At 47.1% G+C, this 71,194-nt stretch overlaps 2 protein-coding genes across 2 annotated transcripts in view; one reads left to right on the plus strand and one right to left on the minus strand.

The window, feature by feature from the left end:
• The window catches only part of CHST12 (carbohydrate sulfotransferase 12), a 10,334-nt gene extending 213 nt beyond the window's left edge, over positions 1–10,121 (plus strand). The window contains 4 exon segments of the mRNA XM_087728937.1: positions 7,981–8,250; positions 8,252–8,669; positions 8,672–8,721; positions 8,723–10,121. Of these exon segments, the coding sequence (XP_087585063.1) occupies positions 8,080–8,250; positions 8,252–8,669; positions 8,672–8,721; positions 8,723–9,469 (1,386 nt within the window). The 5' untranslated portion in view covers positions 7,981–8,079 and the 3' untranslated portion in view covers positions 9,470–10,121.
• An 11,529-nt stretch (positions 10,122–21,650) lies between these two features.
• On the minus strand, positions 21,651–39,929 carry LOC106553331 (QRFP-like peptide receptor). The gene is given in 3 exon segments (XM_087729217.1): positions 21,651–22,472; positions 22,474–22,886; positions 39,623–39,929. Coding segments are annotated over 3 exon segments (1,542 nt in total).
• Positions 39,930–71,194: the final 31,265 nt, after the last annotated feature.

A 71,194-nucleotide genomic window follows, 5' to 3' on the forward strand; every position in this document is an offset into this window, starting at 1 on the left:
TGCGCTCGCTTCTTCCCCTTGGATTCCCTCTCCTGGCTGGATCGGAAGCCGAAGCCGCGCTGCCAGCCGGCCGAGGGGGGTGGGAGAGATGCGCAAAAGGACTTCCCCGGGCGGCAGCTTGGAGATGCGCCCTGCCTGCCTTCGCCATCCTTGTCTCGGCTTTTTCCTCTCCCTGCGCAGGAGCGGCTGCTGGATGGGGAGGGCATCTCCACGCCTCCCTTCTCCCCACCAGGCCCGGCTGGTGGCCAGCTGGATCTGGGGAGGGGGATGCTCCCTGCCAGCATTCCTCCTGGGGTGGGATGAGGACAGGTGTGTCATCCTCTCAACCAAGGGATGATGCTTGGTGGACATGTTGTGGTGCATCATGACACCTGGCTGTGTGAGGTGGTTGTGTCTTGGGCTGGAGGCCTGGGGTAGAAAGCTAGCTTGTGATAAAATACAGGAGGAGATGTGCTGGTGAAAACACATATGTGCTAGTCGTCCCCGACTCTAGGGGCGGTGCTCATCTCCGTTCAGAGCCGAAGAGCCAGCGCTGTCCGAAGACGTCTTCTTGGCCATGTGGCCGGCATGACTCAACCCCGAAGGCGCACGGAACGCTGTTCCCTTCCCACCAAAGGTGGCTCCTATTTTTCTACTTGCATTTGAACTGCTAGGTTGGCAGAAGCTGGAACTACTCATGGGAGCTCACTCCGTTACGTGGCACTAGGGATTCGAACCGCCGAATTGCCAACCTCCTTCTCAACAAGCTCAGCGTCTTAGCCACTGACCCACAGCTTCCATCCAATTTGCCCATCGTGTTAAGCCATGGCTTGCTTGTAGCCTTGCCACACTGGGCATGCCATGATTGCCGAGTTAAGCTCCAAATTACGGTTTATAAACCTGCCCAGCTGGCTCCCCATAATTGTGTGCTACCCTGAAGCACAGGGTGGCTTAATATAACAGCTCACAAAGAACAGACTTTGTGGTGGGAACCAGAAGATCCAACTGGGGTGCCAATTTTGGATGATTGAGGAATTCTGGAAGTCCACGCGTCTTAAAATTGAGCAGGTTGGACCGTCCCTGGGTTAAAACCAGCGGTGTCTCTGGCTGAGAATGTTTGATTTCTTGGTCTTGGGCTTTTGGTGGTGTGCATAAATATTTCAGGAAACGAAAAGGAGGAAGTCTATAGAGCTTATTCTAGCTCTTCCTGCAGAAATGGGATACACAACGCAGCTGTAATGCTCCATGCGCCTTTTGGTGGGTTGCTTCATTGCAGTTCCTGTGTATGCGGGGGTGTTGTGACAGTTCTCCTTTTTTGGGGCAAGAGGGAATGATCAAGCGTAAAGCTGTAGGTGCCTGGATACCTTCGTCCTGTCTTGGAAGACTTCAGCTGATGTTCTGAGTGGCTTGGACCTTCAGCGCTTAGGATATGAGGAATAGAGTCCCGGAGAACAGAAAATTGGAGGAAAGCTACGTGGCCCTTAGCTCAGAGTGGATCCCTTAGCTCAGGGTCTCCAACCTTGGCAACTTTAAGACCTGTGGATTTCAGTTCCAGAATTCCTCAGCCAACGTTGGAAATTTTGCTGTATTTATTTTGTACAATGACAATAAAGGCCATATATATTATTATATTATATTATATTATATTATATTATATTATATTATATTATATTATATTATATTATATTATATTATATTATATTATATTATATTATATATATTATATTATATATATTATATTATATTATATTATATTATATTATATTTATTATATTATATTATATTAATATATTATATTATATTATATTATATTATATTATATTATATTATATTATATTATATTATATTATACTACACTATACTATACTATACTATACTATATTATTATTATTATACTATACTATACTATACTATTATTATTATACTATACTATATTCTATTCTATTCTATTATTCTATTCTATTATTTATTTTATATATATATGTATGTGTGTGTGTGTGTGTGTGTGTGTGTGTGTGTGTGTGTATGTATGTATGTATGTATGTATGTATGTATGTATTATTAGTGTCACAACCCCTGGAATGCCCAAATATGGGAAGGAAGCCTACTGCTTCCTTTCTCTGTCTATTGGCTCGTCACAAGAGACCATCCAGACAGAAACCCAATATTTTTACTGTTGCCTTTGTTACATTTGTGTTGTATTTGTGCTGATAAATAAATAAAGGGAGACTAGTATAGATCTATTTCAAGCTATTTAGCTCTCATCAGCTAGCCATACCCTTACTGGGATTCGAACCTGGGCTGTATTATATATTAGGCAGATGTGTTAACCACTAAGCCACAAGGTTCTCCTCCTTTATCAGCTGATATATATATATATATATATATATATATATATATATATATATATATATATATATATATATTATATATATATATATATATATATATATATATATATATATATATATGTTATATATATATATATATATATATATATATATATATATATATATATTTCAGTCCCTGGCCTGATACTTCATTGTGGCTTGTTTCAGTCATCTTAGTTGAAGACACAAGGCCAATTAAAATGCATGGCACAGAAGCCAGTCCTGGGTCTCGGTGTTTTTACGCCTTTGGCAAATTTCTGCTCCAGTTTATTTGCCCCCCCCCCCTTGCCCCTCCAATCCAACTTACATCACTACTAAGTGCAAATGCCCTTTGCAGACTTGTGATGTGTTTCCAACTTCTCTGGGGAATGAATGAATGAGAAAGATCCTACTTTTCCTCCCCGTGGCTTTCCGTGAAGCAAACACTTTTTGATTCATTTGAGTTTGCCCAGAATACCAAATCGTTGCTTGTTCTGCTTTTGCTTGTTGACAAAAATCCCCGCAGTCCTCCTCAAATTCTATTTTTAATGTGCAACCACGTATGAGTCACCTCAGGTTGGCCCAAGCTAACTGCTGGGCTGATGGAATCCAATTTCTAGCCAAAAGTGGCCTGTTGATTATGTCCGTGGATATCTTGAATGGGCCCCTGTCCATCCTGCAGTAGAACATAGGACATCATCAGAGTCGGAAGGGGCCTTGGAGATCTTCTAGTCCAACCCCCTGCTCAAACAAGAGACCCATTTCAGAGAAACAGCTGTCCAGTCTCTTCTTGAAAACCTCCAGTGATGGAACACTCAGAACTTCTGGAGGCCAGCTGTTCCACTGGTGAATTGTTCTCACTGTCGGAAGGTTGGATCTTCCTTTGATCAGCTTCCACCTGTTACTTCTGCTTCCAGATGCTTTGGAGAACAGAAACAGAATAACAGAGTTGGAAGGGGCCTTGGAGGTCTTCTAGTCCAACCCCCTGCTCAAGCAAGAGGCCCTATGCCATTTCAGACAAATGGTCGTGCAATCTTTGCTTAAAACCTCCAGCGATGGAGCACCCCACAGCGAGGCAAGTCGCTCCCCTAATTAATTGTTCTCCCTGTCAGGAAACCTCTCCTTAATTCTAGATTGCTTCTCTCCTTGATTCATCGTTTCTTGCCTCGCCTTCTTCTGGTGCTCTGGAAAAATAGGTTGAGCCGTTTCGTCTTCCTGAAGATCGACAGTCTGCGCAATGCACATTTAACCTGCCTTTGGCTTGTGGCCCGTAGGGATTTCATTGTTCTATAAAAACAAGCCCACCGTCGGATGCTAAATTTGGCCCTTAGTTCCTTTCTCTGCCTGAGCCAGGAAGGGCATCTTAACCTGGACTTTGCACACTTTCGAACAATAACCGTGTAAGAGCCCCCCCCCGCTCCAAAATCTCGGGTCCGTTGAAACTTCAAGACTTCTTCATGTGTTGTTGATTTTCACATTAGGGCCAAGTCCAGAGATGCAGTGAGGGCGGGACTCATTCCCAAAGCGAACGCACCATTTTTTTTCATTGTTCCAAAGCTTTTATTTCTTTTAAAAAACACAAATATTTCATCATTCGTCAATCATTAAAACATTGAAGTACAATTTTTTTTGTATGCCCCTCCCTCCACCCCCCCCAAACACCCCTCCTCCTTCCCCCCCCGACTTCCCAGAACCCGTACACGGTATGGATTTTTAACTAACACAGTCTAAAATCTATTGAGAAAAAAGAAATAAAGAAATTAATAACATCTCTACATTGACCTTAGCTTCTTCTTACTGAACTAACTTTAAACAGTTTAAATCATTTCTGATCTTAAGCATTGGCTAACTGGAATTTCTTGGTCCCGTATTTATTTTGTATATAGTCAATCCATTTTTTCCCAGTCTCGTTTATATCTCTCATTTGAGTGATCTTTAAGATATGCCGATATTTTAGCCATCTCGCTAAGTTTGTAACTTTCAATGTCCATTCTTGGATTGTAGGCAAGTCTTCCTTCTTCCAGTATTGCGCCACCAACAGTCCTTGCTGCAGTTATTAGGTGCAGAATCAAGTTAGTCTCTACCACTGTAAAGTCAGTGCATATACCTAGTAAAAATAACTGAGGAGTAAACTTTATCCTTCTTTTAAAAATATTTTGCATAACCCACCATATTTTTATCCAGAATGCCTTAACCTTTTGGCAGGTCCATTTTCTATGTTTGTTTACATGTTTTCCCCTTCCATCTCATGCCAAAAAGAGCATTTCCCGTGTCTGCTTTGCTTCCTGTCAAATTCCACAGATGGAATGTTGCAGGAACTCCGCCCCATTTGAGAAGCTGCATGGAGACGCACCCTCCAGAAAGCATTCCCGATTATTCTGATTTACCATGTTTTTTCGGCGTATAAGACGCACACAAGGTTTTGAAGAGGCAAATTAAAAAAAACAATTGCACTCTGCAATTGCTTTGCTCACACACATGCCAAATGTCCGTTCTGTGCCCATGCGCATTTGCACCTAAAAGGTCTGGGAATGTGCAAAACATTTTAAAAAAAACGGGGGGAATACACTTCTGCAATGAAAATTGCTCTGCGCATGGGCAGAACCAAAAATCAAGATGGCGCCGCCGTAAGAGAACCAGTTCAGGGCATGGCAGGCCTCGGTCGCTGCTGGTTCCAGCGACACAGGCTGTCAAATTACTAGCGTTTTGGCTGAACCAGTCTGAACCAGTAGCAACCCACCTCTGGAATAGCTGGACTTCTTTAAAAGGAAACAAAAAAGGGATCCGAAACCACAAGTTGCTTTTTGCTTAAAACTTTGCCTTCCAATCCAACCGAGGACTGAGAAACTCCAATCCTTTGGCGTGGCTTGAAATTGCAAAGCGATTTCCTTCTTCAAGGGAAAATTGCCAGCTGATCCTCACATGTTCTCCTGTTTTCTAAGTTGGGAGTCTCCAAATTTGGCAAACTTTTAAGACGGGTGGACTTCAACTCCCAGAATTCCTTCGCCAGCATGAGGAATTCTAGGAGTTGAAGTCCACAAGTCTTAAAAGTTGTCAAGTTTGAAGAGGCCTTCTCCGAGGGGTCAGCAAGAAGGGAGAAGGCTTTCGGCAAGCGTTGCTTGTGTGACGACCGAAGCATGTGAGTCACTTTTGATGTGGGAAGGAAAATGTTGTTATTATTTGTGGAGAAGGTTCCTTATCTTGGAGATCTGGTTGATTAAAACAAACAAACCTAGAATCGTTTTGTGGTGTTCTCTGTTTTGGCTGAAGGACCTAAGAAATCAGGGCTTCAGAACCAGCTTCCGAAACAAATATATGGACTTCCAACTATCCCAGGTTTTCAAGGAACAATGCCAATATCTTTCAGACGCCGCAATGCTTGGTAAGAATGCAGGAATGACCTAATTGTCTCCTGCAAACTCCACTCCCCTTTCACTCCTCTTTTATTCCTTATGGGAGGAGCCATTCATCGTCCACTTGTGGCCTTACTCCCAAGTTGACCCTTATTCTTTAGCTGTTCTGGCAACTCTGTGCATGCGCACACTGGGAACAGGCTCCAGCTGTTCTTCTGCCTCACTGATCTCTGACTCTGAAGGCAGCTGATAACTGGCATACGGCCCTGGCCCCCTCTCTGCCTCTGACACAGAGCCCTCATCGGAGCCTCCCCCAGACTCCAGGACTGGCCCAGGTTCCTCCCCACCTCCTCACTGTCCGAATCGGCTGCCAGCTATGCTGGCCGCTGGCAGGCCACCACAAACAGAAACTTCCAAACTCTGTTTATTGTGCCTAATTCTGGACTCATACGTTCATCGGCTTGCCAGCCAAGAGATTTCAAAACAGGAGAGAAACAGCGTATAAACGAAATGGAATTGCTCCTGCGTAATCCAATTTGCGCCGATCGTGTTTACCGAAGGGGAAAGGTTATCGCATTGTCTCTGGAGGGAAATTCACTTTTGTGCCAAGTAGCTGTGAAAAGGATTGTCGGTAAAAACCAGTGAAACTCAGATAACGGAAAATTGCCAGAGAGAAAGATGAACTTTGGTCTCGGAAGAGAGATGGGTCAACTCAGAATGGGAGAAAAAATCAATTCTGGATTAGAGCGATAGTGTGAGAGCAATAATACCACGCATGAAATGCTTTAATGCAAGTTTTATCTACAACGGTGTGAAATGGGTTCTGCTCTATTTTGCCTTTTTTTTGGGGGGGGGCACATTTCAAAATTTCAGGTGTGCTGCAGGTTGAAGTAGGCAGAACAACCAATAGATGAGATTCTCTGCATCTCTGGGTCGAACTGTGGGGTCCATGGTGCTCTCTGATCTTTTCTGTTTTTAATGCAGACGTTTCACTGCCCAGCTGGGTCGCATCATCAGTGCAGCACTGAAGATGTTACCGATAAAAGAGACTATTTATAGCCCAGGGTTGAATTGTGGTGTCCTTGATGCTCTCTAAATTTGCTGGTTTTCTTGCAGATGTTTCATTATCAAACTAGATAAAGCCATTAGTGCTAGAGGGGTGTGAGGTTTGTGGAGTGAAGAAAGGGAGGAGGAGGAGGAGGAGGAGGAGGAGGAGGAGGAGGAGGTGGAGGAGGAGGAGGAGGAGGAGGAGGAGGAGGAGGAGGAGGAGGAGGAGGGAGGAGGAGGAGGAGGAAAAAAACGACTATGGGGTCCTTGGTGCTCTCTGAGCTTGGTGATTTCTTGCAGTCATTTCATTACCCAGCTAGATAACACCATCATTGCTAGAAGGACGTGGGGTTTGTGGAGTGAAGAAAGAGAAGAGAGGAAGAGGAGAAGGAGGAGGAGGAGGAGGAGGAGGAGGAGGAAGAAGAAGAGGAGGAGGAAAATGACTGTGGGGTCCTTGGTGCTCTCTGAGCTTGGTGATTTCTTGCAGATGTTTCATTACCCAGTTAGGTAACATCATCAGTGCTAGAAGGATGTGGGGTTTGTGGAGTGAAGAAAGAGGAGGAGGAGGAGGAGGAGGAGGAGGAGGAGGAGGAGGAGGAGGAGGAAAATGACGATGGGGTCCTTGGTGCTCTCTGAGCTTGGTGATTTCTTGCAGTCATTTCATTACCCAGTTAGGTAACATCATCAGTGCTAGAAAGGACGTGGGGTTTGTGGAGGGAAGAAAGAGAAGAGAGGAGTAGGAGGAAGAGGAGGAGGAGGAGGAGGAAGAGGAGGAGGAGGAGGAAGAGGAGAAGGAGGAGGAGGAGGAGGAGGAGGAGGAGGAAGAGGAGGAGGAAAATGACTATGGGGGTCCTTGGTGCTCTCTGAGCTTGGCGATTTCTTGCAGATGTTTCATTACCCAGTTAGGTAACATCATCAGTGCTAGAAGGGGGAGCATTCAGAAAGCAAGCTCACTTCCTTCTAGCACTGATGATGTCACCTAGGTGGGTAATGAAACGTCTGCCGGAAAACCACCAAGCCCAGAGAGCATCAAGCACTCCACTGAAGATGTTACCTTGCTGAGCAATGAAACATCTGCACAAAAATAACCAAATAACCTTCTCCAGTTCTTCGGAATTCCATCGGATGTCTTTAAGGTGGTGAGGCTGGAGAAGGCCGGCTTGCTCTCTTATTTTCTCTCGAGTAATGTTTGCGAAAAAGAACGCTCACGTTGTGTTTGGTCCCCCCTGCAGGTTGCGCCGATCCCACCGAAGCCATGTTGGATTCCAGAGGTTTCCCGTTGAGTTGGAGATGAGCTCGGTGAGGAAGCAGCTGAAGATCCCCCTGGCAGCATGACCAAGGCCCGCCTTTTCCGTCTCTCGCTGGTCCTCGGCTCCATCTTCATGATCCTGTTGATCATCGTGTATTGGGACAATGTCGGGACCACGCATTTCTACCTCCACACCACCCTCTCCAAGCCTCAGGGGGCGCTCCCCACGGCGGGGAAGGACAACCCCGGGTCCTCTGCTGGAGATGGATGACTTTTTGGAGGACCTTTTAAATTCCAACCTGAAGAAGAACGTCGATGCGGGCCGGAAAGCCGAGAAACCGAAGACCCCCTTGCGTGCGTCAAGGAAGCCAGGGACCGGCAACTTGGAAGAGAACGTCAGAGGCTACGACTGGCCCACTCGGGAGGCCAACATGGGGCTGGACCAAGCAAAGTTGCAGAAGGAGAGAAGGCAGATGTTGCAGGACTGGTGCGCCAATTCCAGCTTCTCCTTCCCGACCAAGGAGAGGACCTTCGACGACATTCCCAACTACGAGCTCAACCACCTCATCGTCGACGACCGTCACGGCATCATCTACTGCTACATCCCCAAAGTGGCCTGCACCAACTGGAAGCGGGTGATGATCGTCCTGAGCGAAAGCTTAATGGATCAAGGCTCCCCTACATCGACCCTTTGGACATCCCCCGCGAGAACGTCCACAACACCAAGCACCCACTTCACCTTCAACAAATTCTGGCGCCGCTACGGCAAGTTCTCCCGCCACCTCATGAAGATCAAACTCAAGAAGTACACCAAGTTCCTCTTCGTCCGAGACCCTTTCGTCCGGCTGATCTCGGCCTTCCGGAGCAAATTTGAGCTGGCCAACGAGGAATTCTACCGCCGGTTCGCCATCCCCATGCTCAAGCTCTACTCCAACTACAGCAGCCTGCCGACGTCGGTGAGCGAAGCCTTCGAGGGCGGCTTCCGCGTCTCCTTCTCAGACTTCATCCAGTACTTGCTGGACCCTCGGACAGAAAAGATGGCCCCTTTCAACGAGCACTGGAGGCAGGCGTACCGCCTGTGCCACCCCTGCCAGATCGACTATGACTTTGTCGGCAAGCTGGAGACCTTGGACGAAGACGCCACGTATCTCTTGCAGCTTCTCAAGGTGGACCATCTTCTCCACTTCCCTCCCAGCTACCGGAACAGGACAGCCAACAGCTGGGAGGAGGACTGGTTTGCTAAAATCCCCATGGCGTGGCGGCAGCGGTTGTACAAACTCTACGAGGCCGATTTCGTACTTTTCGGCTATCCGAAACCAGAAAACCTGCTCAAAAAACTGAGGCGGAGGAGTGTTGCCCCTGAATCCCAAAGAATCCTCCTTATTCGATGTCCCCCAATTCAGGGCGTCCCCCAATTCCGAGGTTGTAGCCCGGGACTGGGCCACAGCCTGTTCGGAACTGAACTCGCATGAGTAGAAGGTGGGTGTGCACACGGAGCTCGATTTGCGCGAGCGGCAGGGCGCTCCCTTGCACATGTGAAGCTCCATTTGGAGAGGGCAGGTGGGGTGCCCACCGCTCGCGCAAGCGTATCTTGACAAACGCAACGTGATTGCCTGTCACTCGCGCCTGGGGTTTCGTGCATATGTGCGAGGACCCACCGTTCGCACAAACAGAGCTGCCCCAAGTGCTCACGAGGGCCCGTCCCTCTGTGCAAAAGGAGCTTCCCGGGTGTGTGCAAGGGCCCGCTGCTCATGGAAACGGGGGCTTCACGCCGCTCGTGCCAATTGAGCTGCGGGTGTGAGCACGCATGCGTGCCGCTCACACAGAACCATTTCCTCTCTCCCCTCCCCCAGTCCGCCAAGCTGGAAAGGTTTGGGACCCCTCCCCCAAATGACAAGGCCGCTCCAGGTGGACCTTCACAAGTGTCCCTTTTTCTACAGCCCTTTTTACAGGTTGCTCGGTGGCCAGAAAAAGTTTCCCCCAAGCCTCTCTGGGGTTTTCGTGGCCTCTTTATGTTACCGATCCGGTGGATTCCGCCGCTGTTCTATGTCGATGCTTTTTTTCTTGGTGCGTTTAAAACAAATGGGAAGAAAGAATTAATATATTAAAAAAAAAGATATTTAATACGGAGCCTGCCTTGGGAAGGAAGAACGGAAAAGTGTGTCCTGTTATGTTGCGTCCGTTCAACCTGACCCCCCCCACCTCAATCCTCAACCCTGGCCCGGAGGGTGGGATGCGGTGGGGAAAAAGTCCTTGATGGTAAAGCAGCAACGGATCCTTGGTTGAAGTTGTGTGTATTTATTTATAGAATAGAATAGAATTCTTTTATTAGAATTAGGGTACATAAGTAGTGTACATAAAAAGACAAGATGCATTCTATAGAATAGAACAGAACAGAATAGAATAGAATGCAGAATAGAATAGAATGCAAAATAGAATAGAATAGAATGCAGAATAGAATAGAATAGAATGCAGAATAGAATAGAATAGAATAGAATGCAAAATAGAATAGAATAGAATGCAGAATAGAATAGAATAGAATGCAGAATAGAATAGAATAGAATTCTTTATTAGAATTAGGGTACATAAGTAGTGTACATAAACAGACAAGATGCATTCTATAGAATAGAACAGAACAGAATAGAATAGAATAGAATGCAGAATAGAATAGAATGCAGAATAGAATAGAATGCAGAATAGAATAGAATGCAGAATAGAATAGAATAGAATTCTTTATTAGAATTAGGGTACATAAGTAGTGTACATAAACAGACAAGATGGCATTCTATAGAATAGAACAGAACAGAATAGAATAGAATGCAAAATAGAATAGAATAGAATGCAAAATAGAATAGAATAGAATGCAGAATAGAATAGAATGCAAAAATGAATAGAATAGAATGCAGAATAGAATAGAATAGAATGCAGAATAGAATAGAATAGAATTCTTTATTAGAATTAGGGTACATAAGTAGTGTACATAAAAAGACAAGATGCATTCTATAGAATAGAACAGAACAGAATAGAATAGAATAGAATGCAGAATAGAATAGAATGCAGAATAGAATAGAATGCAGAATAGAATAGAATGCAGAATAGAATAGAATAGAATGCAGAATAGAATAGAATAGAATAGAGAATGGAATGGAATACAGAATAGAACAAGAGTTTAGAATAGAATAGAATAGAGTAGAATTCTTTATTGACCAAGTGTGATTGGACACACAAGGAATTTGTCTATGGTGCTTATGCTCTCAGTGTACATAAAAAGATAAGATACATTCCTCAAGAACCATAAGATACAACACTTAATGATAGTCATAGGGCACAAATAGGCAATCAGGAAACAATCAATATCAATATCAATTGTAAGGACGCAAGCAGCAAAGTTACAGTCCTGCAGTCATAAATGGGAGGAGATGCACGATAGGAACGATGAGAAGACGAATAGTAATAGTAATGCAGCCTTACTGAATGGTTTGACAGTGGCGAGGGAATGATCTGTTTAGCATTTTTTTTTTTAGCATTTTGGAATTGGCCGTTTTAAGCGCATTCCTTTCAACACCTGAAATTTCACTTAACGTAGAAATTGCATGGAATTTGGAATTCGGCCAGCGTCCTCCTTCTCCCTTCGTTCTCCCCCCCTCCCAATTTTGTGGAAGGAGACCCCAAATCTCCCTCCTGCATATCTCTGGAGCCAAAAGAACGAGATTCTTCATAGCTCCTTAGCTGCTCCAACTCTCCCGCAGCTGATATAGTAAGACCTGCCCTTCTGGCATTTGCAACTTTGCTTTTGCTGCCAAAATCTGGAATGTGTGACTCACCCATGGAGAAAAACAAGGCAAGGCCCTTGTCGGGATTTTGCACGGAAAAGATAAACACAGGCGGGGATTGCCAAAAAGCCATCCTGAATATATTCATTTCTGACAGTCTTGTCGTTTTTCGAGGTGGAAGTGACTGGGAAGGAGCAGAGAGAATGTTTGTGTGTGTGTTGTGGTTTTCTTAAAGCAAAATTAGAGACGGGTGCTTGGGCTAAGGAGTCTGCAGTCAAGAGGCAAACGGACAATTTGTAATATCTTGGGTAGAAAAAGTCTGGATAATCCTCAAAGGGAACAACTTGCTTCTGTGCATATCCACCGGTCTGGGTTTAAAAATGTATAAACCAGAGAAACTGGGTGTTTTCCAGATCTTTAAAAGAGGCTTGGCCCTCAGCACTCCCATCTTTCGGGAATCAAAAATCGCCAAGAATCCAGGAGATGTTCTCCTGAAGTTCTTCTTCGGGCCACAGGTGTGCATCAAATGAACTCAAGACCTTGGGAGGTGGGTTGGTGGCCTAGTGAGGTCCTTAGGACCAAGCTTCCTCACCTGTTGGGGCAAAGCAACAGGAAGGACCACTAAGAACTGAGAATCTTCTATCCATTCAATCTCCGAGCGAATGTTTCAAAGTGGCCAAGTGAGATGCCTCCACCAGGAGCCTCCCAAGTAACCAACCGGTCAATAGCAATAGCAGTTAGACTTATATACCGCTTCATAGGGCTTTCAGCCCTCTCTAAGCGGTTTACAGAGTCAGCATATTGCCCCCAACAATCCGGGTCCTCATTTTACCCACCTCGGAAGGATGGAAGGCTGAGTCAACCCTGAGCCGGTGAGATTTGAACAGCCGAACTGCCGAACTAGCAGTCAGCTGAAGTAGCCTGCAGTACTGCACTGTAACCACTGCGCCACCTAGGCTCAAACATGTATGTTTACCTGGGGCCTCTAAGCATCATTCTTTTCTTCTTTTCTTCTGGGGGGCAGGAAGGAACCGTCTGGGGCATTTAAATCTTCCTCCCCTAGTAAGCCATCATCAACTTAGTCTATTGACTAAAATTGATGAGGATGTTAGAAAAGTTGTGGTGGATGAGCCTAGACAAATGAAATATGGATTTTAAAGGAAGGAGGAGGAGGAAGAGGGGGAAGAGAAGAGGAGGAATAATTAAGGGGGGGGGGCAGGAGATTTATAGCGGTGTTAAACCGTGTTGTTTTCTTGCATCTGTTGGAATGCAGACATGAAGGTTTTGGAACAAGCCCTTGTTTGTACTAGATGTTTTCTGCCATGGAAATGCAGGCGGGGTTGTAGAACGGCAAGTGAGCCAAAAGGACACAAGGAAGCGTTGAAGTAGACCAACCGACGGGGGACGGGGACGAGGGCTGTGAAAACAAGCTGGACGGGCGTTGACCTCAGCTATCCCCAAAATATCCCTCTGGGATTTTCTCCCCCTTTAGAGCTCCTGGTTGAGAGGGAAATGAAAAGGGGGTTTGTGAAAAGTCTTTACCAAAGGAAACTTCGAAGCATCTGGAAAAGAGAGAAGAGGAGCTTCTGAATGACATGTTTACAATGCCCACGTCTACTCTGGCCATCATCATGCTAACACAGGCGGGATTGTTCACATGTTAAAAGACGACACCAGTGTTTTGCGGTGGCTTCTGATGGCTGGTGGCTACTAATCACATTTATGGAAGTCTTCTATAAATCTTATTTGTCTAATTTAAAGAAGACTATAAGAGGCTCAGTGGCTAGGACGCTGAGTTTGTCAATCAGAAAGGTCGGCAGTTTGGCGGTTCGAATCCCCAGCGCCGCGTAATGGAGTGAGCTCCCGTGACTCGTCCCAGCTTCTGCCAACCTAGCAGTTCGAAAGCAGGTAAAAAATGCAAGTAGAAAAATAGGAACCACATTTGGTGGGAAGGGAACAGCGTCCCGTGCGCCTTCGGTGTTGAATCATACCGGCCACATGACCACGGAGACGTCTTCGGACAGCGCTGGCTCTTTGGCTTTGAAACGGAGATGAGCACCGCCCCCTAGAGTCGGGAATGACTAGCACATATGTGCAAGGGGAGCCTTTACCTTACCTATAAGTTTCTTCAATCTCATCAATGCAAGCATGTAGAGTGCAGTTTCTCTGCACCAGATGATCCCTTGGTATCTGGGACCTATTTTTAATGCAAAGTATGTTAAAATATTTGCATATTTCTCTTTTGGGAATGTAGAGTTCGACAACAGAGTTCCCTAAACTTCATACAGGCAGGTGGGAAACTGCTAAAAGCAGTCAAAACACTGAACAGAAAGAAGAAAATGTCAATGGTTGAAATCAAGGATTCTCAGCCTTGTCGACTTCACGAATGGGTTGGACTCCCACTCCCAGAATTCCCCAGGGAGACGCCCAATGTGATTTGTTTCCAACTCTGGGACGATACGGGATTGAGATTTTAATTTGGCCGATCCTGAATCAGACACACCAGCTGCGATGGGATGATCTTGCTCTCCTAAAGTTTACATTTCCCCTCCCTAATAAGGCCAAAGGAGGTTAATTCAAGTCCTGTACCACACATCCCAGCTTATAACATTTGCCAAGTGAAGCCATCACTCCCCTAAACGGAGTTTCTCAGCTGCAAAATATTTATCTTCGCTATATTAATATAAAACTTCCTCCAGGACACAATGAACAGAGGGCTGAGCTCAGCCAAGGGGATAAACAGAACGCTGGCCTTTTTGACTTTAGGGACAAAAATCTGTTTCTTTCCGCCACTCCGATATAGGATTCCTTTAATATTTGCAAGATGCAGCTCGTCAGCCTAAATGTTCTCCTTTCAATAGGCACATAAATACATCATCTCAAAAGGAAACTTTGGGGAGGGGCGTAGCCCTTCTCTAATTCCCCTAGAGAAAAAATGCTTTCTACTTGAGCCGAGGTGGCGCAGTGGTTAGGGTGCAGTACTGCAGGCCACTTCAGCTGACTGTTATCTGCAGTTCAGCGGTTCAAATCTCACCGGCTCAAGGTTGACTCAGCCTTCCATCCTTCCGAGGTGGGTGAAATGAGGACCCAGACTGTGGGGGCGATATGCTGACTCTGTAAACCGCTTAGAGAGGACTGAAAGCCCTATGAAGCGGTAGATAAGTCTAACTGCTATTGCTATTGCTACTTTGTTGGCGTCCTTCTGCTCCACTCTCACTTCTTCCACTTAAAGACTATGTTGAAATCTCCTTGGTCTTCTCCGTCTCCCTTTCTCCTCCAGGTGACTCAACTTACCCTATGCTCTCCCCCCACCCGCTTTTTGTAAATCATTTCTAGCCACCCACCCACCCCGGCATCTTTACTTTCTCAACCATGTCCTTCCTTTTATTTTCAAAATGTTTTTTTTAAATTTTTCATCTCTTACATACAGTTATAGGTATAAATTCACATAGTTAATTATTCTTATTTATCACTTTTAGACATTTAATTTTCCATATAAAAGGTTAAGGTACGTATATATTCTGGGTTGCTTTGCTTAGTATACCATAAACTTATTTTGTATTATCACTACCCCGCTTTTTCTTTCTTTTCTCCCTCCCTCCCTTCTCTACTTCCTTCCTTCCTCCTCTCCTTTTCCTTTACTTCTTCCCTTGCCTCTCCCCTACTCCTCTCTTCCTCTTCCCCCTACTATCCTCTCTCCTTCTCTTTCTATCCCTTCCTTCCTTCCTTTCCTCTTCCTTCCTCCTCTCCCTCCCTTTACTCCTTCCCCTGCCTCTCCCCTGCTCCTCTCTTCCTCTTTCTCTTCCCCCTCCTACCCTCTCTCCTCTTTCTATCCCTTCCTCCTTCCTCTCCTTTCCTCTTCCTTCCTTCTCTCTCCTTTCCCTTTCCTTCTTCCCTTCCTCTCCCCTACTCCTCTCTTCCTGTTCCCCTTCCTACCTTCACTCCTTCTCTTTCTATCCCTTCCTCCTTCTTCTCCTTTCCTCTTCCTTCCTTCTCTCTCCTTTCCCTTTCCTTCTTCCCTTCCTCTCCCCTACTCCTCTCTTCCTGTTCCCCTTCCTACCCTCACTCCTTCTCTTTCTATCCCTTCCGGACTTCCTCTCCTTTCCTCTTCCTTCCTTCCCTCTCCCTTCCTCTCTTCTCCTTTTCTCCTCTCTTCCTTTCCTTTTCTATTATTGTTCAACCATGTCCTTCCTAAAGCACCCTAGATCCTTGAACCATGCCCCTCTATCTCTTCCTCCACACCATCTTCTTCTTGTGCCAAATCCATCATTGGATGTTGGCGATCATGTTGGCAATCCTCTTTTGGTCAACAGCCGCATGAAAAATGTGCTGCTGAGTTTTGTCCAAACCGGTCCTTTCGATTTTGAAGCCACCATGTTCTTCTTCTGCCTGGATCTCCTTTGCCTTCAATCTTTCCCTGGAGGATTAACGGAAGGATGCTGCATTTTTCTGCGTGTTGCATCACATGTCCAAAATAGTCTAACTTTCGCTTTTTAATGGATTTGATGATTTCCCTTTGGGAGGAGGGAGGGAGAAAGAAAGAAAGAGGGAAGGAAAGAGGGAAGGAGGGAGGGAGGGAAGGAAGGAAGGAGGGAGGGAGAAAGAGAAAGAGGGAGGGAAGGAAGGAGGGAAGGAAGGAGAGAAAGAGAAAGAAAGAAAGAAAGAAAGAAAGAAAGGATGGATTGACTTTTCAAGGTTGACGGAATGGAGCAGAGCAAGGGAGATCTCTGGAGGCCACAAGGATGAACATGGCAACAGGGCCCTTCTTCCTTCGCCCAGGAAGTATCTTCTGATCAGCATCTTCCAGGAGCATCTGATGCGCACAACGGTTTGAGCCCTATAAATATCAACAGAGGGGGGCGCTCCCGCCACGCTTCATCATTGGGAATGCTCTCACATCTTCTTCCAGCAGCTTTTTAAGAAAGATAATATTCACGCCTGGTCTTTTTCTGCAGCTAGGAAGACCAGCATGGTGAGAACTTCAATCCGTTGACCATTCCTTCGTTGCCCAGAAACAAGCCAGGGCCAAGTTTGAGGTGACAAGTTTTCCTCCCGGCTGCTTTGGATGGCAGATTCATGAATATCCTGGCATAGTTGTGTGAAATCTGCCGGGTGGGAAAACTGGCAGGGGTCTTAGGTAGCTAGAACTCTGCCAATTTGCGGAGCACCTCCACGTCTCACCACAAGAGGGCGCATTTGGACAATATGTTCTTCTAGGACTGTGTTTCTCAATCTTGGCGACTTTTAAGTCCTGTGGACTTCAACTCCCAGAATTCCCCAGCCAACTGACTACCCCACTTTTTCTTTCTTTTCTCCCTCCCTCCCTTCTCTACTTCCTTCCTTCCTCCTCTCCTTTTCCTTTACTTCTTCCCTTCCCTCTCCTCTACTCCTCTCTTCCTCTTCCCCCTCCTACCCTCTCTCCTTCTCTTTCTATCCCTTCCTTCCTCTCCTTTCCTCTTCCTTCCTCCTCTCCTTTCCCTTTCCTCCTTCCCCTGCCTCTCCCCTGCTCCTCTCTTCCTCTTCCTCTTCCCCCTCCTGTCCTCTTTCTATCCCTTCCTCCTTCCTCTCCTTTCCTCTTCCTTCCTTCTCTCTCCTTTCCCTATCCTTCTTCCCTTCCTCTCCCCTACTCCTCTCTTCCTGTTCCCCTTCCTACCCTCACTCCTTCTCTTTCTATCCCTTCCCTCATTCCTCTCCTTTCCTCTTCCTTCCTTCTCTCTCCTTTCCCTTTCCTCCTTCCCCTGCCTCTCCCCTGCTCCTCTCTTCCTCTTCCCCTCCTATCCTCTCTCCTCTTTCTATCCCTTTCTCCTTCCTCTCCTTTCCTCTCCCTTTCTCCTTCCTCTTAAAGTGACTTTACCAGATCCTGTTTTTGTTTTGTTTTTTTGGTGAGAATTCAAGAGTCACAATTCTTGCTTGATTTGTAGGGAAATCGGCTCAGGATACAGGAAGGGGCATCGAAATGAGGAGTCCCTTCATAGCTGAAATTCAGGGGACGTTTCAAATTTATTTATTTGTATTATGTATTGCCTAAGGCTAGGCCTTTGAGGCAGTCTGGACCACGAAACCAAAAACCAACCAGGAATGCTAATATTACGATCCGACCTTTATCAAGAATGGTATCTCTTCCTTTTGACTCTTTCCAGTGTGATGGCAGCTGACTTGACAGTTGCTGTATCATCTTCCAGTTTTGAGTGTGGGGCCTTCCGAGCTGATGCCCCTGCCCGAGATATCAAAACATCCAGGAGGCCATATTTGAGTCTCATGGGAAACCAAAGGCCTCTCCATTTCCCTCTCTCGGCAAAGAGCCTTTTAATGTCCTTGAGCTTTGTTTGCAAGGGAGCCAGTTAAGAGATGGATTGGCGTCAACATCCCAGCTTTTATCACGGGGCGTTAACGCATACCTGACAACTTCAGTGTTGCGTGTCATTTTCATTTCTTTCCAGGTCATTAGTCCCAGATTCTGGAGTTTCCATTCCTTGGTCTCCGGAGTGGCAGGGAGGTTGAGTGTTTGATTGGCATTTGGGCATACACCGCATTTATCTTTTTTCATTAGTTCAGGACTCAAGAGGGTTAGCAGGCGGAGAAGCTGTTATGCTTATGGTTATTGGTTTATGTCCTGCCTTTATCATTTTTTATAAATAATTCGAGGCACTGAAGACACACAATATTCCGTCTTCCTCCTATTCTCCCCAGCAAACAAATCCTGTGAGTTGGGTGAGGGGGAGACAGAGTGATTGACACAGGGGTGGGTTCCTGCCAGTTCTAACCTCTTCTATAGAAGAGGTTCCACAAATCTACAGTGCCGTTTAGAACCGGTTCCAGCTCCCTCCCCCCGCCCGTCCGCACATCATCAAGATGAAGAGCGAGAGGAGGAATTCTGGGAGTTGAAGTCCACAAGTCTTAAAGCTGTCAAGTTTGAACACCCCTGGGGGTTTTCTTTTCTAAAGGGTTAGGGGTGCAAGGGTCTTGTAACCTAACAGCTTTAAGACTTGCGTGCTTCAATGCCAGAGTTCCTGAGCCAACGTGACTGGAGGAGGAATTCTGGGAGTTGAAGTCCACAAGTCTTAAAGCTATCAAGTTTGAACATCCCTGAGGTTTCTTTCTCTAAAGGTTTAGGGGTTCAAGGGTCTTGTAGCTTGACAGCTTTAAGACTTGCACCCTTCAATGCCAGAGTTCCTGAGCCAACATGACTGGAGGAGGAATTCTGGGAGTTGAAGTCCACAAGTCTTAACGCTGTCAAGTTTGAACACCCCTGGGGATTTCTTTTCTAAAGGGTTAGGGGTGCAAGGGTCTTCTAACCTGACAGCTTTAAGACTTGCGTGCTTCAAATGCCAGAGTTCATGAGTCAACATGACTGGAGGAGGAATTCTGGGAATTGAAGTCCACAAGTGTTAACACTGTCAAGTTTGAACACCCCTGGGTTTTTTTTCTAAAGGGTTAGGGGTGCAAGGGTCTTGTAGCTTGACAGCTTTAAGACTTGCACCCTTCAATGCCAGAGTTCCTGAGTCAACATGACTGGAGGAGGAATTCTGGGAGTCGAAGTCCACAAGTCTTAAAGCTGTCAAGTTTGAACACCCCTGGGTTTTTTTTTCTAAAGGGTTAGGGGTGCAAGGGTCTTGTAACCTGACAGCTTTAAGACTTGCGTGCTTCAAATGCCAGAGTTTCTGAGCCAACATTTTGGCTGCTAAGCAAGAGCGTTGTTAAGTGAGTTTCACCACATTTTACAAGTTGGTCACGCCCACCCAGTCACATGGCCGGCAAGCCACTCCCACAAAGCAGGCCACACCTACAGAAGAGGTTCTAAAAATTTTGAAACCCACCACTGGATTGGCCCAAAGTCACCCAGGCATCTTTCACACCCAAAACAGAACCAGGACTGACAACCTCTCGGTTTATAGCCCGGTGCCTCTGCTCCGAGAACGAAGTCTAATTCATTAATTATCAGAGTTGTTAGGCTGCGTCCTCCAGTGATGATCCAACTGACTCAATCGTCCCATAAAAACCAACCTCCCAAAGCCACCATTAGCAGGCAGGGCAAAACAAAAGGGAAAACTCAGCTCTTTTCCCTCCTAAATTAAAAATAACAAATGTATTTAGTGTCACAACCCCTGGTATGCCCAAATATGGGAGGAGGCCTACTGCTTCCATTCTCTGTCCTTCAGCTCATCACAAGAGACCATCCAGACAGAAACCCAATATTTTTACTGTTGCCTTTGTTACATTTGTGTTGTATTTGTGCTGATAAATAAATAAAGGGAGACTAGTATAGATGTATTTCAAGCTATTTAGCTCTCATCAGCTAGCCATACCCTTACTGGGATTAGAACCTGTGCTGTATTACCTCTTAGGCAGATGTGTTAACCACTAAGCCACAAGGTTCTCCTCCTTTATTTCCTTGACACTAAATACATACCTATTTCCCTGTCTTAGCTGATAAAGGAGGAGAACCTTGTGGCTTAGTGGTTAACACATCTGCCTAAGATGTAATACAGCACAGGTTCTAATCCCAGTAAGGGTATGGCTAGCTGGTGAGAGCTAAATAGCTTGAAATAGATCTATACTAGTCTCCCTTTATTTATTTATCAGCACAAATACAGCATGCATATATCTATATATCTATATATCTATATATCTATCTATATATCTCTATCTCTATCTCTATCTATCTATCTATCTATCTATCTATCTATCTATCTATCTATCTATCTATCATCTATCTATATATCTATATCTATATCTATCTATCTATCATCTATCTATCTCTATCTCTATCTCTATCTCTATAATCTATCTATCTATCTATCCATCCATCCATCCATCCATCCATCCATCCATCTATCTATCTATCTATCTATCTATCTATATACATACATACATACATACACAACCTGTACAATCTTGAAATGTCCTTTCTATAAAACCAAGAGACAGGGGAAGCATCCATCACCAGCAGTTGAAAGCTTGCTTGTTAGGGGATGAGTTTATTGAGGAAGATCCAGAAGGAAGACAGAGGAAGAGACTGCAGATAGGTCCTCCCAGAAAGGGGATATGTATTTATTTATCGGTTACTGTGATTGGCACCATTTATGCAGACTCCAAGCATCTTATGAATAATAAGCACGAGATTAACGCACAAAATGGCAACAACAAAAACAAGCAGTTCTTGAAATCTCACAATTCAAGCAAGAGGGCCTTCAAGGGAGCCTCAAGGCTACTCTGTGTAAGGTAAAAGTAAAGGTTCCCCTCGCACACACGTGCTAGTCGTTCCCGACTCTAGGGGGCGGTGCTCATCTTCGTTTCAAAGCCGAAGAGCCAGCGCTGTCCGAAGACGTCTCCGTGGTCATGTGGTCGGCGTGACTCAACCCCAAAGGCGCACGGAACGCTGTTCCCTTCCCACCAAAGGTGATCCCTAATTTTGCTACTGCTTTCAAACTGCTAGGTTGGCAGAAGCTGGGACAAGTCACGGGAGCTCACTCCGTTACGTGGCGCTAGGGATTCGAACTGCCGAACGGCCAACCTTCTGATTGACAAGCTCAGCGTCTTAGCCCCCGAGCCACCGCATTCCATCCAATTGCCCATCGTTTTTAAGCCATGGCTTGCTTGTAGCCTCGCAACCTGGGCAGGCCACGATTGCCTAGCTCAGGTCTTAAAGCTCCAAATTATGGTTTATAAACCTGGTCAGCTTAATATAACGAGTTCGCCACGCTGTCCTTTGCAGATCACGAAGAACAGGACTTTATTCTTCCACGGTGACGTCTTCGGACAGCGCTGGCTCTTCAGCTTTGAAACGGAGATGAGCGCCGCCCCCTAGAGTTCGGGAACGGCCAGCACTTATGTGCGAGGGGAACCTTTACCATAACCGCAGTTGATCTATAAGATGATCTTAGACCAGGCTACTGCAGCTGTGGCTGCGGCCATTGTTACCTTCTTTTCGAGTTGCTAAGTCAGGTTCTTTTATAGTCGAGTTCACCGACCTCCCGTGAGAAAGCATCTCAGGAAGAGAAGACAGCCAGCTCTTTTCCGAGGGGGAGGAGCTGAGAAGGGAAGCCACCTTCTTCTGGTACCTGCTCCTCATTTCCTTAGCCGATCTGTAGAGACTCCCCACCAGACAGTAGCAGATGGGGTTCAGGCTGGAGTTGGTGAGGCTAAGCCATTGAGAAAAAGCCCGCAGTTGCAAGGCCAGAGGAGATGGCTCTTCGTCCCTCAAGGACTTGGGGCCGTGGAACTCTATCCAGATGTCCACCAGGTAAAAGGGCAACCAGGAAATGGCAAAGAGCAGGACCAAGGCGATGACCATTTGAGCCACCGTCCGGCGGATCTTCAGCCGGGAAGCCAGCAAGTTCTCCTTCAAGGCGCTGCCATCTCTCAGGGTGCCGGTGGGCCTCCAGAGCCGACGGACGGTCAAGAAGCAGATGACCACGTTGAAGGAGACCGGCAGGCAGTAGAGAGCGCAGAAGAGGAAGACGTTGTAGCTTTGCTTGAGCTCTTCCCGGGGCCACACCTCGCGGCAAATGGGGAACACCAGCGGGACATCGTCGGCGGGCCCCACCCCGATCTCGTCTCGCCGGTTCGTGAAGACGAGGGGCATGCAGATGCCCGAAGAGAAGACCCAAATAACCAGGATGGTGTTCAAGATCTTCCTGTGGGTGAAGAAGGATCGGGCTCTCAAGGGGTTGTGCAGGCTGTAATAGCGGTTCACGCTGATCAACCGTCAGGCTGAGAATGCTGGCGGAGACGGAGAGAGCTTGGATGAAGGGCGCCGCCCTACACAGCAAGTCTCCGTAGACCCAGGCCTTGTAGATCAGGTTCCCCGTCGTGATGGGCATACAGATGCAAACCACCATCAGGTCGCAGATGGCCAGGTTGATCAGGAGGCTGCGGGTGGCGTTCAGGCTGGGCATGGCGCCCCTCCGCTTCCGAGTCAGCATCCGGAGTGACAGGGCGTTGCCCACCAACCCCACCAAGAAGGACGCCAGGTAGAGGAGGGCGAGGCTGAGGACGAGCGGATCTTCGTCGAACAGGAAGAGCAGTTTCTCTACCTCGGGCCCAACCCAGCCCTCTGCTCCCGTTGGGCTGCCCGGGACCAAGGGAGGTTGGGTGGCATCGTCCACGGCTCCGGCTGCTCCCGAGAACGGAGAGGTTCATAGCTGGTGGAGACGACATGGGTGGGAGGGAGAAAGGACATGGTTACCACCTGGACGAGCCGAGAAGGAGCTACTGAGGTTTGGAGGGAGAAGAGCAGAGGTTTCAAGAGGAAGGGAGAGAAGGAAGGGTTCCTGCCCACGAGGGATTTTGTTTTTAAATGAAAAGGTGGGACGTCAGCTAAGGAAGCGTAGCAAATCCTGATTAAATGGTTTTTCTTTCTTCAGTGGATGGGAAGTTGTCTCCAGAGGTTGTGGGGGCTCCAAGGCTGGAGGTTTTAAAGAAGAGATTGACTGTTACTTGTCTGAAAGGGTACAGGGCTTCCTGGCTGAGCTGAGGGTTGGACTAGAAGACCTCCAAGGTCCCTTCCATCTCTGTTATTCCTTCCTTCCTTCCTTCCTCTAAAAGATCTTTCTTTCTTCCCTTTTCTCCTTCCTTCCTTCCTCTTTCCATCCTCCCTCTTTCTGCAAAGTGTAATTATAATTTCACACATTCTTTTTTCTGACTTTCCCCAGCACAAGAGCACAAGATCTCACAAATTGACAGTCAGAGGCCCCAGATTGCAGCTTGTGAATCCATTGATAAAACAAGAGGCTAAAATTCTTCTTTCTTTCTTTCTTTCTTTCTTTCTTTCTTTCTTTCTTTCTTTCTTTCTTTCTTTTTCTTTCTTTCTTTCTTCTTCCTTCCTTCCTTCCTTCTTCCTCCTCTCTCCCCCTTCCTTCATCTTTCCTTCCTTTTTCTTTCTTTCCTTCCTCCTTCCCTCCCTCCCTCCCCCTTCCCTTCCTTCCTCTCTCCCCCTCTCTTCTTTTTCCCTCCCTTCCCCCTTCCTTCTTCCTCCCTTCTTCCTTCCTTCCTCTCTCCCTCTTTCTTTCTCCCTCCCTCCCTTTCTTTCTTTTCTTTCTTCCTTCCGTCCTCCTTCCCTCCCCCCTTCCTTCATCCTTCCTTCCTCCCTCCCTCTCTTTCTTTCTCCCTCCCCCTTCCTTCTTCCTCCCTTCTTCCTTCCTTCCTCTCTCCCTCTTTCTTTCTCCCTCCCTCCCTTTTCTTTCTTTTTCTTTCTTCCTTCCATCCTCCTTCCCTACCTCCTCCCTTCCTTCTTCCTTCCTCCCTCCCCCTCTCTCTTTCTTTCTCCCTCCCCTTCCTTCTTCCTTCCTTCTTCCTTCCTTCCTCTCTCCCTCTTTCTTTCTCCCTCCCTCTTTCTTTTCTTTCTTTCTTTCTTTCTTTCTTTCTTTCTTTCTTCTTTCTTTCTTTCTTTCTTCTCTTCCCGCAACTACTAGAACAGGAGGTGGGGAAGGCATCAGCTCTCTGAATTTCTTGAGGGGGAGGACAGAATCCAACTATTGGAATATTCTGTGCTGCAGCCTCTTTTCCAACTGCTAATCCTTTATTTCCAAACAATAGCAGTAAACACTCGCTGCCTCCCTCCCTGCCTGCCTCCTGAATCTCTGCCCTTGGAAAGAAATGAACTTACCTGGAGCAGAGGCGGATCTGGCAACAAGGGGACTCAGGAGCCTCACTGGAAGATGCCTGCAGCAAAGCAACTGGGCTCCCTCGTATGCCTTCCACACTTCCACACTTCACTGAAGCACAGCAAACGCTCTTCACGCGTGCAAGTGACAGCCCCCCCCACCGACCCCCACCGAGCCGGTCATGGATCTGCAGCCCTCCAATTTTGCCTCCCCACCCAGCAAGTCATAATTTCTCACTTGGTCATCTCGCCCTGCCACAGCTCACAATCGGCAACGATTGGATGCACACAGAAACACTCACACGCCCGGGCCACCCCCTTCCCAGCACGCCTGTCCCAAACCACCACAAAAAAGATGCCCAGGTTTTAATGTGTGCCAGGAAAAGCAACCCTGAAGGTTATCTCATCTATCTTGTCTCTCTTATTCTCTGGTCTTCCGGAGACAGAGTGGGACCATTCACCTTGGCTTGCCCTGTGTGTGTGTGTGTGTGAGAGAGAGTGTGTGTATAAACACACAATCCTCAGTTGGGACACTGCACACATGAAGACACTTTCCTTGAAGGCCCTAAGCCACAAATGTAGATCCGTGGTGGGATTTAATTTCTTTTTACTACCGGTTCTGTGGGCGTGGCTTGGTGGGTGTGGCAGGGGAAGGATACTACAAAATCCCTGTTCCCTTTCAATCAGCTGGGACTCGAAGGCAGAGAATAGAAGGGGGCATGGCCAGCCAGAGATGGTATTTGCCGGTTCTCCGAACTACTCAAAATTCCGCTACTTGGTCTCCTTTCTTTTCTGCTTTCCTTTCCTTCTCCCCTTTCTCTTCCCTTTCCTTTCCTTTCCTTTTTCCCTTTTCCTTCCTTCTCCCCTTCCTCCTTTCCTTTTTCCTTTCCTTTCCTTCTCCCTTTCTCTTTTTCTTCCTATCCTTTTCCTTCCCTTCTTTTCTTTTTCCTTTCCTTCTCCCCTTCCTCCTTTCCGTTTCCTTTCCTTCCTTCTCCCTTTCTCTTTTCTCCTATTCTTTCTCCTTCCCTTCTTTTCCTTTTTTCCTTTCCTTCTTCCCTTTCTCCTTTCCTTTTTCTTTCCTTTCCTTTCCTTCTCCCTTTTCTCTTTTCTCTGATCCTTTGCCTTCCTTCCTTTTTTCCTTTCCTTTTTCCTTTCCTTCTCCCTTTCCCCTTTCCTTTTCCTTTTCCTTTCCTTTCCTTTTCCCCTTTCTCTTTTCTCCTATCCTTTCCCCTTCCCTTCTTTTTCTTTTTCCTTTCCTTCTCTCCTTTCTCTTTTCTCCTATCCTTTTCCCTTCGCTACCTTTTTTCCTTTCCTTTTTCCTTTCCTTCTCACCTTTCTCCTTTCCTTTCCTTTCCATCCTTTCCTTTCTTCTCCCCTTTCTCCTTTCCTTCCCCCCTTTCTCCTTTCCACTTTCCTTTCCTTTCTTCTCCCCTTTCTCTTTCCTTTCCATCCTTTCCTTTTGTTTTTTTTCTTTCTCTCTTTTAATCCGGCATCTGCAACATATTGCTGGACATATTTTCGGGCTTTGCTCTGTTTAGGAAAAAGTGGTCATCGCACAGGAAGGAGAGAGGTGGAATGTGAAAATGCTGCTGGAGAATTATGAAAAGCTTCTGGGAAGTATTTTATTTTTTTTGGTGTGGGGGGGTGGTGGGTGGCGGGGGTCTGGCGTGGCTGACCAAAGAGCTCAGCCTGGACTGTGAATCGTTTCATCTGTTTGATTGGCCGGGAAGTCTGGAGAGAGAATGCAAAATTCTCCGGCAAGCAGAGCGTGGGAAAGGAGCAATTTAAGAGGAACAGGGGAAATTCTGCATCAACCCCCCTCCCACTTTTCTGAGAGCCAATATGTTCTGACAGCTCATTTTTACTTCTCTGCGCTTTGAAATGTATTTGGCCTTCCTTTTCCCCCCCTCTTCTTCTTGCATCAGGGGCCCTTTTGGCCCTCCATCCCCACCCCAACCCCCTCCCTGCAATCCTCAGGCATTAGCATCACAAATTATTTCTTTAGCAGAGCTGAGAGAGAGAGAGAGAGAAAGAGAGAGAGCTGTGGAGGACTTGCTGGCCGTGTCTGCTTTCCATAAGTGGTGGCCTTTTGCCTGCTGAAAAGGTTTTTATCTCTGGGGGGAATAATAGCTACGGGGCGACCACAATGGCCTCAGAGGCCTGGCTTGGCTTGGAGATGTTTGCTTTTGAATGGCTCGGACGCCCAACTCCTGAATGGCTGGGTGGTTTATAAATAAAAACCATTCTCTTCTCCCCTCCCCTCCTTTCCCCTTCCCCCTCTCTCTCTAATTATTATCTATCTATGTAATATATCATCTATCATTTATCTTCTGCTATACCCTTCATTCTCTCTTCTATCTATCTATCTATCTATCTATCTATCTATCTATCTATCTATCTATCTATCTATCTATCTATCTATCTATCTACCTACCTACCTACCTACCTACCTACCTACCTTCCTACCTACCTACCTACCTACCTACCTACCTACCTATCATCTATCTATCATCTATCGTCTATCTATCTAACATCTATCTATCATCTATCATCTATCATCTATCATCTATCATCTATCATCTATCTATCATCTATCTATCATCTATCGTCTATCTATCTAATATCTATCTATCTATCTATCTATCTATCTATCTATCTATCTATCTATCTATCTATTCTATCTATCTATCATCTATCTAACATCCATCTTCTATCTAACATCCATCCATCCATCCATCCATCCATCCATCCATCCATCCATCCATCCATCCATCCATCTATCTATCTATCTATCTATCTATCTATCTATCTATCTATCTATCATCTATTTATCTATCTATATCATCTATCTAACATCTATCGTCTATCTAACATCTATCTATCTATCTATCTATCTATCTATCTATCTATCTATCTATCTATCTATCTATCTATCTATCTATCTATCTATCCTCTCCCTCTCTCTCCCTCTCCCCTCCTCTCCTCTATATCATCTCTCTCTCTCTCTCTCTCTCTCTCTCTCTCTCTCATCTTTTCATCTATCCTCTATTGATTGTCTGTTTGTCTGTCTGTCTGTCTGTCTGTCTGTCTGTCTATCTATCTATCTATCTATCTATCTATCTATCATCTATCATCTATCTATCATCTATCTATCATCTATTGTCTATCTATCATCTATCTAGCTATCTAGCTATCTACAGCAGTGTTTTTCAACCACTGTGCTGCGGCACACTAGTGTGTCGTGACATAGTGTAAGGGTGTGCCGTGGGAAAAACACCTTATATATAGTCAATATAGGCACAGAGTTAAATTTTTTTAACATTTTCTAATGGTGGTGTGCCTCGTGATTTTTTTCATGAAAAAAGTGTGCCTTTGCACAAAAAAGGTTGAAAAACACTGATCTACAGTATCTATGTCATCTTTTCATCTATCCTCTATTGATTGTCTGTTGTCTGTCTGTCTGTCTGTCTGTCTGTCTGTCTGTCTCTATCTATCTATCTATCTATTCTATCTTAATCTATCTATCTATCTATCTATCTATCTATCTATCTATCTCATATCATCTCCTCTCTCCCTCTCATCTACCTAATTACAATTGATTGTAGAGTTTTCAAAACCCGAAGACCAACAGCATCTCTCCTGGGAACTTACAGAGATGAGGAGGAATCTGTTGACCAAGTATTCCTTTTAAGCCATCTCAATCTGAACTATCCGCTGAAGACAATTGCTCTCCTCCCCCACCCCACTCTCCCTCCCTCCCCCCCCAGTTGATATGAGTTTAATGGACACAAGAAGAACATCCCATCTGATTCCTCTCCTTCCCCCCAGCTGGGTTCTGAGCAGAATCTGGCAGAAGGAGGAAGCTTGTGTATAGCAGGCAGGCAATTGCAGGCTTTATCCTCAGCGCTTGGAGAGAAGTTGTGGGAACGCAGCGATCTGGAATTCCTTTCGGATCTGATCAGAGTCTTGATAGGGACGCAGTCCAAGAGTAAATGTCAATTACAATGGGAAAAATTGAAATTAAGAACGTGTTTCCTTTCTGCTTTCGCTCTTGTCCAACTCCAATGGCCGGTTTACCACTTTCCACTTGGCCAAGCTCCCATTATGAATGTAACCACTTCATCTGGACACAGCACAACGCTTTGACAAAAAGGGTAAAGATTTTCCAAACTGGAAAAACAAGAACAAACCAACATTTTTAGAAGAAGTTGCTTGCCTTAGGCGTGAAAGTCGGCTGGGTGACTTTGAGTCAATCACCAGGAGATGGTGAGTTCTAGTCCTGCCTTAGGCATGAAAGCCAGCTGGGTGACCTTGGGCCAATTTCCAGGAGATGGTGAGTTCTAGTCCTGCCTTAGGCAAGAAAGCTGGCTGGGTGAGCCTGGGCCAATTTCCAGGAGATGGTGAGTTCTAGTCCTGCCTTAGGCAAGAAAGCTGGCTGGGTGAGCTTGGGCCAGCCCATCTTGCTCAGCACTAAGAAGAAGAAGAAACCCCTTCTGAAAAAAACCTTGAATGAGCCATAACTGAAGAGGAGAGAAAACGTTTGAATGGCCTTGTAATATTATTCCCAGCCTGCAGATGGCGCCATTGGGCAACTTAAAAATGTCTTTATGGAAATAAATAAATCTGACAATTCAACCAGTGATGGATTTCCCAGAACTAAGTCACTTCATTTCTCCTTTTTCCATCCTTGTCCAATTGGCACCGTTTGTGATGAAGTAAAAGAGAGGTCCCAAAAAATCCAACTTCCTATCCTCTGAATTTCTCCTGCTCTCCTTGATTAGGTTCCATTCCTTGTCCTCAATCTCATTCCTAACCTGGATTTTTATCTTCCCAGGGTTCCAGAAAAACCCATCCTTCTAATGTTTGTTGTGAACCAGAGACTGGGCTGCCATTTGTCAGAAATGGGGTAGGGTCTCCTGCTTGGGCGGGGGTGGGTGGGTGGGGGTTGGACTAGATGACCTACAAGGTCCCTTCGAACTGTTAAATTTCGGTGATATCCTTCACATAGCCAGTGAAGACCTTGTTAATCCTAACTCTCTCTTGCTGGTTGAGTTAAAAACCTGTCCTTGTAATCTTTTTTTCATCATATTTATGCTCCTGTCCTTTGTAGCCACTGAATTATATTCACCGAATTTAGTGTCACAACCCCTGGTATACCCAAATATGGGAGGAAGCAGACTGCTTCCTTTCTCTGTCTATCGGCTCGTCACAAGAGACCATCCAGACAGAAACCCAATATTTTTACTGTTGCCTTTGTTACATTTGTGTTGCATTTGTGCTGATAAATAAATAAAGGGAGACTAGTACAGATCTATTTCAAGCTATTTAGCTCTCATCAGCTAGCCATACCCTTACTGGGATTTGAACCTGTGCTGTATTACATATTAAGCAGTTGTGTTAACCACTAAGCCACAAAGTTCTCCTCCTTATCAGCTGAGCCAGGGAAATAGGTATGTATTTAGTGTCAAGGAAATAAAGGAGGAGAACCTTGTGGCTTAGTGGTTAACACATCTGCCTAGGATGTAATACAGCACAGGTTCAAATCCCAGTAAGGGTATGGCTAGCTGATGAGAGCTAAATAGCTTAAAATAGATCTATACTAGTCTCCCTTTATTTATTTATCAGCACAAATACCACACAAATATAACAAAGGCAACAGTAAAAATATTGGGTTTCTGTCATGATGGACTCTTGTGATGAGCCGATTGACAGATAATGGAAGCAGTTAGCTTCCTCCCATAATTGGGGCTTACCAGGGGTTGTGACACTAAATATATACCTTCTTCCCTGGCTTCAGCTGATAAGGAGGAGAGCCTGTGGCTTAATGGCTAAGACGTCTGCCTAAGATGTAATATAGCCCAGGTTCGAATCCCAGGAAGGGTATGGCTAGCTGATGAGAGCTAAATAGCTTGAAATAGATCTATACTAGTCTCCCTTTATTTATTTATCAGCACAAATACCACACACACACACACACACACACACACACACACATATATATGTTGTATTTGTGCTGATAAATATATATGTATGTATGTACACACACACACATACACACACACACACAGTATAGCTAAGGTAAACAAGGAGGAGAAAGCAGGACAGGTGGGGCAGACAAAGGCACACCTGTTGGCAGGCCAGGTTCTCTTTGCACAGGTTGGATGCTGGAGGATAAATGATATTTGCTTTGTTCCGCCGAGTGAGATATCTCCCCGAAACCCTTGGCGTGGTTCCTCTAATCACAGCGTCGACTCAAAGATCCGGAGTATGGCATGACAAAAGTGGCTGTGTATTCTCTCAAATTATCAGCGACTACTCTGGCATTTTACTCCTAGCAGTTAGACTCAGCTATAATTATACACCCACGGTTAGGAGCCAACCCCGGAAAAAATCTAACTCAACCCAAAGCTTCGACTGGCAGATTTTTCCAAGTCTTGAGCAGTCATTAAAGAGAATCCCCTAATCCTGGAGATTAAGGACTTGTGTGAGAAGACGCCTTTTGTAGCTGGGAGTCTGATTCCCCCCCCCCCCAGAAGTGCTTAAAAATGGTATGTGGGAATTAATATGATGCCCTCAGGGGATGAATTTGGGCCTCACATTGAAGGTGTATTATCTCTAAAGGGTTTAGAGATGGTGGCCAAAATTGTTTGAGCTTTTCAGTAATAATTGGACGGAACAGCCAACACTCCAGAAGACAGGCTCAAGATACAGAGGGATCTTGGCAGACGTGAACATTGGGAGCCATCTAAGAAAATGAAATTCAAGGGTGAAAAAAAAGTCAGGTTCTACATTTGGGCAAGAAAAATGAAATGCACAGGGACAGTATAGGTGGTACCTCGCTCAATAGTTGTAACTGTGAGAGGGATCTTGGAGTCCTGGTGGACAACCATTTAAATAGGAGCCAGCCGTGTGCAGCAGCTGCCAAAAAAGCCAACACAGTTCTAGGCTGCATCAACAGAGGGAGAGAATCAAGATCACGTGAAGGGTTAATACCACTTTATAAGGCCTTGGAAGGCCACACTTAGAATATTTGCATCCAGTTTAGGTCACCATGAAGTAAAAAAGATATGGAGACTCTAGAAAGAGTGCAGAGAAGAACAACAAAGATGATTAGGGGACTGGAGACTTAAACATATGAAGAACGGTTGCAGGAACTGGGTAGGTCTAGTTTAATAGAAAGAAGGACTAGGGGAGACATGATAGCAGTCTTCCAATATTTCAGGGGATGCCACAAAGAAGAGGGAGTCAAGCTATTCTCCAGGGCACCTGAGTGCAGAACAAGAAGCAATGGGTGGAAACTAATCAAGGAACTTAGCACTAAGAAGAAATTTCCTGACAGTGAGAACAATGAATCAGTGGAACAGCATGCCTCCAGAAGTTGTGAATGCTCCAACACTGGAAGCTTTTACGAAGATGTTGGATAACCCTTTGTCTGAAATGGCACAGGGCTTCCTGCCTGAGCAGAGGGTTGGACTAGAAGACCTCCAAGGTCCCTTCCATCTCTGTTATTCTATTAAACGAAGCTGGCTCGAGACTCAGAGAGTGCAGAAGAGAATCAAAAGTTTTGTGCGTGCCTTCGTAACCTCTTTTTGATCTCCTTAGGAGTTCGTTGGAAGTTCTTTCACTATTGAGATCTCCGTGCCTGGCCTATAGTTCTCTCCACCCTCTCTTCGTAGGCTAGAAGATCCACAGAGACAGGATCTCCCTAACTTTCTTGCCACGTTCACGTAGAGCTTTGATATTTCTCCATCTCCTCCTTTTAAGTCTACCGTTGAAGGAGAAGATCAACCAGCCGCTAAGGAGACGATTGACTTGAATTCCCTGTATCAACACCTTCCCCCCACCCCACCCCCATCCCTCCTTCCGGTCTTCCCCTCGGGAACAAGGATGTGTGGGTCAAGAGAACCAGGATGTGGTTGTTCAGGTTTTTTAAATTTGGCTTCGAAAGACAAGGATGTCCGTTCTATTGTGATGGCGCATTTGACCACAGCATGAAGCGCAGGTGAGACAGACGTCGCAATATTGACTCTGCTGGTGGAACAAATGAAGGGACCACATCAGAAACGAGATTGTGTGGATCGTGAGGGCTAATCTTTTCCAGACTGAGTGCCCAAGGTGCGTGTGTACGTGTGTGAATATGCGTGCCCGAACCCCCTAAATGCACCAGCCCACGGCCCCCCTGCACACGACCCGTCCCCGCGCATGCATGACAGAGTCCCAAGGGAGTGGGCGGCATACAAATTTATTAAACTAAACAACTAAACTAAACCCGAAGACCAGAGGGCTGGTGGAGGTGCACAACACATGTGCAGTGGAGCTGAATGGGGATGATGGGTCACATGCCGTCAGAGAGGGCATGCGTGCCACCTCTGACATGCGTGCCATAGCTTCGGCATCACGTTTATGGGAGATGCATCCAAGGAAAGAAAGAAAGGGATGATTTCTTTCTGGGCAGGGCCGAAATCCATTTGTGGTTTTGGGTTTGATTCAATATTAGGCACCCAGATTCCCAGCAGCCAAATGAGCACGATATCCAGCAACAAATAGCAATCCCTTCCAACTCTGTTATTCGGTTAGTCCTCAACTTACGACCGGAGTCCAGCCCCAAAATCGATGCTGCTAAAGTGAGACGGTTGTTAAATGAGTTTTGTCCCATCTTATGCCTTGCCTTGCCGCAGCTGTTAAGGGAATCCCTGCGGTTATTAAATGAGTAACCCGGTTGCTAAGTGAATCCGATATAGAGCCGAGGTGGCGCAGTGGTTAAAGGCAGCACTGCAGGCTACTTCAGCTGACTGCAGTTCGGCTGTTCAAATCTCACCGGCTCAGGGTTGACTCAGCCTTCCATCCTTCCGAGGTGGGTAAAATGAGGACCCGGAGTTTACTAAGTTGGAGGAGGGGTGTTGTATTTTAAGGTATTAGGATTGTACATGTATACTGCTATTTTTTCTTTTTTATGTATATTGAAATGGAATTATAAGTACCATCAACACAAAAGGGATTTTGCTCAGAAACTGAAACACACCAAGTGAATGAGAGGAAGAGTGGGAAGCAGAGGAGAGAAGAAAGATAGGAAGAGAGGGATAGGAGAGAGGGGGAAGGGGGAAGATGAGGTGTAGAAGGAGGAGTGGTAAGGGGAGAGAGGAGAAGGAGAAAGGAAGGGGAAGTAGAGTAGAAAATGATGGAGGGAAGACAGGATGTAGAAGAGTTGGAAGCAGAGGAGAGAAGAAAGATAGGAAGAGAGGGACAGGAGAGAGGGGGAGGGGGGAAGATAAGGTGCATAAGGAGGAGTGGTAAGGGGAGAGAGAAGAAGGAGAAAGGAAGGGGAAGTAGAGTAGAAAATGATGGAGGGAAGGCAGGATGTAGAAGAGTTGGAAGGAGAGGAGAGAAGAAAGATAGGAAGAGAGGACAGGAGAGAGGGTGAGGGGAGAAGATGAGGTGTACAAGGAGGAGTGGTAAGGGGAGAGAGGGAGAAGGAGAAAGGAAGGGGAAGTAGAGTAGAAAAGGATGGAGGGAAGACAGGATGTAGAAGAGTGGGAAGCAGGGGAGAGAAGAAAGATAGGAAGAGAGGGACAGGAGAGAGGGTGAGGGGGGAAGATGAGGTGTACAAGGAGGAGTGGTAAGGGGAGAGAGGAGAAGGAGAAAGGAAGGGGAAGTAGAGTAGAAAATGATGGAGGGAAGACAGGATGTAGAAAGGGGGAGGAGAGAGGGGGAAGAAAGTGTCGGATAAGGTATAAATATGGTGTATGGAGAGCAGAAGAGCCAATAACTGGGTTTTTTTCCTCTCTTTGGTAGTTGATGGTAAGATGAATTGATGTAAGTACTTAATAATACAACATGATATTGACCAGTAATAGTATACATGTGATTATATGCTATGAAAATGGAAAATAAAATAAAAATTCTATGCAATCTTCATTGCAAAAATGTATTTCCCCCCGCCCCTTCTTCTAACGTTGTGCTCATGCGCAGATGGTTTTTGCACGATGAAGCCGCAGTAATGCCGGCAGCTACTCACCCCTGCCTTAAGACGGTCACTGTTGCAAACTGTTGTAACTCAAGGACTACCTGTACGTAGGAAGCCGCATGGCCCAGTCTTCGTCTCTACCGTTGAGTTGCCACACTGAGCTTCGGAGCGACCAGGGGAATCAAGAAGGCAGTTGAAGCCTTCGAAGTCTTCACAGAGGGAAAGATGCATTCCTGCGGCCAGCTTGCGACGGTCTCCAACATCTGGAACAGTTCACCCAGCTGGAATTTGAGTTCCTGCAGTGAGAAAGGGCTTGAGAGGAGGAGGACCCCCCCCGTTGGGTTTAATGGACAAAGAGCATCACCTTTGGAGGCCCAAGTCCCCACGTCCTTCATAGAAGGAGATTTATCCCAGAAGGGTTGATGTCCAGTTCCAGGGAGGGTCATCTGATGGTGTCAATGAAACCACGGTGATTGGCAGGTGATTGGACATGAGAACTGGGGAGGGGGTCAGGTAGTGATAGACGATGGAGATGAGGGGTGGGTGGGTGAAACAGCAGGAGGGGCTGTATTGGAATGGAAAGGCTGGATAGCTGGTCTGAAGACCTTCTGCTTTCTCGTTGATGTTCCTCTTCAGAGGAAAATCACTCATGAAAACTGCTGTGTTGCAGTGGTGAGATTCAATTTTTTTTACTCCCGGTTCTGTGGGTGTAGCATGGCTGGGTGGGCGTGGCTTGGTGAGCGTGGCAGGGGGAAGGATACTGCAAAAATCCCCATTCCCTCCCCACTCCTTCTGGAGTGGGGTTTGCAGAGAGGGGGGAGGAGTGCAGGCTCCCTGGCGCTCTCTGAACTTGGTGGTTTTCTTGGGTTCACCGACAAATGCGCTCTCGACAAAAGCGCACCGACAAAACCACGGCGATAAAACCACAATGTCGATAGCGCGCCGACGAATGAGCACAGAAGTGCGCCAACAACAGCGCGCCGACAGAAGCGCGCTATAAACCTAACCCTAACCCTAACCTAACCCCTAAACCTAACCCTAACCCTAACCCTAACCCTAAACCTAACCCTAAACCTAACCCTAACCCTAACCCTAACCCTAACCCTAACCCTAACCCTAACCCTTACCCTTACCCTTACCCTAACCCTTACCTTAACCGTAATGGTGCTTCTGTTGGCACTCTTTTGTCGGTGCACTTCTGTGCTCATTCGTCGGCGCGCTATCGACGTCGTGGTTTTATCGCCGCGGTTTTGTCGGCGCGCTGTTGTCGGGCGCACATATGTCGGGTCACAGTTTTCTTGCAGATGTTTCATGACCCAACTAGGAAATATCATCAGTGCTAGAAGGGAGTGGGGTGTGCAAGGAGGAGGAGGAGGAGGAGGAGGAGGAGGAGGAGGAGGAGGAAGGAGGAGGAGGAGGAGGAGGAGGAGGAGGAGGAGGAGGAGGAGGAGGAGGAAGAGGAGGAGGAGGAGGAGGAGGAGGAGGAGGACTGTAGAGTCCTTGAGTTTATTGGGAAAGGTTGACTGTACCCAACAAGAATCCATAAGATGTTCCAGATCACAACAACGAAAGGGGTAATTGGGGTCAAACAGCTTAAAACCAGTTCAAGATTTAGACTTTTGAACCAATCCAGAGAAGAGGAGAAGGCACAGTCCTCATAAATAAAATGAGATCCCTCCTATTATTTTCTGGAAGCCCCAACCCCACTGCTTTTCTCTCCCCCACACTTGACAAGAAGGCTGTTGACTTTGCAGCTTCTAAAAACCCTTCAGATTATTGATGCCTGCAACGGGCCGGAGGCCATGCATAAATTTAAGACCCGGAGGAATGGTTTGCATCCTTATTCGGAGTAGCCTCGTTCCTTGTCCTTGTTCAACCTTTCCCCCCCCCCCAAAAGCAGCCACAAAAATGTGTCTTAAGTTACACACGAGTATAAAAAACACATGCCGTTCGCAGACCCCAGCTGGAGAAATGTGAAACTGGTGTTCGAACTCCTGATGAAATTTCTCCTGGGATGGAGAATTCCGTGGTCTGTTTAAGGCTGTTACTCACCGAAGACTCCAGCCCGGGCACTTTGGAGGGGGCAGGAACCACAACGGATGTTGCTTCCTTCATCATTGTTGGCTCTCGGCCCGGCCTTCTAATCTTCCAAGAACCCAAGATATAAACATCCTGGATCTTCAAACAGGTGAGTTGTTGCCAGTAGCCCGAGGCACATTAGAGCCGTATTTCTCTGTCCATCAAGCCTTTGCCTCCACCCTTGTTTTTCACCGCAACTATAAACCACCTCATCCTTAGCCAAGGTGGCGCAGTGGTTAAATGCAGCACTGCAGGCTACTGCTAGATCAGCAGGTCAGCGGTTCAAATCTCACCGGCTCAGGGTTGACTCAGCCTTCCATCCTTCCGAGGTGGGTAAAATGAGGACCCAGATTGTTGGGGGCAATATGCTGACTCTCTGTAAACCGCTTAGAGAGGCCTGAAAGGCCTATGAAGCGGTATATAAGTCTACTGCTATTGCTATTGCTATCCTACCTGTCAGAGATCAAGACTTGGGTCCTGTCCGTCCTTGAAAAAGCTACCAACTGTCCATATCAAGGGGTGTTGCTCTCTTAACCAGAAACGATAATGGGGAAGGGACAATTAAAATCCTTCTGCTTCTCAGATTTCAGCTGTAGGTTCAGTAGCCAGAGAACTGGCATCAGAGTCAGACAGTGAGGAGGGTTGGGGAGGAGCATGGGCCAGTCCTGGAGTCTGGGGAAGGCTCGGAAGAGGGGTCTGCGTCAGAGGCAGAGAGGGGGGCCAGGGCCATCTGACAGTTATCAGCTGCCTTCGGAGCCAGATATCAGTGAAGCAGAAGAACAGCTGGAGCCTGTTCCCAGTGTGTGTATGCGCAGAGCTGCCAGGAGAAGGGAAGAGCTAAAGAATAGGGGTCGACTTGGGAGGAAGGCCACAGGTGGACAGTGAATGGCCACTCCCAGAGGGAATAAAAGAGGAGCGAAAGGGGGGTGGGATTTTGCAGGAAGCAATTCGTTCATTCAGTCGTTACATTTGTTCCAGGAGTGTGAAGATCTGTCCCTGAATCTCAGAGACTCTGTGCCCAATCTTTCCTTGCACAGCACCTCGTTTGGGAAAATATTCACATGGCAGCTTTCCAAGCTTAAATAAGGTCTGTGGTCATAAATATTCCTTTGAAAGATGGTTTGCCAGGCCTTGCTGAATGTGAATGAGAGGAATTCACATTTGTTTAATAAAAGGGGTTTTGTCCGAAGCAGACTCTGCCTCCCGAAGACCAGACAAGGAACAATGGATGAAAATTGAACGAGGAGAGATTCAACCTGGAAATAAGGAAACATTTCCTGACAGGGAAAACAATTCACCCATGGAACAGAAGTTGCCTTCGGAAATTGCGGGAGGTACATCCCTGGAAGCTTTCAACAAGAGACTGGACTGACATCTGTCAGAAATGGTGTAGGGTTTTCTGCTTGGGTAGGGGTGGGGGTTGGACTAGATGACCTACAAGTCCCCTTCCAACTCTGTCATCTCTTTAAGAAACCTAAACCACACCACTCATGTAACAAGGGATCTCAGGCCAGTTTTGGGAACACTCCCTGTTTTGCAAAAGTGTGAATAATCTTTGTGGTTAGAGGGGAGAGAAAAAGGAAAACATTGCCTAAGACACAACGGGGGCTGAGTTGCCAAGGGCAGAGAGGAATCAAAGGGAATTTTGCACATTTTTTGTTGCCAATCCCATTTGCAACCTGCTTGTTACCTGCTTTGGAATATTCCTGCTGAGCTACAGAGCCTGTAAAATCAGAATTTTTTTTAAAAATGTTTAATTCTCTTAAGAAAAGAAAACTATTTGGCTGTCTGCGCATTCTTTTCTTGCCTCAAGAAACGTGCCTCTTTTCTTGCTCTGTTTTCCCCCCTCCAAGAATTAGAATTAGAATTAGAATAAGTTTATTTATAGGCCGCCCTTTTCCCTGAGGGGACTCAGGGTGGCTAACAACTTATATGGGAGGGGATACATACAATGACATATAACATAACATGTAATTAAAAGAATAAACAACATTCATTCAGCATTCGGGTGGGGGCGAATTATAATCTTTACCCCCAGGCCTGACGGGATAGCCAGCTCTTGAGGGCTGTGCGGAAGGTCTGAAGGGTGGTGAGGGTACGAATCTCCACGGGGAGATCGTTCCAAAGGGTCGGAGCTGCTACTGAAAAGGCTCTCCTCCGCGTAGTGGCCAGCCGGCACTGGCTGGCAGATGGCACTCGGAGGAGGCCTAATCTATGAGATCTAATGGGTCTCGAGGAGGTAATTGGCAGAAGGCGGTCTCTCAAGTACCCAGATCCACTACCATGAAGGGCTTTGTGGGTGGTAAGAAAGACCTTGAAGTGCACACGGAGACCAACAGGTAGCCAGCGCAGCTCGCGGAGGATAGGTGTTATGTGGGCAAACCGAGGTGCACCCACAATCACTCGCGCGGCCGCATTCTGGACTAGCTGAAGCCGCCGGATGCTCTTCAAGGGCAGCCCCATGTAGAGCACGTTGCAGTATTCCAGCCTAGAGGTCACGAGGGCCTCTAAGAGCACAGGAGCATCAAGGATGGATGTTTGGGATAAATGCACCCTTGAAATCTCTGTGACAGGCAGATCTACAAGACGGGTCTCTTTGGATGTGAGTTCCAGGCATTTTGAAGCGGTTTTCCCAGGTTAGAGTTTCGTCTGTGTCCCCGACGTTCAGGAACTTAAATCATCCGTCAGGAAGAGAGATGTTCATGGGTTCTCCAGCTGTGGCCTTCTCCATCTGGTTTCTACATTTCTCTCCGAGGTCCCAGCATGGAACAAGGGAGGTCTTTCTAGCAGCTTAACAACATGACGATGCATGAGCCATAACGTTCTGCCCCATAAGTGTGAAAGGTTCAGAGATCAACCTATGTTGGGGGGAGAGGGGGAGAAAAACAACCACCATTAACCCAGCTCAGCTTCCTTCACACCAGATCTACAACACATGTGGAAGTAGGAGATTCAAAAGGTCTGCTCTTCAGGGACTCTTGAAAGTCACAATGCTCAATGGATTAATGATGTGTTGTGAGAAACCAACCAACCAAGGCTTAGTCAGGAAGCGGTGGAAAAACAAGCTATGGCTTAAAAATCTCTTCCAAGTGAGGAGGTGGCACCCCAAAATATCTGTTGTCTAGCAGAAGTCCAGGCATGTTTTCTTGGCAATCATGCTCAAACCTTTTTAGCTAGGCTTACTATTTCATCCGACTTCCCCAACTTTGTCCATTTCCAAATATGTTAGACTTCGCTTCCCATACAGGCTGGGGATTATAGGAATTGAAGTCCAGGACATCTGGAAAACCTCTGGTTTCCAAAAGGTGAATGCACTCTGATTTCCAACTAATGTTGTATCTGAAATTCTGGAGCTCAAATTTCCATTCTGAGAGGTTCCTCTCAATTTTGTTAATGAGGCGCCACTGATGGGCTGTGAGGACTAATGTTTCCAAGATTGATCTGCTTCTAGTAATATCTTCTAGTTCTTGCAGGACACAGCGATAATATCCATAGGTGTCACGTAAAACCATAATGGAAGGATGTCCATCCCAATGATGCAAATTTTAAGTCACTTCACTTGCATAATGATGTCAGGGTGGACACGCTCCTGCCCTTTAAATTTCCATGACCATCTTTGATAACCATCCATCTTCTCCACAATCTTCTGCTCTGTCATCTTCATCCCTCAATCGGTGAAGCATAGCTGGTTTTCTTGATCTTCATCTGCTTGAAGGACACACTCAAAATATGGGAGCTGGTGTAAACAATTTTGTCTGGTTTCAATAACACTGACTGATTGGTTCTGCAATCTGTAATATTCTAAGTGAACATTTCCAACTTCCTAATTCAAAGAGATTTTCCTCTCATTCTTTCTCAACCTCCCATTCTCACAGCTCCTCAAAAGGTGGGTGAAATGCAGCGTGTTAAGAAGGTGAGAGGGAAGAAGGAAGAAGGGAGGAGAAGGAGGAAGAGAAAAAAGATGGAGAAGGAGGGGAGTAGAAGGAGAAGAAGAAGAAGAAGCAGAGGAGGAGGAGGAGGAGGAGGAGGAGGAGGAGGAGGAGGAGGAGGAGGAGGAGGAGGAGGAGGAGGAATGGAAGCTGACCAAGGAGAGATTCAACCTAGAAATAAGGAGGAACTTTCTGACAGGGAGAATAATCAATCAAGGGAACAGAAGTTGCCTTTGGAAATTGTGGGGGCTTCATCACTTGAGTCTTTCAAGAAGAGATTGAACTGCCATTTGTCAGAAATGGTATAGGGTCTCCTGCTTGAGCATGGGGTTGGACTAGTTGACCTATGAGGTCCCTTCCAACGAAGAAGGAGGAGAGGAGGAGGAGAAGAAGAAGAAGAAGGAGGAGGAGGAGGAGGAGGAGGAGGAGGAGGAGGTGGAGGAGGAGAGGTGGAGGAGGAGGGGAAGAAGCAGAAGCAGTAGCAGTAGAAGGAGAAGGAGAAAGAGAAAAAGAGAGGAGAAGGAGGAGGAGGAGAAGGAGGGAGGAAGAGCAGAAGCAGTAGCAGTAGACGGAGGAGAAGAAGGAGGAGGAGGAGGAGGAGAAGAAGAGAAGGAGGAGGAGGAGAAGAAGAAGGAGAAGAGAAGGAGAAGGAGAAGGGAGGAGGAGGAGGAGGAGGAGGAGGAGGAGGAGGAGAAGAAGAAGAAGGAGGAGGAGGAGGAGGTGGAGGAGGAGGGGAAGAAGCAGAAGCAGTAGCAGTAGAAGGAGAAGGAGAAAGCGAAAAAGAAGGAGGAGAAGGAGGAGGAGGAGAAGGAGGAGGAGAAGCAGAAGCAGTAGCAGTAGACGGAGGAGAAGAAGGAGGAGGAGGAGGAGGGAGAAGAAGAAGAGAAGGAGGAGGAGGAGGAGGAGAAGGAGGAGGAGGAGGAGGAGGAGAAGGAGGAGGAGGAAGGAGAAGGAGAAGGAGAAGGAGAAGGAGAAGGAGAAGAAGAAGAAGAAGAAGAAGAAGAAGAAGAAGAAGAAGAAGAAGAAGAAGAAGAAGAAGAAGAAGAAGAAGAAAGTCATCCTACAGAGGATGATGCTGTTTTCCTTCCCACTAAGTAAGAGACTTCCTCCCAGAGCTGCTGAGATCCAATTTCTTCTACCATTAATTCACGGTGAAGCAGAAGAAGAAGGAAGAGTCTCAGGCGTTTAATGAATATTTCAGATGTCAAAAGCTCCTCTCAGGTTGCAGGACCAGTGGGGGAGGAGGGCAGAAGAACAGAGGGCTAGCCCCGTGTTTATAAACAGAAGCAAGCCAATTAAGATAGGAAAAGGCACGGTAATTCAATTAAAGCCACGGAAAGTCACCAGGGATGAGTTTCAAAGCCCATCTTGGATGTCCCAGACTTTAAAGCTGTCAGGAGGAGAAAAGGATTCTATTACTTTGATTGTCTGTGTAAGAAAAGCTGGGTGGAGTTGTTTTTGATCCCATTATTTAATTTCCTCTTTCCAGAAAACACCCAGGGTAACGACCACAGAGGGGTCAAAAGTGCCAATGGCGGTGGCTGAATTCCTATGTCAAATCCGAACCTGAACTGCGGCCTGCTTGATTTTTGATTTGCTATATTAGACAAACCCAGCCATTCTGTTTGGAAAACCCCGATTTACGGCTTAGTGTAGTGGGCGAACTCAGCCAATCGTGGTTTAATCAATAAACCGGGGACCTTAGTGATAATGGAAGCTTCTCTACCAAACTTCCTTTTTGAGATGTCTAAGATAAAGGTTTCCCTTGTACCTGCGTGCTGGTCGTTCCTGACTCTAGGGGGCGGTGCTCATCTCCGTTTCAAAGCTGAAGAGCCAGCGCTGTCCGAAGACGTCTCCGTGGTCATGTGGCCGGCATGACTCAACGCCGAAGGCGCACGAAACGCTGTTCCCTTCCCACCAAAGATGGTCCCTATTTTTCTACTTGCATTTTTTAACGTGCTTTCGAACTGCTAGGTTGGCAGAAGCTGGGACAAGTCACGAGAGCTCACTCCGTTTTGCGGCGGTAGGGATTCGAACAGCTGAACTGCCGACCTTTCGGATCGACAAGCTCAGCGTCTTAGCCACTGAGCCCTCCGCGTCCCTTTGAGGTATTAGAGAAAGTCACACTCAACTCCTGATGAATTCATGGATGGGAATTTTTGGACCCCGTTCAGAGGTAGCTTGTTATTGTGTCCTTCAGGAATGTTTTAATGACTTCCCTGTCTGGCATAAAGTCCGACGCCCTTCCTGGTTTTCCCACTCCAAAAATGTATCTCCACCGTTTTTCTGAATATCGAATAACAGTTGGAAGGGACCTTGGAGGTCTTCTAGTCCAACCTCCTACACAGGGAGCAAAAATAGTTCCATTTCAGACAAATGGCTATTCAGCTTCTTAAAAACTTCCAGTGTTTTTAAGAAAGAGCCGAGGTGGCGCAGTGGTTAGAGTGCAGTACTGCAGCCACTTCAGCTGACTGCTAAGCTGCAGTTCGGCGGTTCAAATCTCACTGGCTCAAGGTTGACTCAGCCTTCCATCCTTCCGAGGTGGGTAAAATAAGGACCCGGATTGTTGTTGGGGGCAATATGCTGACTCTGTAAACCGCTTAGAGAGGGCTGAAAGCCCTATGAAGCGGTATATAAGTCTAACTGCTATTGCTATTCACGCTACTCCTGGAGGCAAGTTGCTCCACTGATTAACTGTTAAAAGAATTTCTCCTTAGTTTTAGGTTGCTTCTCTCCTTGCTTAGTTTCCATCCATTGCTTCTTGTTCTGCCCTCAGGTGCTTTGGAGAATAGCTTGACTCCCTCTTCTTTGGGGCAACCCCTGAGATATTGGAAGACTGCTATCGTGTCTCCCCTAGTCCTACTTTTCATAAGATTAGGCATACCCAGCAACCGTTCTTCATATGTTTTGGCCTCCAGCCCCCTAATCAACTTTGTTGCTCTTCTCTGCACTCTTTCTAGAGTCTCCACATCTTTTATTTTATAATATGGTGACCAAAACTGGATTCAGTCTTCCAAATGTGGCTCTTCGAAGGCATCCAAGTTTGGCAGGAATTGATACCATCCAGTGGTGGGTTTCAAAAATTGTTGGGAACCTACTCTGTGGGTGTGGCCTCCTTTGTGGGAGTGGCTTGCCACCCATGTGACCGGATGGGAGTGGCTTGCCGCCCATGTGACCGGATATGAAATTATGAATTAGTACTTAAGTTGGTCCAAGTAGCTATTCAGAAACTCTGGCATTGAAGCATGCAAGTCTTAAAGCTGTCAAGTTACAAGATCCTTGCCAGTGGTGGGTTTCAAATTTTTTTGGAACCTCTTCTGTGGGTGTGGCCTGCTTTCCGGGTCCACTGGTGGAACCTCTTCTAACCTCTTCGGTAGATTTGACGAACCGGTTCTACCGAATAGGTGCGAACTGGTAGGAACCCACCTCTGATACCATCTCTAGGAACTCCCCCCTCTAATCTTCCTCCAGGAATTCTGGAGACCCCCAGCTTGGAGAAGGTACTCCTAGATGGGCAAAGGGATTGAATAAGCTTAAATTTCTTGGCTAAAAAGTTTGGGAGGATTATCTACTTTCTTCCCCCCACCCTACCTCACTCTTCCATTCATGCGTAAGTGTCCAATTAATTCTCCTCCCGTTCACTCCCATCTTGCTCTTTCTTTCAAAGCCTCAAGAGCCATTAATCCGCTTTGTAGCATTAAGAGTAGGCTGTACATCATGAGATCATTCTCTCGGTTGGGGTCCCTAGGATTCTTCGCTGGGCTGTGCCAAATTTAAGGGCTCTGAAGGCCTTGAAAAGCCCTGGATGGATGGTCTGAATGCCTCGGTCTTTAGAATGCCTCATTAAAGACCACACTTGGAATCCGGCATCCAGTTTTGTTTGCCACAATATAAATAAAGATGTGGAAACCCTAGAAAGAGTGCAGAGAAGAGCAACAAAGAGGATTAGGGGACTGGAGGCTAAAACATATGAGGAACGGTTGCAGGAACTGGGTATGTTTAGTTTAATGAAAAGAAGGACTAGGGGAGACATGAGAGCAGTCTTCCAATATCTCAGGGGTTGCCACAAAGAAGAGGGAGTCAAGCTATTCTCCACAGCACCTGAGGGCAGAACAAGAAGCAATGGGTGGAAACTAATCAAGGAGAGAAGCAACTTAGAAATAAGGAGGAACTTTCTGGCAGTGAGCGTAATCAACCCATGGAACAGAAGTTGCCTTTGGAAGTTGTGGGGGCTTCATCATTGGAGGCTTTGAAGGAGAGATTGGACTGCCATTTGTCGGGAATGGTGTAGGGTCTCCTGCTTGAGTGGGGTGGGGGGGTTGGAGTAGATGACCTATGAGGTGCATTCCAACTCTGTGAAGGAGTTGGAGGAGGAGAAGCAGAAGCAGTAGCAGTAGAAGGAATAGAAGTAGAAGTATAAGAAGTAGAAAAAGGAGGAGGAGGAGGAGGAGGAGAAAAGAAGAAGAAGAAGAAGAAGAAGAAGAAGAAGAAGAAGAAGAAGAAGAAGAAGAAGGGGAGGAGGAGGAAGAAGAAGGATGAGGAGGGAGAGGTGGAGGAGGAGAAGAAGAAGTAGAAGTAGAAAAAGGAGGAGGAGGAGGAGAAGCAGAAGCAGTAGACGGAGGAGGAGGAGAAGGAGAAAAAGAAGGAGAAGGAGGAGGAGAAGGAGGAGGAGAAGGAGGAGAAGGAGGAGGAGAAGCAGAAGCAGTAGCAGTAGACAGAGGAGAAGAAGAAGGAGAAGGAGGAGGAGGAGAAGAGAAGGAGAAGGAGGAGAAGGAGGAGGAGGAGGAGAAGAAGAAGAAGAAGAAGAAGGGAGGAGGAGGAAGAAGAAGGATGAGGAGGGAGAGGTGGAGGAGGAGGAGAAGAAGCAGAAGCAGTAGCAGTAGAAGGAGAAGAAGAAGTAGAAGTAGAAAAAGAAGGAGGAGGAGGAGAAGCAGAAGCAGTAGACGGAGGAGGAGGAGGAGAAGGAGAAAAAGAAGGAGGAGGAGGAGGAGAAGGAGGAGGAGAAGGAGGAGGAGAAGCAGAAGCAGTAGCAGTAGATGGAGGAGAAGAAGAAGGAGAAGGAGGAGAAGAGAAGGAGAAGGAGGAGAAGGAGGAGGAGGAGAAGAAGAAGAAGAAGAAGAAGAAGAAGAAGAAGAAGAAGAAGAAGAAGAAGAAGAAGAAGAAGAAGAAAGAAAGTCATCCTACAGAGGATGGTGCTGTTCTCCTCCCCACTAAGTTATAGACTTCCTCCCAGAGCTGCTGAGATCCCATTTCTTCTACCGTTAATTCGCGGTGAAGCAGAAGAAGAGAATCGATCTCAAACTCAGGAGGACATTTTCTGCCCGTGAGAACAATTGATCATGGAACCGCTTGCCTTCAGAGGTTGTGGCTGCTCCAACAGTTTTTAGGAAGAGATTGGAGAACCATTTGTCTGGAATGGTCTAGGGTCTCCTTCTCGAGCAGGGGGTTGGACTAGAAGACCTCCAAGGTCCCTTTTCAGCTCTATTCTGATTGATCTGATAGCTTGGGAAGTCTGAGTTGGCTAAATTTCAGAGCCCAGCAGGGACTCCTGGCGACTGGTTTTTTTATTTTATTTTATGAATGAGCCCTAACTGCAAACTCTGCAATTCTTTCGGTTTCCCCGAGAAACTTTTGTCTCCCTGTCTCGGATTTGGCCTCGTTGGAGGACACGTTTTCCTTTGCTGAGAAAAATTCAGCTGGTCTTTGTAGGAAGAGAGGTGGTTGTGTTGAAGGGGGTGGTGGTGGTAGGGTGAACCCAGCACTTCCTGGAAAGATTTCTTGATTTCAAATAAGTCTGGCACGCCAACGGCAGATTGGTGGCGTTTCCGTGGGATGTTGGCAGCTTTAGAATTCAAAACAGTGGGATTAGCACTGAGCGGTCAAAGGGGGCTGGCAGCTGCCAAAACAAGCTTTCAATGGAAGGAGCTGCTTCGTCTGGGCTGCGATGCAGAAGGTGGTCTTGGTCCTTCAGAACAGGGGTCTCCAATCTTTCGGATCTCAAGGACCTCTTCTTCTCCTTCTCCTTCTCCTTCTCCTTCTCCTTCTCCTTCCCTTCTCCTTCTCCTTCTCCTTCTCCTTCTCCTTCTTCTTCCTCCTCTCCTCCTCCTCCTCCTTTTCCCTTCCTCCTCCTCTTCCACTTCTTCTCATTCTCCTTCTCCCTCTTCCTCCTCCTCTTCTTATCCTCCTCCTCCTCCTTCTTCTTATCCTCCTCCTTCTCCTCCTCCTCCTTTTCTTTTCTTTTTCTTTTCTTTTCTTCTTCTTCTTCTTCTTCTCCTCCTCCTCCTCCTCCTCCTCCTTCTCCTTCTCCTTCTTCTCTTTCTCCATCTTCTTTCTCCTCCTCCTCCTCCACTTCTTCTCATTCTCCTTCTCCCTCTTTCTCTTCTTATCCTCCTCCTCCTCCTCCTTCTTCTCCTCCTCCTTCTCCTCCTCCGCCTTTCTTCTTTCTTCTTCTTCTTCTTCTTCTTCTTCTTCTTCTTCTTCTCCTTCTCCTTCTCCTTCTCCTTCTTCTCTTTCTCCATCTTCTTTCTCCTCCTCCTCCTCCTCCTCCTCCATTTCTTCTCATTCTCCTTCTCCCTCTTTCTCTTCTTATCCTCCTCCTCCTTCTTCTTCTCCTCCTCCTTCTTCTCCTCCTCCTCCTTTCTTCTTCTTCTTCTTCTCCTTCTCCTTCTCCTACTCTTTCTCCTTCTTCTTCCTCCTCCCCCTCCTCCTCCACTTCTTCTCATTCTCCTTCTTCCTCTTCCTCCTCCTCTTCTTATCCTCCTCCTCCTCCTTCTTCTTCCTCTTCTCCTCCTCCTCCTCCTTTTCCTTCCTCCTCCTCTTCCACTTCTTCTCCTTCTCCCTTTTCCTCCTCCTCCTCCTCCTCTTCTTCTTCTTTTTCTTCTTCTCCTCCTCCTCCTCCTCTTCTCCTTCTCCTCCTCCTCCTCCTTCCTCCTCCTCCTCCTCCTCCTGCTTTCTCCTCCTCCCCCTCCTCCTCCTGCTTCCTCCTCCTCCTCCTCCTCCTCCTCCTCCCCCTCCTCTCTTCTTCCTCTATCTCTACATTGGTTAAAGGATTCAGCAGGCCACCAAAGGAAAATAGGAATAAGCTATAGGAAATCTCCAAGCACCCTTATCTGAGCATCTGCAACAAGGAACACCCCCACTGTCAAATTTTCCTCCATCTGCTCCATCATTCATATCAGGGGATGACACATCCTCTCACCCTGTTCCTCCCCCACTCCCCGAGAGAGCCCCTTCGCCCTGAAGGGAGGGACTTCCTCTGTGGAGAACGGGTGCCAATTCTATGCTTTCTATGTTTCCCCCACCTCCCTATTATTTGGGGGCATTTTCCCCCTCCCGTTCATTCATTATCTTTCAAAGTGAGATCTTCTAAGCTTTTGGATGGGGGGGTGGGGGAGCAAGAGGGGGTCCCAGGGCTGCTCTACCCTTTCTCAGAATATTTGCCAAAACATTAATTGCTCCGTACAAATGTCTTTTTATGCAGCCCGCTGAGAAGTCCCGTCTCCTCCTACAATGGATGGAAACTCTATTCTTAGCCGACTGGGAGACTTTCCAGGGGCAGATGGCAAAGAGCAGAATATGGTGCCTCGGGGTCTAAAGGAAACTCTAGACACCCTTTCAGAGAACAGAAGGCAAATGGCCACAAACCACAATATTCCTTGGCAAGGCTCGGGAGAGGATATTTGTCTTTCCGCCATCCCCACTCCCAGGTTCCCAGGGAGACCCCCAAAGCTCTCGGAGCAAGTCAAATTCTTGGTCTCTCTGAGTTGACTCTTTTCCCATCCCATGTGGCCTTTTGGGGGGGAAGGGCTGACCGTTGGACCCCACTTTCTGGTGGCAACCAGTGGTGGGATTCAAATAATTTAACAACCAGTTCTCCGCCCTAATGACCGGCTGGGTGGGCGTGGCCATGGTGGGAATGTGGCAGACAGCACTCGGCCTCCTGAATCCCCCCAGGAGCAAAAATGGGCCATGGGGAGGGGGGCACCTCTCCCTATGTCCCATTTTGGGCCTAGTAGGCCTCCCTGGGAGCCAAAATGGGTGTGTGTGTGAGGACTCATGGAAGGGGTGGGGCGAGAGAAGGAGGGAAGGAAGGAGGGAAGGAAGGAGAGAAGGAGAGAAGAAAGGAGGGAAGGAAGGAGGGAATGTAGGAGAGAAGGAAGGGGGGAAGGAAGGAGGAAAGGAAGGGGGAAAGGAAGGAGAGAAGGAGAAAAGAAAGGTGGGAAGGAAGGAAGGAGGGAAGAAGGAGGGAAGGAGAGAAGGAGGGAAGGGGAAGGAGGGAGGGAAGGAAGGAGGGAAGGAAGGAAGGGGAGTAGGAGAGAAGAAACGAGGGAAGGAAAGAGGGAGGGAGGGAAGAAGAAGTAGGACCGTTGTAAGATAAGATGGATCTATGGGATGTTAAGAAAGCAATCTTCAAGTATATTGTCAACTGTAGGGAAAAATTGTTATAAATACATATTATTAATAACAGTTATGAGATCATATAATTGTGAATGTATATATGAAATTGATAAAATATTTTTTTTTAAAAGGAAGGGGTGGGGCATGGCCAGCCAGCAATTTAACAACCGGTTCACGCAAACCGGCTCAAACCGGCTAAATCCCACCACTGGGTTGCAACATGAAGAATACAGAGGACTAGAGTCGCCTCTGAGGTGTGGTCTAAATTAAAAAGGGAAGGTGGTGGACACCTATGTTGTGGTTGTTGTTCCACCCGCCAAAGCTTTGTTTGCATCTTGGTAAGCCCCCTTCTTGGTCATACCCTGAAGAACTTCTGGGACCAGAAGAATAGAGATGGAAGGGCCCTTGGAGGCCTTCTCATCCACTCCATCCCCCTGCTCCTATTCTATGTGCAAATCTGATTCCATGGTTGAGTTCAACATGAATCTGATTTTTGATCAAACTCTGGCTGGATTAGGACAAATATGGCCCCAAAGTTATAGCCTGAAAGGTAAAAATGGTGGACCACCCATACTAGGGTTGAGGTTCCACCCACCAGAGCTTCCTTGGCCGCCCTCTTGGTCATACTCTGAACTTCCCCTGGGACCAGAATCACAGAATAACAGAAGGGTTAGTGGAGGTCTTCTAGTCCAGGGGTCTAGTCCAAGCTTTTGGACCTCAGGGAACCACTAAATGAATAATTTTAAATCCCGCGGACCACTAATACGATCAGCCTAATGACCGGCTAAGTAGGTGAAGCTAGGTGGTCATGTGACTGGATGGGCGTGGCCAACTCAATGTCACTCACGTCAAGGGGTACCTCGCTAGCTTCTACTTGCCCCTTCCCTCCCAGCCTGCCTGCCCGGGCTCCTTAGGGCCCCAACAGGAAACAGTTGCTGGAGCTAAGCAGCCACCACGAGAAAGAGTTAGCAAAACAGCTGGCTCAGTTCAAATTCTGACTGAGAAGGAGGCTCAGCAGAAGCACCTCACTGAGGACTAGGAGCATAGGCTTTCCAAGCAGAGGGAAGACCTGCGGGAGTGCAAGGCCAGGGACCGGCGCCTGGAGGCTCAGCGGGCTGAGATGGTCAGCCAGTTCCAGGCCATGATGCAGCCCCACTGGAACGAGGCCCTCCGGCTCTTCGCCACCAGCGGTGCTTCCCTCCAGCCTTTGCCCAAAGCCCCCCACCAGGAGGCTGAAGCAGACCCCAAGTTGGAATTTCTGCCCCCCTCTGCCCCCCACAAAAAGACCCCGAAGGGGGAGACTCTCTGCAGCCACACAAACGTTCATTGCACGAATCCATCCCAGGGGACGTAGTTTGAGGACTCCTGATTTGGTGCAATATAGAAAATGCAAATAAATTTTCTGCGGGCCACCAAAAATTTTCTCACGGACCCCCAGTGGTCCACAGACACCAGTTGGTGACCGCTGTTCTAGCCCACCCACCCACCCCCCATGCTCAAGCAAGCAAGCGTTGACCTCTTCCTTTTCTTTTTTTTTTAATAGATTTTTTTTTATTTTTGTTACATAGACAACATAATCACATAACAATAGAAAAAGAAAGGCAGAAAAAAAAAGAGAAAAAAACACACACACACACACAAAAAGAAAGACAAAGCCCATCCCATGCCGTATGTCATTTGATTACAGGTGTTTCAACCTTTATCATTCTTATACATTCATTGTTTCATTTAATAGATTATAATTTCGTATCGTTTCTTATTCCCCTGCCTGTAGCAATCCATCCCTACTACGTTTCCCCCCATACACCAACCCCCCCCCCCCGTATCTCTCTGTTATATATTTAATAGACACCACAATAACCTAGGATTACGGCGCAATACTGGAAGAAGGAAGACTTGCCTACAACTCAAGAATGGACATTGAAAGTTACAAAGTTAGCCGAGATGGCTAAAATATCAGCATATCTTAAAGATCACTCAAGTGAGAGATATAAACGAGACTGGAAAAAATGGATTGACTATATACAAAATAAATACGGGACCAAGAAATTCCAGTTAGCCTATGCTTAAGATCAGAAATGATTTAAATTGTTTAAAGTTGGTTCAGCAAGAAGAAGCTAAGGTCAATGTAAAATGTTATTAATTTTTATTTATTTATTTTTTTCTCAATAGATTTTAGACTGTGTTTGTTAGAAATCCATACTGTGTACGGGTTCTGGGAAGTCGGGGGGTGGGGGGTGGGGGGTGGAAGGTGGAGGGGGGTTGGGGGAGAGGGTGGAGGGAGGGAGGGGTATATATTAGGCTAGACAAGAATTTGGTGGTAAACTAGAATTATTTTGACATACAAAAAATTGTACTTCGATGTCTTACTGATTGAGGAATGATGAAATGTTTGCCTTAAAAGAAATAAAACCTTTTGAAACAATAACCTAGGATTAGAAAAAAAATAAAAGAAAAGAAAAAAGCACAAAAAGATAAAAAAAATAAAATAAAAACCATCATCACATGCAGCATGTCGTTTGGTTACAAGTGTTTTAACATCTATATCTTCAAATTATATTTACCATCTCAAATGTTTCATCTAATATAACTAAAAGCCTCATTTTCATTCTACAATATCTATTCAGTTAACATTAGCATTATTTTCCCCAGAAAGTATACTTATATTCATTTTTTAAAAAGTTTTCAAAGGTTTTATTTCTTTTAAAACACAAATATTTCATCATTCGTCAATCATTAAAACATCGAAGTACAATTTTTTTGTATGCCCCTCCCTCCCTCCACCCCCCCAACCCCCCTCCTACTTCCCCCCCCCCCGACTTCCCAGAACCCGTACACGGTATGTATTTTTAACAAACACAGTCTAAAATCTATTGAGAAAAAGAAATAAAGAAATTAATGACATTCTACATTGATCTTGGCTTCTTCTTGCTGAACTAACTTTAAACAATTTAAATCATTTCTGATCTTAAGCATAGGCTAACTGGAGTTTCTTGGTCCCGTATTTATTTTGTATATAGTCAATCCATTTTTTCCAGTCTCGTTTATATCTCTCATTTGAGTGGTCTTTAAGATATGTATTCATTATTGTCCTTGCATTTCATACGACTTCTTCCTTTTCTATGTCCAAATCTGATCCTGTGGTTGAGTTCAACACGAATCTGCTTAATAGGAAAGCTTCACCCGCCCCTACCCCCCACCCTTCCATCTATCTCTGCTGGCATCTGTAAGTTTCAGTGACCCTGAAGGACCTTGCGGGGTTTTGGACATCAAGGATGGAGGGTGACCAAGTCCATCCTCCATCCTTCCGAGGTCAGCGGGACGATGGGGCTCCACCTTAGGATAGAATGGAGCAGCTTTTCAATCATGCTTCCTTTGAAAAATAACTTTGTTTCGGGGGGGGGAAGCTGTGCTACATCCAGAGCAGGAAGAAGTTAATTGCCATCCAGGGGGTTGCAGGAGTGTGTTCAAACATGTTTGAAATGTTTAATTTTCTTGAAAGAGAAAGAAAGGCTCTCCGTCAAACCCTCCTCCCTGTTGACACAGAGGACTTCTATTAGGAAAGTCAACATGCAAGATTTGGGTCAGCATCTTCGCTTCCAAACGGGGAACTTTCTCTCTCTCTCTCAAGGTGTTTCCAGTTTTGGGAAGTATTCTTCCCAGATTTGCAGAAGCTGGGCTGGAGAAGACGAAACAGAAATAAATCTGGCTGATGGGAACGAGGTGTCCCGGCAGTTACACACACAAGCTCTTTGCTAGCTCCTTCTTCTCAAAGGAGACCTGGGTTGAATTAGGGCAACTAGGCGTTGGCTACCTTGGAGAAAACCCTAGGAGATGTTCCTCTTAACCTCTACATCAGTGATGGCGAAACTTTTGGGGCTGGGGAGTTCTGGGAGTCGACCTCCACCCAAGCTAGCTGGGGAATTCTGGAAATAAAGTCTACCTATGCTGGTTGGGGAATTCTGGGAATTAAAGTCAACCCAGGCTGGTTGGGAGAACTGGGAGATGAGGTCTGCCCATTCCAGCTGGGGAATTCTGGGAATTGTAGTTCACTCATGCTAGCTGGGGAATTCTGGGAAATAAAATCTACCCAGGCTGGTTGGGGAGAACTGGGAGACGAGGTCTGCCCATTCGAGCTGGGGCATTCTGGGAATTGTAGTTCACCCATGCTGGTTGGGGAATTCTGGAATTAAAGTCAACCCAGGCTGGTTGGGGAGAACTGGGAGACGAGGTCTGCCCATTCCAGCTGGGGAATTCTGGGAATTGTAGTTCACCCATGCTAGCTGGGGAATTCTGGGAAATAAAATCTACCCAGGTTGATTGGGAATTCTGGGAAATAAAATCTACCCATGCTGGTTGGGGAATTCTGGGAAATAAAGTCTGACCCAGGCTGGTTGGGGAGAACTGGGAGACGAGGTCTGCCCATTCGAGCTGGGGAATTCTGGGAATTGTAGTTCACTCCTGCTAGCTGGGGAATTCTGGGAAATAAAGTCAACCCATGCTGGCTGGGAATTCTTGATGTTGACGTCCACCCAGCTTTAAAGTTTCCAAGGCTGAGAAAGAGTGTGCTAGACTGGTGAGCAAATTACAGAAATGCACAGTGGGTTTCTTAGGGTTGTGCAAGGGGCTTATGTCTGTGTTTGGATCTGGGTTACATTGGCCAAACTTATCTCTCCCAGGACCCGTAGTGTGAAAAGATTGATTCTTTCCGCTTTGCTGTTTCAGCCGCCGCTTATCGTGGTCTCCTACTGCAAGTCTACTGGGTTATTTTTTTAAGTTTTGCTGTTTCCTGGATGTGTGTGTGGGGGGGGGAGCCAATCTCGGCCCACTGCAGAAGCTGAACCCCCACCTGGTTTTTCCAGAGATAATTTATGGCCATGACTGTTACTGGAAGGAAGTTGTGGTGGATGGATGGGGTTACAGCTCCCCTCCCACCGAAATGAAGGGGTCCCTGGGGTTTCCTCACATCTTGCAGGGGGTTGGGGGGGGTTGGGGGGGTGAGGATTAAAATGGGGATGCATCCGAGGCCGTGGCACCACCAGGGCTAGGATTTGGGGTAACAATCTTAATTCCTTCGCATATTTTGAGATGAATAATGTTGATAGGCCATTTAAAAAAAGACTTTCGGACTTCCAAGAATATATTAAATGTAGAGCTAGTCTCCCTCCTTCCTTCCTTCCTTCCTTCCTTCCTTCCTTCCTTCCTTCCTTCCTTCCTTCCTTCTTTCCTTCTTCCCTCCCTCCCTCTTGCCCTCCCTCCCTCCTTCTTGCCCTTCCATTCTTCTTTCCTTCATCCCTCCCTCTTTCTCATCCTTCTTCCCTCCCTCTTGCCCACCCTCCCTCCCTTCCTTCCTCCCCTTTGCCCTTCCATCCTTCCTTCCCTCCCTCCCTCTTGCCCTCCCTCCCTCCTTCTTGCCCTTCCATTCTTCCTTCCTTCATCCCTCCCTCTTCCTCATCCTTCCTCCCTCCCTTTTGCCCTTCCATCCTTCGTCCCTCCTTCTTGTCCTCCCTCCCTCCCTCCTACCTTCTCTTCCTTCTTCCTTCTCCTCCTCCTCGTTTTTCCTTTCTTTTTCCTCCTCCTCCTCCCCTCTCCTTTCTCTTTCCCCTTCTCATTGCTATGAAGTCACACATAATGGGTTTATCCTCTTAACGTCAACACCGTGAGTTACCTCTTAGGAGGACGGCTTTAGGGGCTGGAGACCCAGAGAGTGACCTTCAAGGCCGTGAGCCAATGGCTTTATGGCATATGTATACATTGAGGAACCATCTGAAACAAACCAGGATCCAGGAATTTAGGGACTGGAACTCCGGGCAGTCAATGAAGTTTGGAAAGAGTTCATAGTTGGAATGACCATGGAGCTAAACTCCCCAATATAAATTTAGCTCCACTACAAGTCCACTTGGATTGACCCATCCCTCTAAACCAGAGCCCTGATTGGTTTGCTCTTGAGCCCCAGTGCCTTGAACCAGCCAACAGAAATCCTGAGCTCCATGGAAGCCACCTGAGATGTCAGAAGAAGTGGAGATGTTCTACAGAGAAACGGGAAGGCTTCAAGGAAGGTGGGTTTTGTCCCAGCTTCTGGGTTGTTCTTTCATCAGAGGGGTCATCCTTCTTCACCTTTTCCATTCACCCCAAAAGTTGACCCTGAGTTTGCTCAGAAGGCGGCCAGGAACCCAACTTGGAGAAGGTCGGGCTTCTTACTTAGGCAGCTGGAGAGAAATTATTGTTTTTAATTTATCCTGTGATGGATGGCTGCTGGCTGGAGGAGATCCAAAGTGACTCTATATTTAAAATATGCTCCCGCTTCCCTTTCCAGCCCCAGCGAGGACTCTAGATCAACCCGAGAAAGATATATATATATATATATACATACAATATTTTCTCTCTCTTGCTTGTTTGCTCTTGTTTCTCCCCAACTGGGAAAACCTTTGGCTGAGACACCAGCCAAAAATGTGTCTTGTTTTCTCTCCCTCTTGAGAATTCCCCAGCCAGCATTTCCTATCGCCTCTCCTATCTCGTTGGTTGGGCCTTTGAGAGCTGAATGCTTCTGCATCCAGTTGTCTAGTCTAAGGAAAAGAAGGACCAGGGGTGACCCGATAGCAGTCTTCCAATATCTCAGGGGCTGCCCCAAAGAAGAGGCAGTCAAGCTCTTTCTCCAAAGCACCTGAAGGCAGGACAAGAAGCCACAGATGGAAATTAATCAAGGAGAGAAGCAACTGAGAACTAAGGAGAAATTTCCTGACAATGAGAACAATTGATCAGAAGTTGTAGGTGCTCCATTACTGGAGGTTTTCAAGAAGAAGTTAGCAATAGCAGTTAGACTTATACACCGCTTCATAGGGCTTTCAGCCCTCTCTAAGCGGTTTACAGAGTCAGCATATTGCCCCCAACAGTCTGGGTCCTCATTTTACCCACCTCGGAAGGATGGAAGGCTGAGTCAACCTTGAGCCGGTGAGATTTGAACCGCCGATCTGCAGTTAGCAGTCAGCTGAAGTGGCCTGCAGTACTGCACTCTAACCACTGCGCCACCTCGGCTCTTCAGGTTGGACAGCCATTTGTCTGAGATGGTATAAGGTCTCCTCAACCAGAAGACCTCCAAAAGTCCCTTCCAATTCTGTTATTCTGCATTGCATGCATACCATTGCATGAAGAGCCAGGGTGGCGCAGTGGTCAGAGTGCAGTACTGCAGGCTACTTCCGCTGACTGCCGGCTGCCTGCAATTTGGGCAGTTCGAATCTCACCAGGGTCCAGGTTGACTCAGCCGTCCATCCTTCCGAGGTGGGTCAAATGAGGACCCAGATTGTTGGGGACAAGAGGTTCCATCCACCAGACGCTGACTTTGTAAACCGCTTAGAGAGGGCCTGTAAAAGCACTGTGAAGCTGTGTATAAGTCCACAGGTGGCGCACTGGTTAGAGCGCAGTACTGCAGGCCACCAGCTGACTGTTATCTGCAGTCAGCGGTTCAAATCTCACCGGCTCAAGGTTGACTCAGCCTTCCATCCTTCGAGGTGGGTAAAATGAGGACCCAGACTGTGGGGGCAATATGCTGACTCTGTAAACTGTTTAGAGAGCACTGTAAAGCACTGTGAAGTGGTATATAAGTCTAAATGCTAAGAAGGAAGGAAGGAAGGAAGGAAGGAAGGAAGGAAGGAAGGAAGGAAGGAAGGAAGGAAGGCCCATGGTGGCGCAGTGGTTAGAATGCAGTACTGCAGGCTACTTCTGCTGACTGCCGATTCACTATTGGGAATAGTGAAATTTTGGATCAAATTTCTGGCTAGGCATTCTTAATTCTGCATGATATTTGGAACGCTGACAGCTACTAATGCTGACTGCCACTACCTGCAGGTCGGCAGTTCAAATCTCACCAGGCTCAAGGTTGACTCAGCCTTCCATCCTTCCGAGGTGGGTGAAATGAGGATCCAGACTGTGGGGGCGATATGCTGACTCTGTAAACCGCTTAGAGAGGGCTGAAAGCCCTATGAAGCAGTAGATAAGTCTAACTGCTATTGCTAACTGCTATTGCTATAACAATAGAATTAAATGTGGCAAACGAATCATTGCCCCAAGTCTTTGCTGGATGAGGAACAATTGTGGGGTGTGTATGTGGAGGGGAAAGGAATTATTTTCCTCCCACCCATTCCTTTCCCGCCACGATTATATGATCGTGGGGACACTGTGAGAGTCATAAGTGCGAGGACCCGTCTGTATTTTCAGTGCTGTTGGACCTCTGAACGGTCACTGCACAGACAGCGGTCAGTCCAGGACTAACCTGCATCTTGAAGCGGGGAGGAAAGGAACGGAAACCTCGCAGAAATACATTATCAGAAAGAAAACAGAACAAAATATGTCTCCTGCAAGATGTGAGCTCAGCAATAAAAGCAGCAAACGGGGCTGATTTTGCAATCGTCCCCTGTGAGAATTGTCCGAATTGCAGCTCGACCGAAGCGGCGCTCCCAAGAGGAATTTGATTTTCCAGAAGTCAGATCCCCCTCCCCAGCCTCCCAGCGGCTCCTTCCATGGCTGCGCCATGTCAGACGGCACAAACCCACCCACAAGAATAAAATAAAATAAGGCCAATCGCTCTTCCTGCCCCAAATCGCGCCATCTGTGGCGGGTGGTCCCTGTATACCGCCAGCCGAAGACAGGCATGTGTCCCGAAGGCTGCCGCTTGCTCGCTCCCGGGCTAAGAATAGTTAGGCAAATATTTAGACATCAGCCCGTTTTAGCACTCAGGGGAAGACCGGAGAGGGTGCTGGGTTTTAAAATAGAAAGGGTAGAACCAGCGAATGCTTGACAGGACTGGGGGGAAGAAGAAGAAGTGAAAGCGAAATCCAAGTCCAAGGGAGGCCAGCAAGGTTTGGGATGAGAGAGAGAGAGAGAGAGAGAGAGAGAGAGAGAGAGAGAGAGAGAGAGAGAGAGAGAGAGAGAGAGAGAGAGAGAGAGAGAGGGAGAGAGAGAGGGAGAGACAGACAGAGAGAGACAGAGACAGACACAAAAAGAGAGAGAAAGAAAAGAGAGAGAGAGAGGCAGAGAAAGAGAGAGACACAAAGAGAGAGAGAAAGAAAGAGAGAGAGAGAGACACCCAAAGAGAGAAAGAGAAAAGAGAGAGACACAAAGAGAGAGAGAAAGAAAAAAAGAGAGAGACAGAGACACACAAAGAGAGAAAGAGAAAAGAGAGAGACACAGAGAGAAACAGAGAAAAGAGAGAGAGAGGCAGAGACAGACACAAAGAGAGAGAGAAAGAAAAAGAGAGGCAGAGAAAGAGAGAGACACAAAGAGAGAGAGAGAAACAGAGAGAGAAAGAAAGAGAAAGAGAGAGAGAAACAGAGAAAAAGAGACAGACAGAAAGAAAAAGAAACAGAGAAAAAAGAGACACAGAGAGAGAAAGAAAGAGAGAAATGAGAAAGAGAGAGAGACAGAAAGAGAAACAGAGAAACAGAGAGAGAGAGACAGAGAGAAACAGAGAAAGAGACAGAGAGACAGAAAGAGAGAGAAACAGAGAAACAGAGAGAGACAGAGAGAAACAGAGAAAGAGAGAGACAGAAAGAGGGAGAGAAACAGAGAAAAAGAGAGAGAGACAGAAAGAGAGAGAAACAGAGAAAAAGAGAGAGACAGGCAGAAAGAGAGAGAAACAGAGAAACAGAGACAGAGAGAAACAGAGAAACAGAGAGAGACAGAGAGACAGAGAGAGAAAGAGAGAAACAGAGAAAGAGAGAAACAGAAAAAGAGACAGACAGAAAGAGAAAAAGGGGGGAGAGAGAAACAGAGAGAAAGAGAAACAGAGAAAGAGAAAAACAGAGAAAAAGAGAGCGAAGGACAGAGAGACAGAAAGAGAGAGAGAGAAACAGAGACAGAGAAAAAAGAGATGTTTCTCTAAAACTTCTGTATTTTCCCCTCAAGGTCATTTCCGTGCCTTTCTTCACATCCCTGTCCCAGATCCCAAGGAATACCACTGGACAAGCCGGGGTGGTGGTGGTCACCGTGGTGGACAATATGGATGATGGGGAAGAACACAGATGTCCGTGTGCAAAAGTGGTGTGGGGGACACCTTGGCAACGGGTGACGGTGTTCAAAATGGCGCTACGTGCTGACCTTAAAAAAAAAAAAGTGATTTATGGCCAGATCCTCGCACGCATGACCAGATCCTGTAAGATTAAGAGATACCGATATGGCCACCAGGAGGAGTTGACTCCTGCCCGCTGGTCCATTGCTTTCCACCCCCTCCCCACTATACAAGTCGTTGGGGGGGGGATTTGGGGTCAGAACGTGGGAAAGTGCAGATGGCCCAAGGAGAGAGGGGGGGGGCTTTGTAATACCTCTAGAGCCAAGCCGATGCCTGAGGCGGTGAGGTAGCTATTGGGGAGCCCTTCCTGCTTGGGATGGGGGGGGGGGCGGGTGACCAGAAAGAAAGACCCCCTTTTGTTAGACTTGGAGAGAAATTATTACCCATCACTCCCCACCCATCCCCTGGGCTCCTTTGATGGATCTTAGCGATTTCTTGCCTGAGCTGGTGGCTCAAAGCGAGTGAATGGAACAGAGGGTCCCTAATGTTTAAACCCCCCTCCCCATATCCTTAGCACCATCTGCTCTCTTACCCTCCAGCCCTCCTCCACCCCTCCCTCTCTCCCCCCAAAAGGAGCCCATCCCACCCGATTCCCATACCTCTAAAACGTTTCCACGAGTTGATGGCTTTCTGATATGGAGCCCCCCTCCTCCCTGTTCTCATTCCTTTGCAGAGAAGAGCAGCCCCCCCCCGCGCTCCCCACTCTTGCAGGAAATGTATGTGGATGGGGAGGGAGGAAGGGAGGGGGAAAAGGGCTTCTTCCATCCTAAAACACCCCGCTTTCCTCCTGGCCCTTTCTGTAAAGAAATGTTAAAAGTGTGCCAAAGGACAATGGATCTTCATCCTCTTTGCGACCTACCAGCTGCTGCTGGCACAAAAGGAGACCCTCCCCTCCCTGGGGAGGAGGGATTGGGTGGGGAAAGGGGGCAGTAGGTGACCTGAAAGGAAAACCTGTCCAAAGAATCAATATTCCCCCCCCGCACACTCCTTCGGGCCCTCCTCCTTAACTAGAGGGGACGAAACGCAAGGGTTTGTTTAAGCGCGAGAAGGAGGTCCCCGGACCAGTTAAGAGGTAGCATTAAATCCCTTCTCTGCTTCTCTTTTTTTTCCCCTTAGGCAGAAAATTCAATTAGTCTCAAGCAAATGAATTCCTAAGGAATAAACACACACACACACACACACAAACACACACAGAGAGAGAGAGAGAGAGAGAGAGAGAGAGGGAGGGAGGGAGGGAGGGAGGGAGGGAGGGAGAGAAAGAGAGAGAGAGGAGAGAGAGAGAGAGAAAGGAGAAAGAGAAAGAGAAAGAGAAAGAGAAAGAAAATGGGCTTTTATCTGTCAAATAAAAGGGACTTTTTTCCCCAGAAGCAAAGAAACTTCCTCCCTCTCTCTGTTTTTTCTCCTTTTTGTCCCAAAGGTGCTTTTTCAAAAGGCAACTGGATATATATATAATGGCTAGCTAATGGCTAATCCACTAATGGCTTAATGGCTAAGACGTCTGTCTGCCTAAGACAGAGCCGATAGACAGAGAAAGGAAGCAGTATGCCTCCTCCCATATTTGGGCATACCAGGGGTTGTGACACAACACATACCTATTTCCCTGGCCTAGCTGATAAAGGAAGAGATCCTGTGGCTTAGTGGCTAATATAACTGCCTGATACGTAATACAGCCCAGGTTCGATTCCCAGTAAGAGTATGTCTAGCAGATGAGAGCTAAATAGCTTGAAATAGATCTATACTAGTCTCCCTTTATTTATTTATCAGCACAAATACAACACAAATGTAACAAAGGCAACAGTAAAAATAATGGCTTTCTGTCGTGACGGTCTCTTGTGATGAGCCGATAGACAGATAATGGAAGCAGTTAGCTTCCTCCCATAATTGGGGCATACCAGGGATTGTGACACTAAATATACATACATACATACATACATACATACATACATACATACATATGTGTGTATGTGTTTTTATTTGTGTTTTATTTATTTGTATGTGTGTGTGTATATATATATATATATATATATATATATATATATATATATATATATATATATATATATATATATATATATATATATATATATATATATATATATGATTAGATTAGAATATATATATATGTATGTATGTATGTATGTATGTATGTATGTATATATATATATGTTTTTTTTATTTGTGCTGATAAATAAATAAAGGGAGACTAGTATAGATCTATTTCAAGCTATTTAGCTCTCATCAGCTAGCCATACCCTTACTGGGATTCGAACCTGTGCTGTATTGCATCTTAGGCAAAACGTCTTAGCCATTAAGCCACAGGTCTCCTCCTTATCAGCTGAAGCCAGGGAAGAAGGTCTCCTGCAAACTCCCCTCCCTTTTGCTCCTCTTTATTCCTGATGGGAGGGGCCATTCACCATCCACCTGTGCCTTTACTCCAGAGTTGACCCTTGTTCCTTAACTGTTCCCTTCTCCTGGCAGCTTTGCGCATGAGCACACTGGGAACAGGCTCCAGCTGTTCTTCTGCCTCACTGATGTCTGACTTTGAAGGCAGCTGATAACTGGCATACGTCACTGGCCCCCTCTCTGCCTCCGACACAGAGCCCTCATCAGAGCCTTCCCCAGACTCCAGGACTGGCCCAGTTTCCTCCCCAACCCTCCCCACTGTCTGAATCTGCTGCCAGCTCTGCTGGGGGGGTGGGGGAGCGCACAAGACAGCCAAGCCGAATTCTGCAAAGAAAACATAAGCTATAAATGACGCAGAAGTGACTTTGGAAAAGGGGAGAGGGCTTCTCCCTCTGCGCCCACCCAGCTGCTAACTCCCTTTTCATCAGAACATCTGGAGAGATATTTATTCCCGTCTTCCTCTCCTGCCTTCTCTCCCACTCATGACCTTCCTGCTGTTCAGGGATGTTTGCAGCTGGAGTCTGCATTTTGCCATCTGCTTCGTGGACATCCCAACGGAGAAATATCAAAGCCGTGTTGGAAGATGTGGGGAAATAGCGGATCGTGATGAGCCTTCTAGAGACAGTTTGGCCTGCACGGAGTCATCGCGCCGCACAGACCCACCTGTGCGGTGTGTGTGTGTGTGTGTGTGTGTTATTTTGCAACCTTGATACATCCCGTGCAGTCACACCAAGGAACCCACTCCATGCTGGAAGTTCTAGTTCTGCCCAGTTCTAGAGGGCCATGGGGGAGCTTAAGCCGAAAGGCTGGGCAGGAGAGATGAGCAGGGAAGGGGGAAAAGGTTCCGTTTGAAGAGTTTGGGCTTCTTAGCAGAAGTTCCCTCTCAATCTCTGGGGGTGGCTGGGTTTCCCCCCCACGTGTGTATTTCCTCATTTCAAGAAGGGATCCAAGAAGAGACCATTTGTCCAGAATGGCATAAAATCTCCGGCTCGAGCAGGAGGTTGGACTAGAAGACCTCATAGGTCCCTTCCAACTGTATGATTCTATTTTAAAACACAGCCTTCTTTCCATATAGATGGACATTTAGCCATTTGTTTATTGGAGTTAATGTTTTTTTTTGAGATAATGCCATTTGTTTTGCTGCGTTTTTAAAAAACAGTTCCAGCTAGCAATAGCAATAGCAGTTAGACTTATATTCCGCTTCATAGGGCTTCAGCCCTCTCTAAGTGGTTTACAGAGTCAGCATATCACCCCCCACAGTCTGGGTCCTCATTTCATCCACCTCGGAAGGATGGAAGGCTGAGTCAACCCTGAGCCGGTGAGATTTGAACAGCCGAACTGCAGAACTAGCAGTCAGCTGAAGTAGCCTGCAGTGCTGCATTTAACCACTGCGTCACCTCGGCTCCCTCCCTCTCTTTTCCTTCCTTCCTTCCATCCATCCATCCATCCATCCATCCATCCATCCATCCATCCATCTTTCTCTCTCCCTCTCCCTTCCTCTCTCTCTCTCTTTCTCTATCTCTTTCTTTTCTCTTTCTCATCTATCTATTTATTTATTTATCTATCTGTCTATCTTTCTCTCTCTCTCTCTCTCTTTATCTCTCTATCTATCTCTCTATCTCTCTATCCCTCTATCTATCTCTCTATCGATATATCGATATATCTATATAGCTATATAGCTATCATCTATCTTTATCTAGTCTGTCTTTCCCCTTCCTCTCCTTCTCTCTCTCTCTCTCTCTCATCTACCTATCATCCATCTCTCTCTCTTTTCTCTCTCTCTCATCTCTCTCTCTCATCTACCTATCATCAATCTCTCTTTTCTCTCTCTCTCATCTCTCTCTTCTCTCTCTCTCTCATCTACCTATCATCCATCTCTCTCTCTTTTCTCTCTCTCTCTCATCTACCTATCATCCATCTCTCTCTCTTCTCTCTCTCTCTCTTCTCTCTTTCTCTCATCTACCTATCATCCATCTCTCTCTCTTTTCTCTCTCTCTCTCATCTACCTATCATCCATCTCTCTCTCTCTTTCTCTCTCTCTTCTCTCTTTCTCTCATCTACCTATCATCCATCTCTCTCTCTTTTCTCTCTCTCTCTTCTCTCTTTCTCTCATCTTTCTCTCATCTACCTATCATCCATCTCTCTCTCTTTTCTCTCTCTCTTTTCTCTCTCTCTCTCATCTATCTATCATCCATCTCTCTCTCTTCTCTCTCTCTTTTCTCTCTCTCTCTCTCTCATCTACCTATCATCCATCTCTCTCTCTTCTCTCTCTCTCTTTTCTCTCTCTCTCTCTCATCTACCTATCATCCATCTCTCTCTCTTCTCTCTCTCATCTCTCTCTCTCTCTCATCTACCTATCATCCATCTCTCTCTCTTCTCTCTCTCTCTTTTCTCTCTCTCTCTCTCATCTACCTATCATCCATCTCTCTCTCTTTTCTCTCTCTCTTTTCTCTCTCTCTTTTCTCTCTCTCTCTCATCGCTCTCTATCTCTCAGCTAAAGGTTAAAGTCACGGGAGAAGATCAGAAAACAAAGGTGGCCCCTGCGAAGACCTGTGAGAGATGTCATCTGACGGGGGCCATGCTTTACTGCAAGATGCAGGCAATGCGCAGGATCAGTGGAGAGCAAGCCACAGATGAGGGATGAGCCGGGTTCTGGCTGGCATTCCACAGCACCTTCTCTTGGGACTCAGGAGCCCCAGGTGGGAGCCAGCAACAGATGGTCGCTGCAGGGATCCCCCCTTCCCCATCTTCCTCCTGACACCCCTCACCGCCCCCGGGGTCACAGCTCTCTAAGCAGAGTGAAGGCTGGGATGGGGACGGGGGGATCGGGGGGGGGCGCTTGGGATTGTAGGTGGAATTAGCTCATCGTTTCCTCCAGCTTTGCTCCATTAGCAGAGCTTGGGAGAAGAAACTTCCGCTCATATTTCTCTATCTAGCTCACGAATCTGATTTCCCAAGACAAGAGGAGAGATGGTTTTCAGGCTGCTCAGCCGGCCTCTCTCTCTCTCTCCCTCCCTCCCTCTCTTTCTGCTAAGAGCCTGGGAAACTGGGTTAGGAGAAGCAGCGGCTTCCAGGCTGAGTCCAAGAGATTTGGACATTGGCTGGCTCTGCGATTGCGACTTCCTTGGAGCCTCTCCTGGCCCAATGCCCTCCTCTGCATTGCAGATCCAAAGGGATGGTTTGCTGATGATGGACACAGCAGAAGAAAGGGTGGTGAGGAGTGGAAGGACAGGACATCTCTGGCCTTGTTCATCCTCTTAAAATATAATCAGCCACAACATCTCTCTCTCTCTGTCTCTCCCATCTCTCTTTTCTCTCTTATCCATCTATCCATCTATCCATCTATCCATCTATCCATCTATCCATCTATCCATCTATCCATCTATCCATCTATCCATCTATCCATCTATCCATCTATCCATCTATCCATCTATCCATCTATCCATCTATCCATCTATCCATCTATCCATCTATCCATCTATCTATCATTTATCTATCTATTATCTATCTATCTATCTATCTATCTATCTATCTATCTATCTATCTATCATCATCTATCGAACTTTATCTACTGTATCTCTCTGTTTCTCTCTCTCTCTCCCTCCCCTCTCTTTTCTTTTTCCTACCTACCTACCTATCTATCTATCTATCTATCTATCTATCTATCTATCTATCTATCTATCTATCTATCTATCTATCATCTATCTATCTATCTAACATCTATCTATCGAACTTTATCTACTGTATCTCTGTTTTTTTCTCTCTCTCTCTCTTCTATCATCTATCATCCATCTATGTATCTATCTCTTTATCTAGTCTCCATAGCGAGAGGATCCCTATGGAGCCGTGGTGGCACAGTGATTAGAATGCAGCATTGCAGGCTGATTCTGCCCACTGCCAGGAGTTTGATCCCGAGTGGCTCAAGGTTGACTCAGCCTTCCATCCTTTTGAGGTCAGTAAAATGAAAACCCAGATTGTTGGGGGAGATATGTGACTCTGTAAAACACCTAGAGCGGGCTATAAAACCACCGTGAAGTGGTCTATAAATTCTAAGTGCTATTGCAGGCTGACTCTTGCCTACTGCTCGGAGTTCGATCCTGAGTGGCTCAAGGTTGACTCGGCCTTCCATCCTCCCGAAGTCTGTAAAATGAGGAGCCAGTTTTTTTCAGACAAGAGGCTGACTCTGTAAACCACTTACAGAGGGTTGTAAAGCCCTATGAAGCGGTATATAAGTCTAAGGGCTACAGCTATTGCTCAGCTAAGATTCCCCTCCACTTCCTCCCTCCCTCCGTCTCCATCTGGCAAAGCAGTTGGTGAGAACCGGCGAGTAAGCTATCCCAGATGAATGCTGGTGAGGATGAGAGAGAAAGAAACACACCTGGGGGGGGGGACGGACGGACAATGTCTCGTGTTTGTGGGAATGCCTCCCCCTCTTTGCATTCGTTCTCTGCCCTGTCAGGGAATTCCCATCTCCGCATACCTGGGCGCAGTAGATCATCCCTTCTCGGGAGTCCCTGAAATCCATCTCCATCGCATCCGAGGCAGGACATCGACCCCCACAGCTGTTCCTGATTTGGAGCCTGTGGAGGGAAGGAGGCGAGCACGGAGGAGAAATGTGTTTCCCATTTGTCTCCTGGTGCTGCCGAAAAGAAGAAGGAAGAGAGAGAGAGAGAGAGTGTGACCTCGCTGGCGGCTCCACAAGGCCCATTGTTCTAAGGCAGACTGAGCTGATGGTAGCTCAGAAGGCTTCCTCCCACCCACCCCAAAAGTGGTAAACAAAACCAGCCCTCTGCGGCTGCAGGTTTGGCCTTTCCCACAATAGACAATGACAACGTCTTAGCCGCTGAGCCACCACGTCCGTCCCTTTGTTCCTTCAACTAATCCTGCACTGTCGGCTGTGACCAGGGGGGCTTTTGCCCAGGTTCGCCTGGTGCACCAGCTGCGGCCCTACCTGGACCGGGAGGCACTTCGAATGGTCACTCACGCCCTCGTCACCTCAAGGCTTGATTACTGTAATGCGCTCTACATGGGGCTGCCCCTGAAAAGTGTTCGGAGACTACAGTTAGTCCAGAATGCAGCCGCGCGAGCAATATCGGGTGTACCTAGATACACCCATGTTACACCCATCCTCCGCGAGCTGCACTGGCTTTCTATCGGTCTCCGAACGCGCTTCAAGGTGCTGGTTATCACCTTTAAAGCCCTACATGGCTTAGGACCTGGATATCTGCGAGACCGCTTCCTGCCACATACCTCCCAACGGCCGATAAAATCTCACAGGTTGGCCCTTCTCCGGGTGCCGTCGACTGGACAATGCCGGCTGGCGACCCCTCGGGGGAGGGCCTTCTCTGTAGCTGCTCCGGGCCTGTGGAACGATCTACCCGTAGAGATCCGGACCCTTCCCACTCTCTCGGCCTTCCGAAAAGCCACTAAAACCTGACTATTCCGACAGGCCTGGGGCTGTTGACCACACGAACGAGGTCCGGCCCCCACCAAGACAGAGTGTATGGTGCGTTACTTTTAAAATTGTTTTCCTCTCTTTCTATTTTAACTTTTTATCTTTTAGTCTTGTTTTTGTAAGCCGCCCGGAGTCCTGCACTGGCTACCCATTGGTCTCCGGACCCGCTTCAAGGTGCTGGTCGTCACCTATAAAGCCCTACATGGCATCGGACCTGGGTACCTGAGAGACCGCCTCCTGCCAATTACCTCCCATAGACCGATCAGATCTCACAGGTTAGGTCTCCTCCAGATTCCATCCGCCAGCCAATGTCGGCTGGCGACCCCCGGGGAGAGCCTTCTCTGTTGCAGCTCCGGCCCTTTGGAATGACCTCCCCGTGGAGATCCAGACCCTTACTACCCTCCCGGCCTTCCGCAAAGCCACCAAGTCCTGGCTGCTCAGCAGGCCGGGTCTTGTGAAATATCCAGCCCCACGGAAACTGTGAATGTTGCATATTTTAAGGTCTTGTCTTGTTTATTTATCCCCTTCCTTTGTTTATTGTGAGCTCCCAGAGTCCTTCGGGAGTGGGCGGCATATAAGATCAATAAACTAAACTAAACTAAACTATGGGATTGGGCGGCATATAAATTTATTAAATTACAATTACAATTAATTACTATTCCTGCAACCGTTCTTCATACGTTCTCTGGCCTTCTGCATCACAGCATCTAGAAGGGCTCGTGGAGGTGTGTTCCTCCCGCAACCTGCCTTCCAGGTTGTGTCAGAAGTGGTGGATTCCAGACAACCATTTGCTTTGGGGAAGGAACATGCCAGACCTCTCCCCATCAAACCACCTTGGTCAATTGGGGAGGTGGGGGGAAAGAAAACAGGGTGCCGTGGGGGGCAGCCTGCAAGGGGGAGGAACTGGTCTATTCTACACGGAAGCCACAATTCATCCCTTGCCAAAGCGGCTTTTGAGAGGCGCGTATTTTTTATTCCCTACAGGCGTTCTTCGCTTGGCCACCTCTGACGGAGCTGGGCAAGTATCAACCGGGGTAAAAGGATTGTCTGAAAGATAAACCCTCCTGTTTTCTGCTCAGCCGAGGGGAACCGCAGGGCTGGGCTCGGCTGTTGTTTTGCTCACCAGGAGCTTTGGTGCTCTGGCTGCGTGGTAGTGGCAGTGGTGACGGCCGCCGTGTGAATTCGTCCACTTGATAGCAATAGCAATAGCAGTTAGACTTATATACCGCTTCATAGGGCTTTCAGCCCTCTCTAAGCGGTTTACAGAGTCAGCATATCGCCCCTCACAGTCTGGGTTTTCATTTCACCCACCTCGGAAGGATGGAGGGCTGAGTCAACCTTTGAGCCAGTGAGATTAGAACCGCTGAACTGCAGATAGCAATCAGCTGAAGTGGCCTGCAGTACTGCACCCTAACCACTGCGCCACTTCGGCTCCCTTGATCTGGGATGCAACTCTGCAGGAGGGATCTTTGCATGTTGAGGATCCCGCGTGGATTTTCTCAAGGGGGCATCGCCTGGGAAGAGCGGTTGGGACGGCGCACGTAAGATCAACACAGCCAAAAGGCGGACGGCGGCCTCCTGCCTGCCGCTGAAGAAGGGGCTCCCACTTCTTCAAACCATGAAAACAAGTTTCAGGGTTCCTCGTAAGGGCGTCAGGGGGAGGATTGCATGAACCCCATTTTCTGTTTCAGGGAGGCTTGGTAGGCCCAAAATGGGCTGCAGAGGGATGCAGCGCTCCCTCCTCCCCCCCACGCAGCCCATTGGGGCGTGGAGGGTCATGCGCATGCGTGGGGTGATTGCACACATGGGGGTTGGGGCAGGGGAAGGATGGGAGGTTCATGCACACGTGCACAGGGGGCAGAGCGCATTGCATTATGGGTGTGGGCACGCCCCCTAGAGCATTGCCCTCTAGAGTCGGAAGCGACTAGCACATATGTGCGAGGGGAACATTTACCTTTAGTCTTGAGAAAAGAAGGACTAGGGGAGACATTGTGGCGCTGACCGGTGATGGAGCCGCAGCAGAAGGAGGAAAGAGCCACATGCAGCTCCAGAGCCACAGTTTGCTGATAGCAGCATTCCAGTATCTGAGCGGCTACCGCAGGGGTCAGCAAACTGCGGCTCTGGAGCTGCATGTGGCTCTTTCCTCCCTCTGCTGCGGCTCCGTCACCGGGTCAGCGCCACAATTTTGAGAGGGGCTTCTGGGGGAGGGGGGGAGAAGCACAGTGCGCCAGGAGAAGACTCTATGGCAAGGGGAGGGTTTTCCAGTTGTCTCCACAATTGATAGGGCTTTCAGTTATGACAGGTAGAGGAAAAAATATGCCACGCTAGGAGGAGACTCTATGGTGGGGAACTGAACTCCGGTCAGCTCCAGAATTGAACAGGGGGCTTCCGGTTAGGACCTTTGTGGCTCCCGGTGTTTTCATTTCTGTGGGAAACGGGTCCAAATGGCTCTTTGAGTGCTCAAGTTTGTCCACCCCCTGGGCTACCACAAGAGGTATTCTCCAAAGCCCCTGAAGGCAGAACAAAGAAGCAACGGTTGGAAACCAATCGAAGAGAAAGCCAACCTAGAACTAAGGGGAAATTTCCTGACCGTGAGAAGAATTAATCAGTGGAACGGCTTGCCACTAGAAATTGTGAATGCTCCAACACCGGAAGCTTTCAAGAAGAGACGGGATGGGAGTTTGCTCAGAAGTGGAAATACACCAATGAGAGGAAGAGTGGGAAACAGAGGAGAGAAGAAAGATGGGAAGAGAGGGATAGGAGAGAGGGTAAGGGGGAAGATGAGGTGCATAAGGAGGAGTGGTAAGGGGAGAAAGGAGAAGGAGAAAGGAAGGGGAAGTAGAATAGAAAATGATGGAGGGAAGAAAGGATGTAGAAAGGGGGAGAGGAGAGGGGGAAGAAAGTGTCGGATAAGGTATAAATATGGTGTATGGAGAGCAGAAGAGCCAATAACTGGTGTTTTTTTTCTCTCTTTGGTAGATGATGGTAAGATGAATTGATGTAATTACTTAATAATACAGCATGATATTGACTATGTAATAGTATACATGTGATTATATGCTATGAAAATGGAAAATGGAAAAAAAAATCTATGCAATCTTCATTGCAAAAATGTATTTCCCCCTGCCCCTTCTTCTAACGTTGTGCTCATGCGTGTAGGAGAGAGGAGAAGGGGGAAGATGAGGAGGATAAGGAGGAGTGGAATGAAGAGAGAGGAGAAGGAGAAAGGAAGGGGAAGTAGAGTAGAAAAGGATGATGGAGAGAAGAAAGGATGTAGAAGAGTGGGAAACAGAGGAGAGAAGAAAGATGGGAAGAGAGGGATAGGAGAGAGGGTAAGGGGGAAGATGAGGAGGATAAGGAGGAGTGGAATGAAGAGAGAGGAGAAGGAGAAAGGAAGGGGAAGTAGAGTAGAAAATGATGATGGAGGGAAGAAAGGATGTAGAAGAGTGGGAAGCAGAGGAGAGAAGAAAGACGGGAAGAGGGATAGGAGAGAGGGTGAAGGGGGAAGATGAGGAGGATAAGGAGGAGTGGAATGAAGAGAGAGGAGAAGGAGAAAGGAAGCGGAAGTAGAGTAGAAAAAGGATGATGGAGGGAAGAAAGAGGAGGGAGAGAGGTAGAAGAAGAGGTGTATGGAGAGCAGAAGAGCTAATAATGGGTTTTTATCTTTCTGGGCGTTGATGACAAGAGGAACTGATGTAATTACTACTTAATACAATAGGATATTGGCTATGTAATAGTATACATGTGATTGTATGTTATGAAAATGGAAAATAAAAAAGTATATTATGAAAAAAAAAGCAGAGACCGGACGGCCACCTTGTCTGAAATGGCAGAGGGTCCTTTGCTTGAGCAAGGGGTTGGATTAGAAGACCTCCAAGGTCCCTTCCAACTCTGTTATTTCTGTTGCTCGGGATTTCCTGCCCCGCTCGGGAGGGAGGGGAGGACCAGAAGGCCGGAGGGACACCACGCACAGCAAGCGCCAGCCAAGTTCCATCTGTCAAGTGTTAAAGACCAGGCGCTGTCTTAATTCCACTTAACAGCTCTGCTTTTGTTGCCCGTAGGAGCACCAGGGAGCTTAATGACACACACACAGCTGGGAAAGTTCCCATGGGCTAGTTCACAGCCTGGCTTACCTGGCCTCATCCCCTTCGCATCTGGCCAGCGGGATTCATCACTGTTTTAACTAGCCTTCCACACACGCCCCCGGGCCCACCTGCTGTTTCTCCTGAACCTCACAACCCTGGGAAATTTAGAAATCCCTCCGGGAGCAGATGGCTCTGGGGTGCCTGGCTTGTGGGAGGAAAAAGGAGGGAGGGAAGGAGGAGAAGGGCTGGACTTCAGGCTCGCTTCTGTTCCTGATGGCCATGGAAAACAAACACAATTCCGCACGATAGCAGCACTCCAGCCTGATAGCGAAGTGATAATCCTTGGAACTGGCTCAAAAAAAAAACCGAGTCAAGGACTTTGTCAACGAAATCTTCCCAGCCTCCAGTCCAAGCAAATTTCATTCGATTATCCCCTTTGTAGCTA

The sequence above is a fragment of the Thamnophis sirtalis genome, unplaced genomic scaffold (genome assembly GCF_051295495.1).
Source record: "Thamnophis sirtalis isolate CommonGarterSnake01/CBP01778 unplaced genomic scaffold, rThaSir2_p1.2 scaffold_14, whole genome shotgun sequence".
NCBI classification, from domain to species: Eukaryota; Metazoa; Chordata; class Lepidosauria; order Squamata; family Natricidae; genus Thamnophis; species Thamnophis sirtalis.